This window comes from Sylvia atricapilla, chromosome Z (assembly GCF_009819655.1).
Source record: "Sylvia atricapilla isolate bSylAtr1 chromosome Z, bSylAtr1.pri, whole genome shotgun sequence".
In the NCBI taxonomy this organism is placed as follows: Eukaryota; Metazoa; Chordata; class Aves; order Passeriformes; family Sylviidae; genus Sylvia; species Sylvia atricapilla.
In genome coordinates this window covers 23315027-23384580 of record NC_089174.1, presented here as the reverse complement: position 1 = coordinate 23384580, position 69554 = coordinate 23315027, and the positions used below count along the sequence as shown (strand labels likewise).

General features: G+C 46.9%; 3 protein-coding genes and 2 long non-coding RNA genes across 5 annotated transcripts; 3 read left to right on the top strand and 2 right to left on the bottom strand.

The window, feature by feature from the left end:
• Window positions 1–1506: 1506 nt before the first annotated feature.
• On the top strand, window positions 1507–25090 carry LOC136374084 (E3 ubiquitin-protein ligase BRE1A-like). Its single transcript, XM_066339267.1, has 20 exons — window positions 1507–1551; window positions 2077–2247; window positions 2371–2538; window positions 2657–2804; window positions 2969–3151; window positions 4355–4473; window positions 4901–5047; window positions 5227–5304; window positions 5617–5736; window positions 6980–7159; window positions 7355–7490; window positions 8184–8305; window positions 8611–9002; window positions 9587–9704; window positions 17819–17968; window positions 19511–19723; window positions 21598–21723; window positions 22622–22762; window positions 23824–23925; window positions 24153–25090. The coding sequence occupies exons 1-20, from the start codon at window positions 1522–1524 to the stop codon at window positions 24327–24329; spliced, it is 3021 nt and encodes a 1006-aa protein (XP_066195364.1). The 5' UTR covers window positions 1507–1521; the 3' UTR covers window positions 24330–25090.
• On the top strand, window positions 14378–17370 carry LOC136374092 (uncharacterized). The gene is made up of 2 exons (XR_010745825.1): window positions 14378–15690; window positions 16406–17370. It is a non-coding gene; the product is annotated as an uncharacterized lncRNA (long non-coding RNA).
• A 2748-nt stretch (window positions 25091–27838) lies between the features above and the next one.
• LOC136374089 (uncharacterized) lies at window positions 27839–30086 on the bottom strand. The gene is made up of 2 exons (XR_010745823.1): window positions 29984–30086; window positions 27839–28775 (listed from the first exon to the last, which is right to left on the bottom strand). It is a non-coding gene; the product is annotated as an uncharacterized lncRNA (long non-coding RNA).
• Window positions 30087–30864: 778 nt separating this feature from the next.
• LOC136373851 (uncharacterized) lies at window positions 30865–36354 on the bottom strand. Its single transcript, XM_066338867.1, has 5 exons — window positions 35838–36354; window positions 34830–35177; window positions 33797–33984; window positions 32137–32257; window positions 30865–31060 (listed from the first exon to the last, which is right to left on the bottom strand). Exons 1-5 carry the CDS (start codon window positions 36352–36354, stop codon window positions 30990–30992), a joined length of 1245 nt encoding a protein of 414 aa, XP_066194964.1. The 3' UTR covers window positions 30865–30989.
• Window positions 36353–64703, top strand: LOC136373850 (serine/threonine-protein kinase PAK 3-like). Its single transcript, XM_066338866.1, has 15 exons — window positions 36353–36478; window positions 44533–44715; window positions 45432–45503; window positions 46306–46406; window positions 49580–49827; window positions 50764–50801; window positions 51262–51393; window positions 54408–54542; window positions 54820–55149; window positions 59091–59203; window positions 59883–60000; window positions 60848–60947; window positions 61394–61590; window positions 63109–63246; window positions 64575–64703. Exons 1-15 carry the CDS (start codon window positions 36353–36355, stop codon window positions 64701–64703), a joined length of 2160 nt encoding a protein of 719 aa, XP_066194963.1.
• Window positions 64704–69554: the final 4851 nt, after the last annotated feature.

Sequence of the window (69554 nt, the reverse complement as noted above, 5' to 3'; positions counted from 1 at the left end):
AAAGGATTTTCAGGCACTGGAAGGGGCTGCCCGGGGAGGTGATGGAGTCCCTGTCCCTGGCTGGACATGGTACTCAGTGCCGTGGTGTGGCTGACAAGGTGGTCTTTGTTCACAGGTTGGACTCCATTTCAGAGGTTTTTCCCATTCTAAATGATTATGTGATTCTGTGGAAGAGAGACTATGTGGCCAGAAAAAATAAATGGGTTGAGGTCTGGTGTACAGTGTGTGAGGAGGTGGGTGGGAGGGGAGCTGGAGCTGAGGCGAGTGGTGCCAAGGAGGCAGTGGAAGGGGAATTTTGTCTGTGGACAAAAAGTGTGCAAGGTAATAGACAGTGGTGGCTTGCTGGACTGACAGGACAGATGAGATGTTTTTAGTGACAGCTGTTCCCTTCCAATGCTCTTAGAATTCCAGTTAAAGTCAGGGCTGCTGCTAAGTGAAGGTTCTGTGGCAGTTGTCTTTGTTTTTTAATTTGAGATGTAATTTAATGTTTCTGTTAAAAGATACCTCACAGGATCCCCATATGTGCTGTTTCCATAACTCACTTAAAATAATCTTCATACTATTTTGCATATGATGAAGGGCAATGCCAAGCTGATATGATTGTGAGATGCTGAGGTTTGGCAAAGCAGTGTACCAGCTCTGTCTTCAAAATGCGATAGCCTTGTGGCTTTCAGGAGAACTGCTCAATTAAAGCAGATAAGAACTTAAAGCAGATAAGAAGGTTCAGTTCATAACCCCTAGTTTGACTTTGAATGCCATTATAGGCTTAAATGGAACAGTCAGAATTTACTGGTGTGGTCTGCACCATAGAGGTTAGCACAGCATCAGTAGAAGAATGCAGCTCATGTCTAGTGAAGATCTAATTGGTTCCATTTTCCATCTCCAGCCACTCCATTTGTGTTGGAAAGCCTTTGAGGATACACTTGTAATTTTGCTCAATAATATTTTAGGGAACTATGGGAAATACTGTTCAGATATGAGAAGAACCTGTTTTAGTGTTGAGGGTGATCAAGTACTGGAGAGGTTGCCCAGAGCCATGGCTGAGTTCCTGTGGCTGGAGATGCTCAGGCTAGCTGGACAGGGCCCTTGGCAACCTGCTTTGGCTGAGCCTGTTTCATTCACAGGCGCAGGTGACCTCCAGTCCTCCCTTGCAGCCTTATCTGTTCTGTGATTCTCTGTTAGTCCAGAGCTTTTCAGACTGCATTGAGTTAGGAATGGGTTCTCTTTAAACATGTCGGCATCTCTCCTGGTGGAGAGGAAAACTCTTGGAATGGGTGTTTACAAGCCTTGGTTCTAATTTGCTTTTCAGTTCCATAGGATTTTTGAGCTGTCTAAGTACAGGGTTCATTTATTTCCAGGATGTTGCTGCCCCCACCTTTGGCTGGCTTTATGTGTAGATTCAATAGGAGCGGTTTGGTTGTTGTGCAGTGAACTGGTGCCACATGCACACCATCTCAGTTGTTTGCTAAAGTCTAACCTGGCTCATTTTTGTTAATGCAGAAAAGCAGCAACTGAACCTGCATGAAGTTTTTTTGCAAAGAATGTGATAAGGTACAGTACTTCCATTTCAACATTACAGAGCAGTGGATATTTCCCCCATCAACTTTCTGCTTGCAGTGCAGATCCTGCTGGTGTCTTTTATGGGTTAATGTTGGACCAGAATGTGTGAGTCAGTATGGGCTGGCACAAACTCCCAGTTAGAACACAAGGAGTAGATTTGTTTCCATTACCTTGCTACTTTTGGGATCCCCAAAGCAGCACCTGGGCAGAAGTGCAGTATTAGAGATGTGGACACCCTTAACCTCAGCCCATGCCAGAGGATCACTGGCTTATTCCCAGCTACAAAGATTATTCCCAGCGACAAGGTCACTTTAGTGGTTTACAGTCCTTCTTACCAGTCTTCCACTTTTTATCCATTCCTCCCAACAAATACTTTTCAAAATCTTTTGAGTTCCATGTTCTGTTGTGTTTTGGGCATCTTGTTACCATGATGGGTCAGCATGTTAAAAACTGCAAATCAAATTGACTGTGTAGATGTGTATTTGACTTTTTTTAATAGCATTGTTTAATGTTCAGAAAGATCTTGGAGAAGGTGGGAATCTGTACACTTTGGCCATGATGTCTGGAATTGGCAGTAAACGAATGGCTGGAGAGGCTGGTGCTTCTGCACCTCCGGAGAAGAAGGCAGGGGTTGAAGATTCGGGCACCACTGTGGAGACCATTAAACTTGGTGGTGTTTCTTCAGCGGTACGTCTTCCTTGCATACGCCCACTCTACGTTTTGTTTTCCATCATCTGGAGACAAAAATGTCTCCGGGGTCAGTATGAGCCTTTCTGTAACCTGGCCTGTGTCCCATGTGCCTGTGCCCAGGAGGAGCTGGACATCCGGACCCTGCAGACCAAGAACCGGAAGCTTGCGGAGATGCTCGACCAGCGCCAGGCCATCGAAGATGAGCTGCGGGAGCACATTGAGAAGCTGGAGCGTCGACAGGCCACTGACGATGCCTCTCTGCTGATCATCAACCGATACTGGAATCAGGTTGGTAACAGCTTTTGCTACTTCTTATACACTGTTTTCTTGTCTCTCCTGTGTTACTGCACTCCTTTGGTTCACATCCATTCTTTATCCTGTCTGCCTTGCCTGTCCCATCCTTCAGTTTGATGAAAATATCTGCATCATCCTTAAACGCTTCGACCTGGACCAAGGTCTTGGAGACCTTTTGTCTGAAAGAAAAGCACTGGTGGTGCCAGAACCTGAACCAGACTCTGACAGTAATCAGGAGCGCAAAGATGAGAGGGAACGAGGTGAGGCATCTGTTTGGACACAGTGGGAAAGACAGATTTCAACTAGGACAATGTTGATGTCCATTTCTAAAGGCTGACAGAGATTTTTTTTGTGATTGTAAAGATCAGTGATGTGCTACCTTCTAGAACACATTTACTTTTTTTTCACCTCTTTATGTTCCCAGTGGAAGGACTGGAGCTGGCATTCTCCTTCCTGGCCACTCTAGCCAGCAGTACCAGTGAGGAGATAGAATCACAGCTGCAGGAGCGTGTGGAGTCCTCCCGCCATGGTGTTGCCCAGATTGTGACAATGTATGACAAGCTGCAGGAGAAGGTGGATGTGCTGTCTCACAAGCTGAATAGTGGAGGTATGACCAAGGTGGCAGGTGTTCAAGAATGCTTATCTGCCCCCACCTTAGACCTGATCCTGAATTGTAGACAATGAGGTCTAGTTCTTCTCATGTGCATTTATTTTCCAAGATGAATTTGTTTGGTTTTCCAAACACTTCTTATCAAAACCTTCACTAACAGACCAGGTGCCAAAAGTGTATTGTATTTGAATGTTGAGGGTCTGCCCAGTGTGTTGGGCTAAGAAGCAGCTTGTTTCTGCCAGTACTGTGTTCATGTGCCTGAAAAGTCAGAGACCACCGTTGAACCTTCTCACCTAGGTGTCCTCAGCAACTACATAAAAGGCTTTGCTCTTACAAGTAAAGAAGGGGAATCAGCATTGCAAACTGGTGGTGGACTCCTTCTCCTTTGCAGTTTAGTAGAATAACAACTGCTCAGTTTCCACTGAGTCCTGAGCAAAATGGTGCCCATCTAATGGCATGGTGTGCTTAGTGTAGCTGTCAGCTTTGAACATAGCAGAGTTCTACAGAGAAAGCCAAAGGACCAGCCTCTAAAAATTAATGTAGCATGTTCACTTTACACTCAGATGACTGTTGAAAAAACTTGATTAGCTTAAGGTTATTAAGGTTAGAATTTTAATCTTTTGAACGAAAGCTTTGGTGGAAGATCATGCTTGGTGTGCCTTTTGTGTGCTCTGGCCAAGTCTGACATTGGTGTAGGGAAGTGTTGCTGTCCTTGTCTGGCAGTCATAAACTGTAGTAGCTTTGACATTGGTGATATGTGAGCCTGTCCTCATGTGCTCTGGTTTTCCCTGTCATCCAGGTGCTATGGTTGTCACATGGTGTCACGGTGTGTTGGCCTGGTGTGTTCTCCTGGGCCACCTGTTGTAGCAAGTTTATGCATGAATTTGGGCAGCAGATAGGATCTTCCTGGGTTCCAGGGGCATGCTGGTACAGACACAGCTGAAGATTTCTGGTGTGAGGGGATGGCCCCCAGGTCAGAAATGTGCAGCACTGTTTAACTGCAGAGCCTTTTGCTTAGGGAGTGCAAGTCAAAGCTCTCTCTGGCCCTCAGGAAGCAGCACCTGTGGGAGAGGTAGAGTAAACTGAAGTTAGACCCAGAAATCTCTTTTTCTCATTTCTTGTTTCACTCTTTGCTGTTCAGGAATTCAAATCAGTGTTCATTGATTTCCATGAATATCCATTTCTTTGTGCACCTTTCAGATATTTCACTGATGGAAGAAGCAGTAGTGGAGCTGAATTCCTACTTGTTACATGAGAATGGACGGCTGCAGGAACTGGCTGATGTTTTTCAGGAGAAGCACAGAGTCATGTCTCAGGAGGTGTTAAAAGGAGAGAGAAAGAAATCTGCTTTGGGGTGCTGCTTAGCATAATTTATGGTTACCATAGATTGGAAAGCAGCTTATTTCCTTGGAGAGGCACAGGAGCAACATAGTTTGAAAGTTACAAAAAGGGTTGCTGTTACAGAGAACTGCACATACATTTTCTGTATAATTCAGATTGATTTGCTTGGTATTACATACTAAAGAAAAGGAGATATATATATATGTGTGTGTGTGTGTGTCTGTGTGTGTGTGTGTGTGTATACATATATTTGTTGCTGTCTGCCGGTGTAAAATTCATGGAATAGTCTATTATCACAATGAAAGATGAAAAGCACATGATGAACAAGAGAAATTGACTCCTAAGCAGCCTCAGGAGAAGTTGATTCTATGCAACATGTTGGCTGAAGCATTCCTTTGATTGCAGTTCTCCAAGCTGCAAGAGAGGGTGGAGACAGCAGAATCCCGGGTGTCTGTCCTGGAGACCATGATTGATGACCTTCAGTGGGACATTGACAAGATCCGCAAGAGGGAGCAGAGGCTCAACCGCCACCTGGCTGATGTCCTGGAGCGAGTAAGTGCTGCCATGCTGGCCAGGAAACGTGGGAGTGGTGGGTGGTGGTGACATCCTCTCTGGGACTTTTCTGGGAGAACTGAGAACCTCCAGTGTACCTTCTTTGGTCTTGGATCTGCTCCATCACTCTTGTCAGTATTTCAGTGAGTCTGGAGGAAATCTCTTGCATTTTTTTGCAGGTAAATTCCAAAGGCTACAAGGTGTATGGAGCTGGGAGCAGCCTCTATGGAGGAACAATCACCATTAATGCCCGCAAGGTAAGGTCAGCTTGGGTGTGGGCAAGGGGAAAAATAAAGTGAAGGAGAGCAAGGGCCACAGTTTGAACAGAGTTTGGATACTTATTTTAGATAATTTTAGATCCTGTGCCACAAAGCTTGGTGACTCTGGGCAAGCCATTTAGTCTATGTACAAGTTCCCTACCTAAGAAACACCTGGTGGAATTAGACTCTGTCTCACTTGGTCACATTACCTGCTTAGTCTGTAATTGCTGTTATTGCATGAACAGATACTTTGTTAGCACTCTCAGGGACACATTAGCAGTAGGATTTACAAGCAGTTTATCTCAACAGTTTGAAGAGATGAATGCAGAGCTGGAAGAGAATAAAGCGCTTGCTGGGAATCGCCTTAATGAATTGGAAGAACTACGTCAGGATCTTGAGGAAGTAACAGCACAGAATGAAAAGCTCAAGGTGAGACATCTGTAGCTATGTAGGGATGAAGGTGTTCTGTGGGATGGGTTGCCCTCAGCCTTGCCATACCGTGTCTCCAAAAATCTCATTTCCGGTGTGTGTTCTGAGCCTCCTCTTTAGCTGTGTTACACTTTGCTCTAGTTACAATTCATCGAGTCTGTGCCTCCACTTGCAGTTCAGTGCATTGGTGACACCGTGTGGTCACTGTTGGAAATTGTAATGGTTTCCTGCCCGTGTCCCATTCTGATCGTTGTGTCCATTTTAACCATGTCTGGTTAAAAGTGTTTCCACCTCTTTCCAAGTAGTGTTCCCTCTTCCACCTTCCTCAGTCCCTGTGCAAGTGGAACCAGAGAACAGAAACAATCAAGGAACTTGTTTGGGGCAGACCCTTGAAAAAGTCAATGAATTTATGTCTTTCCCAGTGTGGAGGATGATAGATAGGGAACAGCCTATGAGTTTGTGATGTTTTAAAGGTGGTAACACAAGAAGCTGTGCCTTTGTGGTAGATAAATATATGGTGGGGAGAATAATCCAAATGTCATCTTAGTGGTCAGTGCCAGTTACAAGAAATACCTGTCTCAATAACGTAAATTTTAGGAGATCTGATGCTGGGAACTGTCTTGAGGCACCTCTGAATTCTGTTTATCCGCATGAGTTTGTTTCGAGAGAAATGGTCTTCAGCTTACAACTTTTTTTTTCCTAATTACTTTTAGGCTGAATGCATGTATGTATGTGTGTTTCACTGCTGCTAGTCACAATCATTTGCTAACATTTTTACCTAGGAATTCAGTTCTGTACACTCGGGTGGTTTTTTTCCATTTCTCTTTCTGTCAGTCATTATGTCTTACTGGTAGAAGGCTAACATAATGCCTATTTGTATGTGCATTTTCTCTGTTCTCTTATACTTTTCTTTGTGTCCATCTTTGTTGACATGGGTGATTACAGTTTCTTATGTTTTCCAAGTTCATATATTTGGGAGAAACTATGTCAAGACCCAAGAGTCAAAAACTTCCGTGATATGGTTGTGCAAGAGAAACAGCCTAGTGCATGCAGAGACCACAAGACTTTTTAAAATTGGTAGTGAAGCATATCACTTGGGCCTACTTCACAGCGAGGCTCTTGAAGTTCTACCTTTGTCTTTGCTTGTGGCAGCCTGATTCACTGTTCTCCTGTCTTGAGAGACAGAAACCAAAGGCAAGGGGATAATATTCCTTTTTGTGGCATTTTCCTGTGTCTTAACCAGGTTGAGCTGCGACAAGCAGTGGAAGAGGCTGTGAAGGAGACCCCAGAATATCGCTGCATGCAGTCCCAGTTTTCTGTTTTGTACAACGAGAGTCTCCAGCTGAAGGCACACCTTAACGAGGCCCGCACACTGCTCCATGGCACTCGTTCCACACACCAGCGCCAGGTGGAACTGATCGAGGTAACACCTCTGCTCCATCAGCCTGGGAACTCTGTTGTGCCACTGACCATCAATTCTGGGTCTGTGTGCCTCTGCAAATGCTCAGGAAATTTACGTTTCTAGCAATAATTCAGGCTGTTGTAGTAGCATATATTGATGAGGTGAGAAATACTCCAGGTTCAGAGCACCAAGTTCTGTTTCCTTTTTCTTCCTCAGAGGGACGAGGTCGGCCTTCACAAGAAGCTACGCACAGAGGTGATTCAGCTAGAAGACACCCTGGCACAAGTCCGCAAAGAATATGAGATGTTGAGGATAGAGTTTGAACAGACACTTGCTGCCAATGAGCAAGCAGGTATGATGTTGCTCTGCTGTACCTAAAAAGAAACACCACCTACCCACCAATGCCCATTGGGGCTACAGGGCACTAGAACACCTGGCTCGATTCGTTGTTAGTGTTAAATACTTGTTCTGGCAGGTCTCTTCATCTCAAAAAACAAAGCTCTTCATCTGCTTCATCGGGAGGCCAGTTCCATGTTATCTGACTTCCTTCTTGATGCTGCATAATAGATACATTTTGCTAACAGTTTGGTTTATGATAGGATATTTTGCATTGTTAAAAATCTCTTGTTAGGGGAGGATTCATTTCCAAGTTTGTAAGGACAATCTAGATAGCAAAGCTGTGATTCTTAGATTTCATCAGAAAATAATCTGATCATTCATTATTCTAATACATCCTTCTGAAGTAGCATTTAAATCGGAATTCTTTTGTAATACGTCACATTTCCCTTAGGATCAGGGGTATAAAAGTAATGTGAGGTGAGAATTAGGACTGTGAATTTGCAAGGACTTATGCCTTATCTGTAAGCCTATAAAACTAGCATGACTTTTTTCTGCAAGTGTTTTGTGTTGCTCTGTTGTGTGGCAGAATGGCAATAGTTTTATTTTGTTCTTTGTCATTGTCAGGTATCTTGTTCTCCATCACCATGAAAGTCCTCAAGAAGGTTGACAGAAGTGGTTTGTTGCAGAGGTGTTTCTGTTTTTGCAGGCCCAATTAATCGGGAGATGCGTCACCTCATCAGCAGCCTCCAGAATCACAACCACCAGCTGAAGGGAGAGGTGTTGAGATACAAGCGCAAACTGAGAGAGGCCCAGTCTGACCTGAGCAAGGTAATACAGCAGGAAATGTCAGAAAAGAGGGGAAAGTGCTTAGGAGAAGGGGGAATGCTGCCACCCTTGCCGGCAGTATCAGCCTTTCTGATACACTGTGCAGGATGTAGTGAAATCTACTGTGGAGCTCTGCTGCTTCCTTTGACCAAATGAATGCTCTTCCTTTGTAGCTGTGTAGTGTTCCATGAAAAAGGGGCATGGAATTGTGTATCTGTGAAGACAGAGGACAAACGGGTAAGGAAGATTGCTGACTAAGAACTTAAATGTTTGTTTTCTTGGTCATCTCTTTTGCTGTTCCATGCCAGATCCGCTCTTGCAGTGGCAGTGCTCTCTTCCAGTCCCAGGCCAGCACTGAAGACACAAAGGAGGAACCTGCAGGGATCAAGCAGGAGCCTGATGATCCTTCTGCCCAAGTGTCTGTTCCCAAGGCTGCGTTTGAAGATGTTCATGAAATGAAGGCCAGGCGAGATGAAGAGGAATGGGAGCGGGAGAGACGAGAAAGGGAGAGGGAACGAGAGAAGGAGAAGGAAAAAGAGAGAGAACGAGCAAAAGAAAAAGAAAAGGAACGAGAACGGGAAAAGCAGAAGCAGAAGGAATCAGAGAAGGAGAGAGAATCCAAAGAGAAGGAGAAAGGGAAGCATGAAGATGGCAGAAAGAAGGAGGCTGAAGTGATCAAGCAGCTGAAGGCTGAGCTCAAGTAAGAGTTGTCTCTCCCTTTCCTGTGTGAGCAGTGCCCAAGCCTGCGTTGTTCGCATGTTCTTGCATTTATGGGATCAGCATCGCTGAAGTTTGGAGCCAAGAGAGTTTCTTGACACGCTCTGTATCTGATTGTGATGTGGTCAGTGTAGAAGTGTTTTTCCTACAGTAGTCTAAGGCATGAATTACCAAACTGGATACTTCATGGTATGGGTCAAGTAATGTTTATTTGTTGTTGTCATAACAATAGCATAGAAGTTCACGGCAACTCGTTATTAAGAGAGGACACAGCAGTGTTCCCACTCCTGGATGGTTCCCACAGCAGAGGTGGATAGTCTGTAGCTTTTTATTAGGATACACATTTCATTTCCACCCCACTTCTTGCCTTTCAACCATGTGCCTTAACATGTTTCTGTTCCAGCCTGTAGCTCAGCTGGTGTTTTATGTTACCAGGATAAAATGAGCCAGGAACAACTCCATAGCCATGTGGGAGATGGAGAGAATATTGCTAGGCTCTCATGCTGGCTGTGTAACAGTGTGGCTTTGCTGCTGTGTTCTCACCCTAGTCTGTCTTCCTTTCTCTAGGAAGGCCCAGGAGAGCCAAAAGGAGATGAAACTGTTGCTAGATATGTACCGCTCTGCCCCCAAAGAGCAGAGAGATAAGGTGCAGCTGAGGGCAGCTGAGAAGAAGGCAAAAGCTGAGGTATTTCTAATTCCTCTTCCTTTTCTATTTTTAATGTGTTACTTAAAGTTCTTTTCAGATACTCCTCAGCAGAACTGTGTTTTTTCTCTCCTCGGAACTGAGGATTGTTTGTCCTCTCAGCTTTGTCACATAAGAGATTGGAATGGTCTGGAGATAAACAGGGACAAGTTGCTAGTGCAGGCACACACACAGACAACAAACTCTGGGTTCATAAGCACAGACCCATTTGCAGATCCCTTAAGTACCAGCATGTCCCTCTGTTTGGGACCCTTGTGGTTCAAGCCCTTCTTGCCTTTATCACAAGCAGGTCTCACCTATAGGCAGCACTTACTCTGTGCAGCACACATGGATGGGGTAAAGAATGAGATTACACAATGATACTTAGGAAAATGTGCAATAAAAACATACAAGAAGATAGGTCTGGACAGGATGTGATAATCATGTGCAAGGCTGAGCTAGACAAATGTGTTCTGACTGCCCATGTTTTCCATGGGACTGGCTTCTTTTATACCCTTTTCTGTCTAACCCAAATTTGTTCATCCTTCTCCCTGCGCATTGCGTCTGGATTTGAACAGGTCTTGATTCTCACAGGCCTTCCAGTTCAGGAGCCATTCCTGCTTTACAGTGTCCTTAGTTAGAAGGTCCAAGCTCATCGTCCTGGAAGTGGTTCCTGTAGTTTTTTGAAAGTTTATCAGTTGTTGTAAATGGAGGGGTTTGCTTCCTCTCTTTGTCTTTGTGTTTGTTTTGTCAGTGTCCTGGGTTGCACTGTAGGATATGCCTAAAGTATGTATGCTATCAGCATCTTCATGAGCTGTTGAAAACAGGTGGGGCAGCATTTCCTTTGCCCCCTCCCCCCAGACTATCTTCTGTTAATGGGCCCATCAATGACTTGCCACATGACTTGTAGGTAACTCTCTCCAGGAGTTACCTCTGTTTAATGGGCACTCAAGGACCCAATGCATCACTCGTAGAAAGATATCATCCCATTGTGAGATGCTCCACCCAGGGGGTGGAGCCAAGCATTCCCACCTGGATATAAACCTGGGATTTGGGACAGCACAGGGAGCCCTTACTCATTAGATTCTGAGAGGAGAAGAGCTGCCAGACCTTTCTACGCGATCGCTGCTTCAAGATCACCTCATCTGGACTGCTTCCACCACCCTGCTCAGCTTGTATTCTGTCAGTGGTCTTTTGTATTACTGCATTTATTTTCTTTTACTTCTTTTTTCCTTCCTATTAAATTGTATTTCTGACTTGGAGTCTCTCACTGGTTTTGCTTTCAAGCCACTACATATTTTTGGCACCAAACGTGACGCAGGAGGCACTGAGAAAAGTCAGAATTACAATTTTGTATTGAAGAAAACACTTGTTTGCTGTGATGCTCAACATGCTTACATGTGTCTTATACCTTGTTCTCTATATTTTTCCACACATGAGGCACTATCTGCCAGTCTTAATGCTCCTCTGTAGACTAGGGTATGGTACTAAAATTGCTTTATTGGTCTATTATGTCCATTGCATGATAACCTCCAAGGCAATGAACATCATTTGGAATACATACTCAATTTTGTTTCCTTGTCCTAGTCTTGGATGCTACGTCTGGGCCTCAATAATCACACCCAGCGCCTGTGCGGAGAGGTAAAGAATGATTTTTTACAGCTTTTCAGGCCTGACTCACTAGGTTTGGAAAATACTGAGTACCCTCTGGATGCCAAGGAAAGCATAATATTGTTGTTAGTTCTGCTTTGTCTTGTCTGCATGGCCTGCACCATGCGTAGAGTAATAACACTACGTGGTGTGATGCAGCATGTTCTTGAGGAAGAGGAAAAAAAGAAGCAAAGCAACAGCATCTGTGTCCACACAAACTGTCACAGAGGAGAAAGAAGCCAAAAGTGAGGCAACAGTGTCCACATCTATGCAGACTGTCACAGAGGAGAAAGGAACCAAAGGTGCCGTCAGCATCTCCACACAAACCGTCACTGAACCAGAACAGCCTAAACCAGTAGCAGCTGCCACCACTCAGAAGAAGAAATCAAGGATCAAATCAGTTCTCATAGTGACTGACGAGGATGGAGCAAGACCTTTGCACCCAGCTGAAGAGACAGAGATCATCACTCGCTCTCTATCTCTAAGTGAGCTGCGTCACCTGCGGACAAATGAGTCCATCCTGACCCGGCTGCTCCACATCTGGGACGTTGCAGCCAGTGACACCATTCTGGATGGAATTGTGGCCAGGCAACTGAGATCACTGTCTCAGGATGTGGTCATTAACCAGGGGATCAGGAAAACCTAAGAAACTCTCAGCCTCTGGCAGCGACTGCTAACAAGTGTGAAAGACAGATACCTTTGTAAAGAAGACCTCCAGGTGCACCAAGGGAAATGGAACACAGCGGAACAAGGTATCTGATGCCTGAGGGAATTGGTTGTGCTGGAGATAATTTTTTCAGAAGATGAGAGATTTCCTAAAAGCCCAGATGATGTCCAGTGCACATCACAGATGTGGTTGAGATTTGCACATGGCTTGAACCAGAGATGTACTCCTGTTACCTGGCAACACTGCAATGGAGGGAAGGCAAAGACAGGGTAGGCGTCTTGGTCAATAAACTAAGGATTTACGAGGACATTGTCACCGCCCCAGTTTGTGCCCATGTCTCATCTGTGAAAGCAAGGCTGGCTGAGTGAGTCTGGAGCTTGACTGAAGAGGGCCATCAGAAACTGAAAAAAGAACTTAGGGAAAAAATTTACCACGTCTCGCCACAGCCAAGAAGAGTCTCTGCCATTAGGACCAGGCATTCCCCAGCAAGGGAGAGAGGATACACACCACAAGGTAACCTCTGGTCTTTTTCTCGGGACCACGGAAAAGACATGAGGAAGTGGGATGGAAAACCCACCTCCTCCTCAGCAGCCCAGGTACATGAACTGAAAAGAGAGACACCTACCACAAGAAGCTCATCTAGAGTCAACACTGCTCCAGTCTCTCATGCACAGAACTTCAGACAGTACAGGAATGATGATATGACTGATCCTCTTGAAGGGACCCCAGGAACATATTTACAGGAAGAGAGCAGCATATGCCATGACCAGGAATAGGGGGCCCTGCCTCTAGCCAGGTAGAGGAAAAGGACAAGCAGATCTATTGGACTGTGTGGATCCGATGGCCTGGTTTGGTTGACACTGGGGCCCAATATACCCTAATGCCATCAAGGTATGTAGGAACAGCATCTATTTCTATTTCTGGGGTAACAGGAGGGTCCCAACAACTAACTGTATTGGAAGCCAAAGTGAGTTTAACTGGGAACAGGTGGCAAAACCACTCCATAGTAACTGGCCCAGAGGCCCCAGTCTATTATCAGCGTAGACTGTCTCAGGAATGGATAGTTTAAAGACTGAAAAGGATATCATTGGGCTTTTAAGATAGCTGCTGTGGAGACAAGAAAACAGCAGAAAAGTGAATACCTTCCCTGGTCTCTCAGATGACTCCTCTGCTGAGAGTCGAAGAACAGCAGGTACCAATTGCCACAGCATCAGTACACTGTTGCAAATACTGCACTGACAGAGATTCTGTGGTTCCTGTCCATGAGATGATTAGTAAACTGGAGAGTCAAAGTTTGGTCAGTAAGGCCTGTTCACCTTTCAACAGTCTTGTATGGCCCGTGTGTAAATCCAGTGGAGAATGAAGACTGACGGTGGATTGCCATGGTCTGAATGAGGTCACGCTACCACTGAATGCCAAACATTTTAAGAGCTTCAATATGAGCTGGAGTCCAAGGCAGCAAAGCAGTACATGACCACTGGTATTGCCAGTGCTGCCTTCTACATTCCCCTGGCTGCAGAGTGCAGGCCCCAGTTTGCTTTCACCTGGAGGGGTGTGCAGTACACATGGAACCAACTGCCCCAGGGGTGGAAACACAGCCCCACCATCTGCCATGGAGTGATCCAGGCTGCACTGGAGAAGGGTGAAGCTCCAAAACATCTACAGTATATTGATGACATCATCGTATGGAGGAACACTGCAGCTGAAGTGTTTGAGAAAGGAGAGAAGGTTATCCAGATTCTGCTGAAAACTGGTTTTGCCATTAAGCAAAGTAAGGTTAAGGGACCGGCTCAAGAAATAGGGTTTCTGGGAGTCAGTGGCAAGATGGACATGGCCAGATCCCCACAGAGATAATCAACAAGATCACCACCATGTCCTCACCTACCAACAGGAAGGAAACACAAGCTTTCCTAAGTGCCATAGGCTTTTGAAGGATGCACATTCCTGAGTACAGCCAGATTGTGAGCCCTCTTTACCTGGCTACCCGCAAGAAGAACGATTTCTACTGGGACCCTGAACAGCAACAAGCCTTTGCCCAGATCAAGCACGAGATCACTCATGCAGTAACCCTTGGCCCAGTCAGGACAGGACCACAGGTGAGGAATGTGCTTTACTCCACAACCAGTAGTCATGGCCTGTCCTGGAGCCTTTGTCAGAAGGTGCCTAGGGAGACTTGGGGTCGACCGCTGGGACTCTGGAGCTGAAGCTACAGAGGGTCTGAAGCCAACTATACTCCCACAGAGAAGGAAATCTTGGCCACCTATGAAGGAGTTCAAGCCGCCTCAGAAGTAACTGACCCTGAAACACAGCTGCTTTTGGCACCCCGACTGCCAGTGCTGGTGTGGATGTTCACGGAAAAGGTTCCTTCCACACATCAAGCCACTGACACGACATGCAACAAATAGATTGCTCTCATTACACAGGGCACCCGTATTGGGAACCTGAATTGCCCTGGGATTCTGGAAGTTACAGCAAACTGGCCAGAAGGTGAGACTTTCGGGTATCTTCTGAAGAAGAAGAGGAGCAAGTGACATATGCCAAGGAAGCCCCACTACATAACGAGCTACCAGAGACTGAAAGATCATATTCCCTCTTCACTGATGGTTCCTGCCGAATTGTAGGCACTAACCAGAAATGGAAAGATGCAGTATGGAGCCCCACACAATGAGTTGCACAGGCTACTGAGGGACAAGGTGGATTGAGTCAGGTTGCAGAGCTTAAAGCCATCCAGGTGGCTTTGGATATTGCTGAACGAGAGAAGTGGCTGAGGCTCTATCTCTACACTGACTCGTGGATGGTAACTAATGCTCTGGGGTGGCTGAATCGCTAGAAAAAGGCCAACTGGCAGTGCAAAGGAAAACAAATCTGGGCTGCTGAGGTTTGGCAGGACATTGCCGCCCAAGTAGAGAGGCTGACCATGAAAGTTCAACACATGGATGGGCACATACCCAAGAGCCAGGCTCATGAGGAGCATCGCAACAATGAGCCCACGGACAAAGCTGCCGAGGTGAAAGTATCAAAGGTGGATCTAGACTGACAGCACAAGGCAGAATTGTTTCTAGCTCGATGGGCCCATGACGCCTCTGGTCATCAGGGGAGAGATGCAACATACCGATGAGCCCGTGACCGAGGGCTGGACATTACTATGCACAGCATCTCAGAAGTTATCCACGACTTTGAGACCTGTGCTGCAATCAAGCAAGACAACTGAGTGAAGCTTCTGTGGTACAGTGGACAATGGTTGAAGTGCAAGTATGGTAAATTGACTGCGTCACCCTTCCTCAAACCCACCAAGGCAAGCGCTATGTGCTGACCGTGGTGGAAGCCACCACAGGATGGTTGGAGACCTACCCTGTGCCTTATGCAACTGCCCAGAACACCATCCTGGGCCTGGAAAAGCAAGTCCTGTGGAGACATGGCACCCTGAGGGAATTGAGTCAGACAGTGGGACTCATTTCAAGAATGGCCTTATGAACACCTGGGCCAGAGAACATGGTATTGAATGGATATATCATATTCCTTATCACACACCATCTGCTGGGAAAGTTGAGTGGTGCAATGGACTACTAAAGACTGCCCTGAAGGCACTTGGCAGAGGGACCTTCAAGAACTGGGAAATTTACTTAGCCAAAGCCAGCTGCATGGTCAACACCCAAGGGTTTATCAATTGAGGTGTGTAGGTGAATCCACAGATGGCTGGGACAAGGAATTCTGCCAACCTGTATATTTTAGAACACGTGGGTTTATTGCAAGGGTCGTGGGTAAAAAGGCCTTGCCTTCAGCCACCAGCCTCGGCTGAAGGGAAGTCCCAAAGAGAGAGGGAGAAAGAACAGGAGGGCGTGGGCTAAGTGAGAAGGGAGCGTGAGAGCAAAGTGGCAGGAGGGAAGACAGCAGGAGAGAGCAAGAGTAGGGCGAAGAGGAAAGGGTAAGAGAGAGCTAAGAGCAGTGGGAAGGAGAGGAGGAAGAGGTAAGAGAGCGAGGTCCTTGTTAAAATACATTATATCTTCTTTTGTGATGAATATTCTAATTTACAGTGACCAACCAACACAAGACACAAAATCCTATAGAATCTACATACAGCCTATAAGAACTACTATATTACCATACTTTGTTATATTTTAAACTCTAAAAACTACTCTTTAAATTTCTGTTTTGCTACATTGACCTTTGGATCCTTTAGCCAACAGAAAGGTATTCTTCAATCAAAAGGCATTCTCCTTCAGCTAGCTAGACCATTGTTCTCAGGTTATATAGTAACTAAGACTCAGTATCCTACAACTCGAAGTAAGCTTTCATTTCTATTTCGATTATAGGTTTCATATTTTCAGAATCTTTTGCTAACCAATCATATTTATAAGGTTTCCCTGATTCATCTTCCCCAACAGAGGTGGTCCTCCCCAGTTTGAACCTTTGCACACAGTGGATGGAGACAGAGTCCCTGTGGTACAAATGAAAGGTATTTTAGGAAAGACTGTTTGGATTAGTCCGACCTCAGGCAAAGGCAGACACTTTTGTGAGATTGTCTTTGCTCAAGGACCTGGTTACACTTGGTGGGTAATGCAGAAAGATACGGAAACCCAATGTGTACCACAGGGACACATAATTTGAAGTGAGAACTGTGTACGGTTTCATTCTGTATGTATATATATGAATATCTATATATGTATATCTCTGTAAGGGTGTATTGCTTTGGATATGATGTAGATGGTAATAGAATAATTGTGAATTGTGTCCTGGGTTGCAGTGTAGGATGTGCCCGAAGTATCTATTCTATCAGCATCTTCATGAGCTGTTGAAAACAGGTGGGGCAGCATTTCCCTTGCTCCCTCTGGACTATCTTCTGTTAATGGGTCCATCAATGACTTGCCACATGACTTGTAGGTAACTCTCTCCAGGAGTTACCTCTGTTTAATGGGCACTCAAGGACCCAATGCATCACTCGTAGAAAGATATCATCCCATTGTGAGATGCTCCGCCCAGGGGGTGGAGCCAAGCATTCCCACCTGGATATAAACCTGGGATTTGGGACAGCACAGGGAGCCCTTACTCATTAGATTCTGAGAGGAGAAGAGCTGCCAGACCTTTCTACGCGATCGCTGCTTCAAGATCACCTCATCTGGACTGCTTCCACCACCCTGCTCAGCTTGTATTCTGTCAGTGGTCTTTTGTATTACTGCATTTATTTTCTTTTACTTCTTTTTTCCTTCCTATTAAATTGTATTTCTGACTTGGAGTCTCTCACTGGTTTTGCTTTCAAACCACTACTGTTAGGTTTGTGTCTCTGTATATTTTGGTTTGGGTTTTCTCCTTCCATCTCAGATGACTTTGATGGAATAAACATTTTCACTCTCACGTGCTCTCATCAGTTAGCGTGACTAACCACATTTCATTCTCATCACTGCCTCCCGTAACATTTGTCTGCCAAGTTAGTATCTCTATAAGTTTTATTTTACCTCCTTCTTTTCCTGTTACCACCTTCTTATATGGAAAAAAGTCCTTGACCAGATGCCTTTAAATGATGTCTCTACCCACATATCCATACATGTACAATTGCAAGAGACTGATGTTCCTACTCTGATAAAAGATGCTGTGAAATTTTCAAGGATGTGGAAGTCTTGGGCTTGCAGCCCATCTTAGATGGTACATCTGCCTGTAATACTATGTCAAAATGACATGGGAGTTTTTTGGTATGCTTTGAAGGCAGTCCTGAGTGTTTCAGAGAATTTTGGGGAAAACAGGCTCCTAACAATCCTCAGGGCACATCCTTGTGTTCAATGTCATTTCTGGTTGTTTTTTGTAGCTTGAAGAACTGAGGCAGAGGGTGAAAGAATTGGAAGACAAGGAAAAAAAGGAGAGTAAAAAGATGGCTGATGAAGATGCCCTCCGCAAAATCCGAGCAGTGGAGGAACAGATTGAATATTTACAGAAGAAACTTGCCATAGCTAAGCAGGTGAGAAGTTTCTGATGAGTTCTCTTTTGGCTGGGGCATCCATGAAGGAGCTGCCTTCAGGTTACGTCCAGGAAGAGAGAAGGAATTTGTATCTGTTTGGGCCAGAGATACAAGTTTGATCCTTGTTTACCAAAGGGGAAGAAAACAAGCAAAAGAACTACCAACAAAATAACCTCCTTCACCCTCAGCTGAGGGGATGAGAGGCATGCCATGGTGAGAAATGTTTAATAAGAATTTAACATGTGGCCTTGGTGAAGCACACAGAGAAGAATGGGCTTATGGGCTTATCAGTCATTAGAGGAAAGGATTACAATTTCTTTTTAAGAGTTACGATCTCCTCAGTTCATCTAGTGAATATGTTAGCATGGAACTTGTACAAACCTTCTGCCAAAAAAGGCTTAGTCCAATTAGAGAGCAGGACCACCTTAGCAGGGTGGAGGCAAGCCAATAATTGACATGTACTTTTTAGAATACTTAGAATTGTAACACAAAACTGCTTTGCCTTGTCAATGCTGAAATGGCCAAAGTGAGGGGCTTGGTAACCTGTTAGTTGGAAGCTAACAAGCTGTCCACATGTGGAATTTTTGGCCCGGTGTGTCTGACCACTGGGAATTGGGAGCTGGCTTCAACAACTGTGTCAAAGCTGTTTCTGCCAGACAAGCAACAAGTCGCTATCTCTTCTCTGTACCTTCAAATTCAGGGTATCTCTGCTGTGGTGTGGACTTGTAGGGAGTATGTTTTTCTGGTTGTTGGGAGGATAGTGTTCCCTGACACCAAGTGAATTGTTAAAACTGATATGATCACAAAGACTCTGTAACTAGTTAAAATTAGAAAGCGGTATGTTTATTAAGACACTGTCAGGCTGCACAGGAGTAGCCTCCTAGAGATGTGGCAGCCCTGTACAAAGCTTTTTGCCCTCTATTTATTTCCCAAAGTCTTACATACTATACATATGTAAAACTCCAGCATCTCCCATTCTCCACTTTGTATTAAAATGAGGCTCAGTCCTTCATGCATGTGCAGTCCTTCTCTTGAATTGGGTCGGTGGTCTCAAACTGGGTCAGTGTCTCAAAGGAGGAAGTCAGGAATGTCTTCATCACAATGACCTTTCTACCTTGTTATTGCTGGCAGGCCTCTGTGACTCTCTGGCATAATCCAATATCCCCTGCTTCATGATTGATATGTAGTCCAGGTGCTGATCATGGTTCCATTGGTGTCAATCTTTTCTTAAAACGGTTCATCTAGTCTGTTTTCTTCTATAAAAAAAACTAGAACAAGGTCGTATTCGCAAGCAACGCAATACAATAACTAGCTCTAGCTTAAACATCTTATAATCATTAACCTATCTTTTGTTTATCTAACTTGCATCCTGATCAATATAAATTGCTTCTAACCCTTGGCTAAAATCTGAATTCTTTAAAATCATGATTCACAAGAATCTTCCTTAATCTTCACTAGGTTTAGTGTCTCTGAATAAAATGTTCAGGGTCACTGTAGGAGGTCCAGGGCACAGTTTGGCCAGAGCCTGTGATTCTTTTGCAGGAAGAAGAGGCCCTACTGTCAGAAATGGATGTCACAGGGCAAGCCTTTGAAGACATGCAAGAGCAGAACATCCGCCTGATGCAGCAGCTGCGGGAGAAAGATGATGCCAACTTCAAGCTGATGTCAGAACGTATCAAGTCCAACCAGATCCATAAGCTGCTGAAAGAGGAGAAGGAAGAGCTGGCAGAGCAAGTTTTGACACTGAAAACACAGGTAATATGGAAAAAGGAGAGAGGATAGAAGAGCTGGTGGGGAAGGTGGAAGTGTTGTTGGTTACCTGTTTTAGGCAGCTGCACACAACCGTTTGCTTGCTCCCCCAGTGAGGGGAAGGGGAAAGAATCAGAAGGGACAGAGAAAACAGGTGAAATTAAATAAAGGCAGTTTAGCGTTAAAGCAAGCAAAGATGTCCATACAGACAAAAGAAAAAATCTATTACTTCCTGTGGCAGGCAGGAGTTCAGTCATCTCCAGGAAAGCAGGGCTTCATTGTGCCTTATAGTTATTTAATAAATGCTGCAGCTCTGAACATTCTCACACTTCTTCCCTTCCACCAGCTGTTATTGCTGAGTACAGGAACATCCCTTGGGCCAGCTGGATCAGCTGTCCTGGCTGTGTGGCATCTCAGCTTCTTAGGTACCCTCAGTCTACCTGCTGGGTAGCATGAGACACAGAATGTCTTGGTGCTGTGTAAGTACTGCTCAGTGGCAGCTAAAACAGTGTTGTGTTACTGACAGTGTTTTGCTCCAAAATGCAAAACAGTGCAGCATGTGAGCTGCTCTGAAGAGAATTAACTATCCTCACCAAAATCAGGATGAAATGTTCCTCTCACCAGCCCAGAAATGCATCAAGCTTCAAAGAAACCTGTCTTTGTGAGAAACTGAGGCTGCTGTATGAGCATTAAAATGTCCTACGGGTTCACTGCTATGGAGAGCAGATGTGTGAGGAAGAGTGGGAAGTCCTATTCCTGTTGTCATGCTACTTCTACTTGTATATTCTGCCTATACCTGTATCTATTGGCAACAAGCAAGAGGAGTTGGAAACCATGGTTGTCTGAACTACCTCAGACAGGCTGGGAGAAGAACTGACTGAGAACCTTGGAACAAAGAAGGACTTGCAGATTCTGGTAGATCAGATGCTGGACGTGACCCAGCAGCACATGCTGGGAGCCCAGAAAGCCAACTGCATCCTGGGCTGCATCCAAAGCAGTGTGGACAGCAGGCTGACGGAGGGGATTCTGCTCTTCTACTCTGCTGTCATGAGGCCCCAGCTGCAGTGATGCATTCAGCTCTGGGGTCCTCAGCACAGGAAAGACACATGGACCTCTTGGAGGGAGTCCAGAGGAGCCTATAAAGATGATAAGAAATGAGCATCTCTGCTACAAGAACAGGCTGAGAGAGCTGAGTTTGTTCAGCATGGAAAAGACGCTGGGGAGACTTCATTGCAGCCTTCCAGTACCTGAAGGGGGCTTAGAAAAAGGAGGGAGAGGAACTTTTTATATGAGCATATAATGACAGAACAAGAGGCAGTGGTTTTAAACTGAAAGAGGGTAGGCTTAGATTAGATGTTAGGAAGAAATTCTTTACTCAGAGGGTGGTGAGGCACTGCTAGAGATTGCCCAAAGAAGTTGTGGATGCCCCTGGAGGTGTGAACATCCCTGGAGGCATTCATGGCCAGGCTTGGGTGGGGCTTTGAGAAATGTGCCCTAGTGGAAGTCATCCCAGGGAGGCTGGGATAGATGATCTCTAAGGTCTCTTCCAATCCAGGCCATCCTATGGCTCTCTATCCTGTCATCCTTGGGACCACTGTGGAACTGTTCACTGCCTTGCAGCAAGTCTTAAAGCTACAATCCAAAAATTAAGACATCTTTGTTGCAGATATTTGACTGAGTTTTAAAGTGTCAGCCAGAGAGGTCTGGGTGCAGCTCTCCGGATACAGGCACGGCTCTTCAGGGAGAAAAAGGCAGGCTGAAGGTGTGCTCCTTGGTGATGGGGAAGCAGGGGTAGTTTTAGCCTGCAGCTTGAGTGACAGCTCTGAAGATCCACAAAGCATGTATTCATTTCTTCTGTACCTTCTGTCTCCCTTTCCAAGGTGGATGCCCAGCTACAGGTTGTACGTAAGCTGGAGGAGAAGGAACACTTACTGCAGAGCAGTATTGGAACAGGAGAGAAGGAGTTGGGTTTGCGAACACAGGCCCTGGAAATGAACAAACGTAAGGTGAGAGGGCCCTTAATTTCCTCTTGGGTTATGAGGTGGAGCTGCTGCCTGCCTTGTGGGGGGCATAGAATGCTGTGGGCTCTCGATAGCACTACAGAACCTGCTATCTCCTAGTTTTGGATGAGTGTATCAGAAGGCTGAGGAGTACTGGAGAGAATTGCGATTAAAGTACTAGAAACTGATGTTTTTGTTTGATAAGGAGAAGCAGATCATACATGTTTCTATGAAACCTCTGGTGAAAAAAAGAGACAACAGCCAGATGAAGTTAACTGCGGTCAAAGCTTTTGTAGGAAAGGTGGGATAGGGAAGAGGAAAGTAGAGCTGGGGAATGTGAACATTTTTTACAAATGCCTAAGATCAAAAAAGTAGGTGTGTTACCTGTAAAATAGGAGACTAAGTCTTATGGCTGATGCTGCCTTTGTTGTTGACTTTTAGTAGAAATGCAGAAATTGGATTCAAATAGGCAGAAAGGAAAGCAGGGATACCAATGTGAAGAGGAGCTGGGGAGAATTCAGCAGTGTCACCTGTGCTTAATATAACAATTTATGGTATTAAGGGCATTTGGTTATAAAGTTTGAAAGGAACTGGTGAAGAGAGAAGATTGTTAGGAAAACACTAATGATCATCCAATTCTCTCTTTAATGTATTTTCAGCTTTCCAGCCTCCACATTTTCTCAATTAAATTGTTTAGAAGCAGTTTTACAGCTGAACTAGAATAGAACTGCAGGATGGCTATTTCTAAGTGACATTCTTTGCAGTGTGCCAAAGTTTGGCTCTGCCCAAAGGAATCGTGAAGCTAAATGATTAGAACTTGTTAATAATAAGGTAATAACAAGGGACTAGAAATCACAAGAGCTCTTCTTCTGTTTGGTCCTTCTATACTGGTTTTCTTTCTCAGGCCATTGATGCAGCACAGCTTGCAGATGATCTGAAGGCCCAGCTAGAACTGGCTCAGAAGAAGTTACATGATTTTCAGGAGGAGATTGTGGAAAACAGAGTAACTAGAGAAAAAGAGATGTTCAACTTCAAAAGGGCTGAGGTATATATCCTATGCACAATCCTTCAATATCTGTCTGCTTTAGGGTCCTTCTTGTACATTGAGCTTGCAGAGGGTTTCAGCTAAACACTCTTGGTGTCCAGTTTCACTATGATTTTGTCTTCATCAGATCTTGGTTCTTTCAGATTTTGTCTGCTGATAATTGACAATACTCGTGGCATCAGATGATTGTTGTGGGTTAGATTTGTTTCTTTTTTACTTGAAGAATTTTTCCCCATAAGTTGCTAGGAGACTAATTACTGGGTACTTCCGGGTGTCTGACCAAAAGAAAGAAGTGGCCAAAAGTTGTGAGGAGAAATGGGGCTGGAGGCAGCTATGCCCTCTTGCTCTTGGCATCAGAGAGAGGATGGCCAGGCTGCTGCTTGCTGCAGGAGGAGTTCACTGTCACCACCAAGTCCAGTCCTGAGAAATCTACCATCATCTGCTGGTGTGCCCCAGCATTCTGAGCTCACCTCTTCCTGCTGTGCTGTGCCGTGCCAGCCCCATCCCGCCACCAAGGCTTCTTCAGCACTGCTGTGAGGCTTTTTGCTACTCTGTGGCCCTGCACTGCCCTGCCAGGACATCCCTGCCATTCCAGTTACTATCGTGGAGCTTCTCATGTATCTCATCCACTAGGCCAGGATTTTCCACTATTCCAGTTGGTGCTCTTAGAGTCCCTGAGGGGCACCAAGATCAGACTGCTCCAGGCTTTGTGAAACAAAGCCCCTCAAGGTTCCTGGTCCTGTTTATTATTAATGCTGTAGTTGTTTGTTTGTTTGCCTTGCTATACATACTAGTAAATTACTTTTATTACTGAAAGCCCCTTTAATTTTCTAAATTATTATAATTTGGAGGGAGAGGGTTTGAATTCCCCATTCCAAGGGAGGCTCTGCCCCTCCCTAGCAGACACCTTGTCTTTCAAACCAAGACAATGATCATGTTGTCTCCGGGATTATAGGGGATGAAACCATGACATAGCCAGTCAGGTGCATGTTTTTTTTGGTCCCTGAAGAAGCTGTGACAGAATGTACTGCTCTTTCACTGGGTCTCATCTTTTTATGCAGGAAGATATTTCTAGGTTGCGCAGGAAGCTGGAGAACACAAAGAAGCCTGACATGGTTTCCAACTGTGATGAGATCCTGATGGAAGAAATCAAAGATTATAAGGTGAGTATCTGTGTCTATCAACTTCCCTTTTTACTTTAGTCAGAAGGTGTATAAGCACACCTTCACAGATAAGATCATCAGACCTCTCATCTGTACTCTGGTACTAAAGAAACCACATTGTCCTTCTGAGGAATAGAAGGACCTTCACCTTGAGACATCTCTCAGCAGAGCAGCTGGGCTGCAGGGCCCCTCACAGCCCTGTGTGTGTGTGTCTATTTGTGTTGCAGGCCCGCCTGACGTGCCCATGCTGCAACATGCGCAAGAAGGATGCAGTGCTCACCAAGTGCTTCCACGTCTTCTGTTTTGAGTGCGTGAAGACACGCTACGACACCCGGCAGCGCAAGTGCCCCAAGTGCAACGCAGCCTTCGGGGCCAACGACTTCCACAGGATCTACATCGGCTGAGGCCCTCACAGAGTGTCTGCTTGTGCTGAGCCAGCCTCCTTCCCTCTCTGTCAGCTTCTGCTGCCTGAGCTGCAGTGTCTTCTCGAAGGTGCGTTCAGGGTCTCAAAAGAAATGCAATTTGGATCTTGCTTCCTCTCTTGGCCCTGTCCCTTTGGTCTTGCTCTCAGGTTTTGTGTGCTCTTTGTTCCTGAGAGGAAATTTCCCATCCCTTGTTTTCACACTGCCAAGGTGGGAACATGCAGCTGAAGTACTGCTGTGGTGGGATGGAAACTGAGCTGTGGCAGTGATTAGTGAGAGCTTTATTTGAGGGCTCTACTTTGGATGCTAATTGAATCCCAACAAGGGATGGCACTGCTCCTGAGAGGGAAGTGTTTCCCAGTTAGCAGGCCCAATAGAGGCAGAGGAACTGAATATGTAGACTCAGTGAAGCAACTCCTTAGGTACCTGTGTATCTTCCTGCGTCAGGGCAAGAACCCCTGAGGGCTGGTGCACTAGGAAACAGCCTCCTGAACCCCAAACAAACACTAAATATCTTACTATCCAGAAGGAGAGAAAGGAAAGATCTTGAAGACCCTTGAAAAGAAAACAGCATGCCACTGATGAGCCCTGGTTGATGTCTTCACCTTCTCCTAGGCTGAGGCACTGCTGTCGTTGTCCTTCTCAGAAAGGAACTCATAGTGGTTCGTTTGCTGCAACTTTACCACAAAGATTAAACTTGCTATGTACAAATTCATATTAAAGCTGTTGTTTGATTTATTTTTCTGCTTCTCTTACTTCTGGTACTATCTTTGTCCAGCTCTTGTAAATATTTCTCACAAGCTTGAAACTTCAACAGTAAAGAGACACTTAATTCCTTCCTCTGCTTCCTCTGCTTTCAAATACGCTCAACTAGAACAACTTTTGGCCCTTTGGCTGTATCCCTAGTAGCTTATTCCTGACACAACAGGAAGGCCAGGGTGCTGCATTGTTTCTGCAGTCATTTTGTCATGGTTGCTAGGAATTTCAGCAGGGATGTCGTGTGGCTTTAGAGTCTCAGTGCCTCCTGTGCTTGAAGGCTGCATTTGAAGTCTGCTTCTAAAGTCAAAATGAGAAGTTGTTGATTTGCAACATTTTTTTCCTAGAGTGTAGTGTTTTCCCTTTAAAATTAATTTGCATGGAAGTTGCACCGGTCAGAGGTTTGTCTCACGGGTGTGCCTTCCCTGAAGCATGGAATCTCTGTTGCCCTCCTGTGTACCCTCCCTGCAGAAAATAACAGATACAAAGTGAAAGGAGTTCATTACAGGCTCTTACATTATTCATTATTATCTTGGGGAAAATATTCAGAATATATGAAAGAATTCTTGTAAATTATGAGGAGTCCTGAAAAGGGAGAAGGAATACAGCATCCTGCCTTTCCAAGGGGAGCCTGGGCTGCTGAGAATTTCTGTCATGGTGTAAGAGCTGTTGGAAGAAATCAGAGTAAACAGCTGTTGGAGGAAATTAGAGTAGAAGCTTCTTCCCTTTCACTGGAAGTTGCTCCCAGGATTACAGGTTCTGGGAGGAAGTTGGCTAAAGAATGGTGTGGTAATGCTGCTAGTAGATTTTGGGTAACAAATCTACTTCTTTATCACAACCAGGACCTGGCTCATTAATAAACTGTCTGCATTTTCAAACAGCTTTGCTACAGCAGCAAGAGCTCCTTTTACAGCTATGAACAGTAATCTGAACAGCCCCAGCAGGGCTGCAAAACCTCTCTGTCCTTCCCGGGTCACTCTTGTATCACCTTTCTACTGAAACTGAGCTTTGTGTGCACGCTGCCCAGGTTGGCTTCTTTCAGCTCATGGCAGGAAATGGATACTTCAAACAATCTGCATGAGTTTCACTGAGTTTTGGATAGTCCTCCCTTATAAAGAAAGAAGTCTTAATTTTGTTCTAAAATAATAGCTTCTTCTCAAGCTCATTTTGGAAGTGACTTTCTCTCGGTGGATAGAATTCAAACACTGAGAAACAGTGAAAATTTTAGATGGTCTGTTTGCCAGAATGTATGGAAATAATTCAAATTCATCAGGACTAGAAGTATTGGGCTAAAAGAAGTAAAGGGGTGACAACCTTTATCAAAAGGTTCTCTGAATTCAGTGTCTGATGTGCTGAGGGCGGAGCCGCAGACCTGAGCCAGAGCTGACTTACAAGATCAGTCCTGGGCACTGTGTCATTAACCCCATCAGTATTTAGTGAAAAACAGACAACAAAGACGCTTACACTAGCTCTGTATAACCTTGTGCAGTTATCTGCAAGGAATTCATCACTTCAGGAAACTTTCCCAACTGACATGAATAAAGGCTTTTTTGTAGGGTATTTTAAGGGAAAACCCTCCCAGGCCAGGTCTGGGCTCTGGTCAAGGCCTGGCTGTGGTTGGTCAGGAAGTGTGCTATCAGGTCCAGAAGTTGCTGTGTAAAAATTATGATCAAGTTACTTTGTTCTTCTTGTGTTTGTTGTAGCACAGGCACATCAGGTGGGCCTGTAACATACACACACGGAACTGTGAGAGGCCCTGCAGCCCAGCTGCTGTGCTTTAGTATGGCAATCATCCATTCCCTAAACACAAGGGCACTGGACTTCAACTGCAATGCCTCTTTTTGGAATGGGATTGTTTTTGCCCTCCAGCATCAATGGGCAAGGGCTTTATGGGACAGGGGCCCTCACAGCCTGTGTCCTGGAAATACACCCAGAAAAATGAGCAGATCCTGTTGGCTTTTTGCTACTGCTGATCCTACCACCAACTTCTCTGGGAAGTTCCTTCAGGGAACTTCACACAAAGGGCTTTCATCATTATAGTGATTGTGAGAACTTGTTGCTTCTCAGTTCTGCTGGATTTTAGAGCATTTCAGCCCTTGTGTCCATGGCCCTTCCTTCATCCCCAGCCTGCAGCAGTTTACAGTCACTGTTACCCCTGCCTTGCTCCAGCTCATTTGCAAAAGGGCTACCAAAGGCAGTGGAGGATCCCTGTTGGTCTCCAGGCTGTCCTTCCCAAGAGGGACACTTGGAGTGCTTCCTAAAGAGCTGCCCATGGGATGGGGGGTGGATTTCTCCTCCCTGGGTGGCTCATGGATGGAGTTCTATGCTCAGTGGAGTCCCAGTTTTCTCAGCAGGCCTTTGCTGTGAGTTCTTAGCGAACATGTGGCTCTGCTGCCATCCCCAATCTGTGCTTTCCATGCCCAGCCTGAGTGCAAGTGGGGTGAGGCTGGAGATTTTCATGGCCAATGCTCCAGCATCACCTTTACACCTGCTCATTGCTTTGGGTAGTACAAATCACAAAACACGCATCTCAGTTTGACAAATGTAATTTTTTGCAGATTGCTACAGCTGCACTGCTGATCAGCAAATACATAAGAATCAATTTCAGTTGAAAAATCATTATTACAAATTGCTACATCCACGCTGACCATATAGATCTATACAAATCTCAATTAAGGTTAAAAAAAAGAATTTATTAATTATTACAACAATGCTATGTAAAAGTTTACAAATACTTCAGTTAACAAAACTAAATTTATTGTGAACCTCTACAATAACTCAGTATACACAAAGGTCAATTAGGTGCTTAACAACTTAATTTATTACATATTACTACAGGCGTGCAACCTATATAGAAATACAAAAATATGTATTCTCTCTCTAAATAACTGTATACCAGAAACTCAGTTGATAGAATTATACAACTATACCACTCCATGCGTGTTTAATTAGAACTAAATACCTATATATACACAAGTATATAAATACATATATAACTATTACGATCTACAGATGTAAATACTGATTAAATATTACATATTACATACAATATATATGTAAAAAACAGATATATAAAACAAACCTATGTATAAATATAAAAATATCACTATGCCAAGGCCAAGCTAAATTTCCATACAACTGCATCAATACAAATATAAAGCTATACATTTGGATACATATGTAAATATAATTACATATAGAAATAAATCAATATATGTATAAAAATATTAAAATAGACATATATACCTATAGAAATACCAATACACCTATTTAAAGAGCCATGTACCTACAACTACATCAATAGAGATAGATACCTACACAACTCTATACATAGGAAACAGAACTAAAAACATGTAACAACGTACATGTATACTTAGATACGTATATACACATACATGTAATTACAAACATGTATATATACACATACATATATACATAGTATTATCCATAAATATTACAACAGACATACAGAAATATTCCTAAACAAATAGCAACACACATATATAAATATCCATATAGTTATCCCTCTCTATGAGCAAGTCCATACATCTTTAAACTGAACAATAAGCAGAGGGATTCGGGATTCCAGCCATGCCATTTTCAAAGCCTCTCCCTCTTTTGCTTCCTCCTGTGCAGAGCAGCTCTCCTGGACAGAGACAGCGGATGGAATACCTGGGAAGCAAAGGGAACACTGAGTCAGTATCAGGATGTTTCCCTTGGCAGCACTTGCACTTCCATCAGGGAAGGGAAAATCTCAAAGAATAGAGGAAAATCTCAAGGAGTGACAAAGGAAAATCAGGCTGAGCAGGCCAAGGTGTGTGTTGAGGGTTAGGTTTGTTCCTTTTTACTCTTAAGAATTTTTTCCCCATAAGTTACCAAGGAGACCAAGTATCGTACTTAAGACTAACGAAAAACAAAGGGAGTGGTCAAAGCTCAGAGAGGAAGATAACGAAAGTTTTGAGGCAGGTAAAGGACAGAGCTTGAGGCAGCGTGACACACTGGTTTTTGGGTTTATTTGGCGTTCGAGGAGGGAGGGAACACGGCTGAGTTGCTGCTTGCTTCTAGAAGACTTCGCTCTGGAGGAGTCGAGTCCTGGAAAATCTACAGTCATCTGCTCACTCTGGAATTCTGAGCTTCTCTGCTGCCCTGCAAGAGTTGTGTCAGCCCTGCCCCGCCCCGCCATCGCAGTTTCTTCAGTACTGCTCCTCTTGCTACGGTGTGACCCTGCACCCCCCTGCCCTGCTGGGACACCATGCCCCTGCCTGCCAGGACATCCTGCCATCCCAGCTATCAGACTAGGACTTTTTCCACTGTTTCCAGCTTGGTGCTCTGAGGATCCTACAAAGGCACCGAGACCAAACTGCCCCGGGTTGTTCTGAAGCAAAGTCCTCGAGGTTCTTGGTACTGTTTTTTGTTATCAATGCTGTAGTTGTTTGGGGGTGTTTTTTGTTTGCTTTGTTATACATACTAGTAAAGAACTGTTATTTCTATTTCCAAAATCTTTTGCCTAAAGGCTTTTAACTGCAAATTTATAATTGGAAAAAAGGGGGGTGGTGGGGGTGGTGGTTTACACTCTCCATTCCAAGGGAAGCTCCAGCTTTCCCTGGCAGATACCTGTCCTCCAAAACCAAGACAGTGTGGTGAGCACAGTCCCAACAGGACTGTCTCGCAGCCACCGGCAGCCTAGCACAGCCGGTACAGCTCCCGGCCCCTGCTGGCACAGCTGCCTTGCCCAAGGACAGCCCCTGTGCCAGCCAGGGCAGCTGTGCTGAGCAGCCCCAGTACAGGCATGGCCCACTCCTGCCCATCTGGGTAGTGCCCACGGCCAAAGCTCACGCCACCCTCACCCCCACCCTGCCTCACTGACCCTGTGGCCTCACCCGGGGTCTTGGGTGGCAGCAGCAGGTCCCTGTTCACTCCTCTAGCTGGTGGTCTTCAGCTTCTCCCTGCTGGCTCCCATCAGTCAGCATTGTCCTCAGGGTCTTCAGGGTAGCTCTGGCAAAAGTGGAGGCTCTGGAATTGGTTCCAAGGCCTGGCAGAGCTGCAGTCCTGGACCCCTCTGTGCTTCCTGCTGGCCCCCTCCATCCCCTCAGCCCCACTGTCCTCTCAGCAAACCCCCAGCCCCCTACAGTCTCTTCAGCCCCTCACAGTCCTCTCAGTCCCTTCTGATCCCTCCCACCCCCTTGGACCTCCCCCATACCCCTCAGCCTGTGCCACTTCCCTGTCACCTCAGTGCCACCATCACCCTCTGCTCCCTCATACCTCTCAGTCCCCCCAGCACCTCAAGGTCACCATTCCTTTTCCATCACCACTTCCTCAGCCCCCTCAGTCTCACCGTCCTTCAGCAGCTCCTCAGGGGACACTGCCTGGGGCCACCAGCAGCTCCCACCGCTCCAGGGACACACAGGGCTGGAACTGCTGCTCTGCCCGGCCCAGGCACCGGCTCGGACCCAGCGCAGGAAGCGGGGATAAAGGGGCGACAAGTGGAAAAGCAAAAGGTGAACAAGGCAGCTGACAGGAAAAGAGGTAAAAATGCAGCCTAGGTCTACACAGCTCTATATATGTATCTAAACTTCCATATACCTCTAACTAAATAACTATACACATTTATAAATATAAATATAACTACATATATATGTTACTCTATACACACATACATACATGTAAATCTGAAAATCTATAAATGTAACTACATATATTTAAATATAATTCTATTACGTCTAAAACGATATATATATATATGGGTTTAACTATATAGATGTATAAATATATGCACATATAAACACAACTTTTCAAATCTATAAATGTAACTACATGGATATATAAATAAAACTATAAAAACCTCTAAATGTATCTATAAACAGAGGGATTCCACCTGCCCAATGGTCACCGGCTGTCCCTCTGGTCCTTCCTCCCACGCAGGGCAGCCCTCCTGGCGAGGTAGATCAGATGGATGTCTGGGAAGCAAAGGTAACGCTGAAGGTGGCCTTTGTGTATCTTTCCCTTTGGAAGTAAGTGTACTGTAAAAGATGGCCTGAAAGGCAGACTCTCACTTGGAAATTTCAGGCCTGCTCTTGAAAGAGCAGGAATATTTCCAAGTTTTCAAAACTTCTGAAGATTTGAAGTATCCCAATAAACTCACAACCCTTGCATTGCAAGTGGCACCCATGGCGGCTTGAAACAGAGATAGTCCCAGCTCTCATAAAAAAGCCCAACCCTGTTCTTTCTCTGGCCTGACTGAGAGACCTCAGTCCTCACTGAAATGGCTGAAGCTGAAAGGGTGAGCTGCTGTGAGCTGCGTTATAGTTCCTAGTATAGTTCCCTGCCACTTACAAACTGCCCTCTGCAGTGAGCAACAGCTCCTCCAACACAATCACCAGCTCTGGGATGAGGAGCAGGGAGGGAAAGAGCTTCCTACAAGGCCTTCAGGTTCTATCAGCTTTGCTCAAGAATGCAAATCCAAAGTGCTCTTTCTCTCCTATAAGTTCTTGTGAATTTTTGGTAATTTAAGTTTTTCCTTGACTACTGGATTTGTGACTAATGATTTGTTTGGCCTCAGAGCTTCTGCTGCTTGTATTTTTAATGTATCTCACTACAGCTAGACTGGTACTGCATTGACTTAATGCTTGGAGACAAAAAGCTCGGCCTTCTACACTGACTTTTTGATGCAATTTTCCTCTCTTGCTTCAAGAGTCACTTAGTGTTGCCTCCAGAGCACTGTCACCCTGCAACAAACTTATCCATGGACTTCAGCACAAAATTGGGACACATGGCTTGGTGACACAACTCCCACAAGGTCAGGTTTATTCCCTGCTCTCTTGCCACAGCAGATGACTTCAGTATCACAGCCTCTGGAGAAGCATGGAGGGCAGGCCTCCGGGACATAATGTCAGTGCAGGATTGGAACTAAAGGCACCAGGAAGCACCAACCCTGCAGACAAGAACTCAACTCTTCTGATCTCCCTTCCTGTCACAGGCAGGCTCAGAGCAGCCGTCTCACACCTCTCTAAACCAGTGCGAGCGCTCTCCTTACCAAGCTCCTCAGGCTCCTGGGAACTGTTTCTGCAGCTCCCAGTTCCAAATGAAGCTCCCTTTGCTACAGCCTTGTTCACAGGCTCCCCTCCTGAAGACTCAGGTGCAATACTAATATTAACCTGAAAAGAAAAACAGGAAGAAAGAAACCCAAAGATCACTTGATATGTTCTGCAGGGACACAATACTTCAGAGCCTGCAACATTTCCTTCTCTCAAGGAAGAAAATGCTTTTGAAAACAGGTATGTGTGAGTTTATAGAAGACAAAAGGTCTTTGCAATAAGATATGGGCAATTCCAAAAAATTCCCTTCCCCACTTCAAGTCTGTCCCTTCTCAATAATAAATCTACAGCAGGCAATGGGCCTGCATATTAAATGGAATGGAGAAATCGTTTGGCAAAGTTGTATAATAATACGCAAAAATACCTGTGCTAATACACAGAAACTGAATACTCCAGACAAGTTTGGGAAGAGGCAAGAGTTAAAACAAAGTGGATTCCTAAGTCAAAGAGGGAATCTGTCAAACACCATGATTAATGGTCCCTGATTAAACTGCTCTTCAACACAGAAGAAGCCCCTGGGCTTAAAGGAATCTTTAACCATTTCATGACCAGCACCAACTTTGTCCTTCTCACCAATCACACAAGCCATGGGGCCTCAAAACCAACACATCTGCCCCCTAAAGACGCCAGGACTCACACATGTTCATCCCCTGTTCCTAACAGGAAGTCTGGCCCCCAAAGCCCTTCAAGAGTCAAAAAGATTTGATTTCTCAAATACAGTCCAAAAGCTGTCAAAGGTGACAGTCAAAGGTGACAGTGTTGAATGTGAGGATGACATTGAACACATAGAGTGGGCGCTAAGGAAGGAGTCCTGCCAGCTCCTGCCACAGGGATGTGTTACCTCCCTCCACAGCCCTGAGCAGAACAGTCTCACCATGGCTACAGCTTTGCAGGGACTGCAGGGGAATACACATCTCTTCCCACAGAGATGCCCTAGAGCAAGATGACTGAGTTCTGGATCATGGACAGCAAGACTGGCCAGTTTGCCCAGCTGAGGATTTCCCAGAAGGAAACTGGACTGCAGTTTGCTGAGGAGGTTACTGAGAGGCCAAGGAAGCTGCAGCTCCAGCCCATCTACTCGCATGTCTCTGGGAGCACCTACACATACAGCAGGGCTCACACAGCAGCAGCAGCCCAGCCCTTGCTTTGCTTTGGCCTTCCAACCCAAAAGCGGCAGAGCTCACAGAGGTGCAGGTGGAACAGAGGCACCTCTCGCATGCCCCTCCCAGCACAGGACACTGCCTTCAATTGCAATTCTCCAAACACTCGTCTCTTACTTCCCATAAAACAAAGCCTGGTTAGAACCTACAAGGCTTCCACTTCCCCACCACAAATGCCCCTGTCACCTGCAGGAGGGATTCTTCCCAGGAAAATGAGCTCACAAACTTGACCAACACAGGCTCACACCTTTTCATCCTTGCTCAGAGGGGAGACTTTTTCATTCCCTCTTCTTTCAGAAATCTTGTTTTACCAAGCAAAAATATCTTGTTTTACCCTGTCCATTCACAGCTGAATTCACGAAGCCTTTGCTTCTCAGAAATGCAACAACATTCAAAAGCTCTCAGTCCAGCTCCTTTTATCCCTGTCCAGTGGAGTTACCTGAGCTGAGGGAGACCTTTCAGGCAGGGATGGTGAAAGCATCTCCTCCAGTGTCTCAAGCACAAGGTCCAGATCCAGCGGTGGCAATCCCTCTCCACCGGGAGTATTCCATACCCAGCTGGGGGCTGTCCATGCTGCATAACCAGCACTGCCAGCTGGAGCACTGGGGGCTGAAATGCCTGGTGTGGCTGCAAGAATCCAAACACATTGGCCAGGCTACAGAATGTGGCTTTGGGACAACAGAGCTCTACTGCTGTCTTGGATGAAATATCACAGGAAGCACACAGCAACCTCAATTCCAGAAATGTATTCAAACTTCCCAGGGAATTGGAGGAGTGAGTCCTTCCTTTTAAAAAGTATTTATCCTTATTGATGTGTACATAGATTAAAGTACGGATTGTAAAACTGATACACACACACACACAAATACTTCATAATCACAGCCTTTTGCATCTTCCCAGCAGCTTTGGGATTTGGCTGCTTGGGTTTCTCATCACAAAAGACCACAGAAAGTGGATTCATCAGGAAGAGCCCAGATCTTCAGACACACATGCTGAAATTAAACTGGAAGTTTATTCTAAAAACAACCTAGTGGGTGTGTCCATATTCTACAACTGCAGCTGTTCTGGGGCACACAGAACTCATTTTAATGGCACTGCTTGATTTGCAGGATAGACAGTCTTAAATATCTGAAATATCCTGTCACTGTCCTAGTTTGGCTTCAATCAAAGAAAGAGGGGAGTTCACCTGACCCTGACCTCTTGTCAGTCGATATTTTTCACCTTGCCCTTGCACCTCAGTAGAGAGGCTGTCCGGAAAATGCCCATAATATACCCTCTAAGTCTGCAGGAAGGACAGCAAAAGCAGACAGAGAATCTTTCTGTTTTTAAGGTCTCTTTTCATAGGCCACCTTACTGTTTCTACCTGATTCTCACTTGACATTTACTCGTGACTGAGAACTGTGGGAAAAACACTTCAACAGGTAACTAAGCAGGTCCCTTTTGAAAAGGAAGGGTAGAAAATCTTTCCCTACCTGATGGGTTGTTGGCTGGCGAGTGCTGCTGTGAAGATGCGCAGCTGCTGCTCTCTGGAGAGGCCATGGAAATGCTGTGATTGTCTACAGGAACCAGTGGAACAATGAGCTCAGGGTGGCATTTAAGGTCCGTGCAAACCAGTGGAATTATGAGCTCACGCTTGAGCTGAAATTTGCATATGCCTGGTTTCTCTGATGAAACCCCAGGAAGTCCTGATGTGGCAAACAATTTCTTGGGAGATGCTAGGAAAACCTCAGACTCCTGAGGACCTGGACTTTGCCTGAAAGGGCCTGGTGGCAGCTCTGAATCCTCAGGTGAGGTAGCACTGAGGTCCTGGTATGAGAGTGCTGTGTAGCAGAGAGGGAAGAGGAAAGGAAGCAAAGGGAAGACTAGGTCATTATTTGCCTTCGCATGTATTTCCCTTGGCAGCAACTGTATTTCAGTCACGGAAGACAAAAGCTCCCATCCTCCCAAGCAGGGTGAGAAAGAGTAAGGAAAAGCCCCCACATGTTCTGAGGCTGTTCAACAAGCAGTTCCTTGTCTACTTAGCTCTCTGCTGTTTGTTCAGCTGTCTGGGAAAACTGTCCTGCTGCCATTCCTTGGCAAGAGGCAACTGCCAGAAACCCAACTGCCAGGTCTTTTCATCTCTGCCCCAGAGGAACAGGAGACTCCCTCCCAATGAGCCTGACCACGACCGAGCCCTCAGCTCACACACGCTCACAGAGAGTTCCCCAAGCATCCCAGGGCCAGGCAAGGAGCAGCGCCAGCCACGACGCACAGCTGGGCCAGCTGCAGGCAGGCAGAGCGGGCTAGGGTGTGGTGAGCGCAGCTGCGCGGGACTATCCCACACCTGCCCGGAACAGCCGACACAGCTGCCTTGCCCAAGGACAGCCCCTGTGCCAGCTGGGGCAGCTGCGCTGATCAGCCCCAGCACGGACAGGGCCCGCTCCTGCCCACGGCCAAAGTCCACGCCACCCTCTGCATCCGCAGCTCCCGCCCAGTCTCACCGGCTCTGGGCGGCTGCCCGGCGGGGAAGGCGGGAAGCGGCCGGTCAGTGTGGAGCTGCTGGAAGCGGCTGGGCCGGCGGCTGCGCACCTCCAGCCCCGCCGCCAGCCGCTGCCTGTTTGCCCCGGTCAGGCGCTTGATGCGGAGGAGGAGGTCGGGGCAGTCGCGGCGAAAGTTGGGATTCCTGAAGTGGAGCCAGCCCCCGGCATCGCCCGGCACAGCCGCGCCAACCCAACCCGGCACCTTTTGGAAGCCGTAGAGGTTGAGCTGGCGGACGAAGCTGCCGAAGTGCGTGGCTTGGAAAGAGTCCGGGACCCCCTCCGTCCTCTCGCCGCCGCCCCCGCTGTGGGCGTCGGCCTGGCTGAGCAGCTCCCGCTCGAAGAGGGAGCGGTCAATGAGCAGCCCCCGGGCCTGGCTGTCCCAGCGCACGGAGTGGACGCGGGGGCTGTTCACCAGGCGCCACAGCTTGGCGGGGAAGGTGCTGGCGTTGAGCCCGGCGGGCAGCGGCAGCTCTGCCATGGCGCCGATCGCCGACGGTCGCCACAACGGCCGCAGCGCAACGGCCGCAGTTGAGCCGGCGGCGCGCGGCCTGAGAGGGGCGCTGTGCTCGGCCGCACACCGGACCAGTGCTGCCCTGGCGCAGGTCGGACTTGGCGGGGACGAGCGCCGCAGACGCGGGGCCGCGGGCACAGCGCGGGCATAGTGCGGGGATGGCGGCTCCCGGGGCTGGCCGGGTGAGCTGCAAACCCTTTCTTTCTCTGGCTGCAGTCATCCTTCTGCCTTTGTTTTGCAGCACAGCCCCAAACCACCAAGGCAAGCGCAGGAACTTTCAGAAAGGGGTTGAAATTGAGGAATTGTCCAGTTAAAGCAAAATCACTTTGTGTTCTGCAGAGCTGAAAGGAGGAAAAAGATGTTAGACTGAGTAGCTTCACTATTTTGCTTGGGCTTGCCAACAGAGTTCTCCGCTTGAAAGCAGACAGGTTAAATGGGAGGAGGGGAAATGGTGAAAAGGAGAGAATTGAAGACATTCTTTTTGCCCCTTTTCCGACCAGCTGGAAGTTGCTTTCTCACTGTGTTCAGCAGATTGACATTTCTCATTCTTTGGAAGTAGAAGCAGCAACAGGAAGGGGCAGCAATTTTGTCAGCATTTTCATCAAAGCTAAAATCTTGCCCCCTCGAAGGATGTTGCTTTACATGAGGGATTAATCACCTGCTGTTGCAGTGAGCTCATGCTGTGTCTTCATCAAGAGGTTTTGCATTTTTCTTTCCTCAATAATAATTTCTTTCTCCTCTTTTCCCCCCCCAATCAGGGGAGAGTTACAATGCAAAATCCTTCCGGCAGCCAGGTCTTTTCAATGTAAATCAACAAAGGTGATCTTGCAATCATCTGTGCTTAGTGTCAGTTATTCTTTTTATTTTAAATTATCTCTTGAGCTGGAAACAGTTTTCATAGCATGAAAAAATAGACCTATTTCTTCCATCTCTTTTAGTCAATGCTCTTTTTTTATATCTTTATATCATTTAACCATGAGGGCTCATGTGAGTATATTTGGTGGTATTGAGATATTAATTTTGAAGAATTAAGGACTTCAGTTAAACTAGATATTGCTGACATAGACTTCCCTTTACATTTTGAAGAATAAAGGACTTTAGTTAAACTAGATATTGCTGATGTAGACTTCACTTTGCTAACTAGACATTGTTGAGGTAAACTTCCTTTTTTTTAACCTAAGCTGGATTTAAGGAACCGATAAATTAGGAGACCTGTCAACTTAATCAATAGACTCCAAGAACACAATGTGATCATAAAACAGATAGTCTTGAGAAAACAGGATCCAGGTGTCACCAACACTAAAAGGTTAAAAAGGCAAAGCGAGGAAGACCCATCTTACTTCATCATTTTGAGACCCCACCCCATAAAAAGGACCACCGACCCATTTCGAAGAACAAACTACGCATGCTTAATTGCTTTTTGGCTAATTACCATACAAAGCGGGGAACGGGATGGACCAGAGTCATGAATATGCATTTGTGTTTTGGGTATTCAACACTTTTGGACATAAAAAGACCCTGTGATCATCTGCAAATTGCGCGTGTGTATTTGGGAGCTATCCCGCACGCTGTCGTAATAAACATACACTTTCTAACTTCAAACTGTTAGAGAGTCTTTGTCCGTCATAGTTGGATATAGGTATTAGATCAATATCCATATTTTTTTAACAAATCAGTATGGCAGAAGCTCATCCCACTCACACAGTGGATGTTCTCCTTACATCCAGCTTGTGTTGAAGCATCTTCCAAGCGCCTTCTCTTGCCCTTCTTCCAGGTCCCTTTGTGAGGAGCCTAGCTCTGTCACTTCAGTCGCTGTTCTATGGGTGACATGTTGATACAAGGATTGTTGGTCTCATCGCATTCTGGAGTGCTTTTGGACCAAGTGTTATAAAGATGTCCTATTATCACTTCTTCTGTGTGCTGGCTTCCTGAGAAAAATTGAAACCCACTACCTAGAAAATCTCTTCCCAATTCATCTTAAATTGGTTAAAACAGAACCTGAATTACGAATGATCTACCTTGGTGGGATGGGGTTTTCTTTCTTTAAACACAGTGTAACAACGCTCACAAAAATTATCCCAGCAACTGAATTACAACGAAACTTCTAATGAATAGGCAAAAAGGAGAAGACAAGAGTTCAGAAAAGAAGGGACATCTTTCTTCATGTTTCAAGGCCCTTATTTTCCCACATGTCTCTCTATGTGCTGCTTCATCCAGAAAAGCCTCTTTTTAAAGACCTGCTTTGTAATGTCTGTGTCATGAGAAACATGAATACTGGCCTTGTTCCCTGCTAGAGATGAGGAAGCAGGTGGTTGAAAAGTTGGAATGTTTAGCCACACCTGTAGTACAGTTATTGTTACATTGGCTTTTCCACAGTACTCTGGCTAAAAACAAGAAGTTACTGTTAGCTGTGTTTTACGGGTACTGAAACTTAAAAAGAAATGTGGTTATCTTGTGTCTGGCAGCATGACTCTTCCCCAGTTTTCTACAGTACTGGTAGAATTTAATGTCAGTTACAAACACCACAGGGTAAATAATGGATGTTACGCTTCAATGTTTGGGCCAAAAATCTGTTTAAAAATTAACAACAGAAAAGGTTGTTAATTTTTAGAAAAGAAAAATTTTTTGAACTGTGGTATATGGGTTTGGATTAAGATCTTTTTTCTAAGAATTACTTCTTTCCCCTTTAAAAATATTTTGCAAAGAGCATAACTCAATGTACAGGCCTGATCACTTCAAGTATTATTTTTCCATATCTTTCCTTTTTCCCTACATGGCACTGTAACTTTTGAATCACAATTTTTACTGCTTTGAAAATGCAGTTTTAGTGTTTTTCTTATTGGTGAATACTTACCAGTTCCAAGTTAAAGAACAGACAGTTCTGAAAGTGAAATATGCTTTATGTAAATATACTTTTTTCTGCTAATCTCCTGGTATTACATGCAACAAGGGCAACATTAAAACAGGCTATACTGACTTATTTTTGAGAAGCTGTTAGAAATTATTAATATTTTCTGTATATCTGTGACACATTAATGTGTGTTTCAGCTGAAACTCACATGTGTGCTCTACTGCTGGTATGTAAGATCTCCTTGCAGTGTAGGAAGACACAATTTTCACTTTCTGATTTGCACACGGCTATATCACTGCCTTCATCTTTTCATCTGAGATGCTTAGATATTTTCCCTCCAACACCTATGACAGCAGTATCCATTAAGGTGGTGTAGGTGTGGTGGGCATGCAGCACCCAAACTGTTCCTGATCTTCCGGAAACTAACTGCAGGTCCTGAATCCATTTTTTCCTGTTTATTTCTACATGATGCTTGTAGCAAAGGGTATTCCTGCCAATGTATTAGGTTACTTGGTCTAACCACAGCCCTGTCAGTAGTAAAAGCTGAAGAAATAAATGTATATTTTTCTTACCAATTTACCTGGAGTCTGTATTTGGACTTGCATGACTGATAAAGATGAGAAATTCCTGACAAACCAATTCCTGGAAAACAAGTAATAAGTCATTGAATTTAGCATATATTTCTTAGATTCCTTGGCTACAGAACAGGAACGAGAATCTTCATCATTTTCTTCCTTTTTACACGTGTGGCCTTCTTAAGGTTAAGAAGGTAAGGTATGAGAAGACTTAGACTCCAGTTTTTACTTCTACATACCTAAAAATATTTACATAGGAGGTAGAATCCCATCAGACAAAGGCAATCTTTCTGCAACACCAGGTACAAAGTAGCCTTACTTTTCAGTCCAGTGAATTTTGGTCCAGTGAAACCAACACTTAGGGTGCCACCTTAGTCACTGGACTTTAGGGCTCCTTGTCTGCTGATTAATGCAATCCTAATTCGTGTTTTGATGTGTGGAGATAAACATGTAAAAAGGAGCACAGGCCATTTCCTCTGAACTCCTGCTGTTTATTGGGAACAGATATGGGCTTTGGGGATGTTTGTTAAAACACTGCAGTCCAGCAAACTCTACACATTCAGAGGTCTGAGGCACACTCAGCACTCCCTGGCGCCAGCTGAGGATCGTGTAAAGCCAGCATGGAAAATACCACTTTTAAGGTCAGAGCAATGGCATTGTTTTAGAATTAGGCAGGTTTATTGGACAAAATTCTTTTGACGACAGAATGTAATTTTTTTTCAGACAGCACAGCAAATGATGGAAATTGCAATCAAATGTGTCTGTTTTAGGTAAGCCAGAATGCAAGGCTGATTGTTTCATTCTGAGATTTAGATCTTAATTGTATTTTTGCTGGACAAACAATAGGACATACCATTACAAAGAGGAAGAGGTGAAAATGCTTTGAGAAAGCAGAAGCATGAGCCATCTTACTATGAAAAGCAGGGCTCTGTGGCTTCTGGGCTCTCACACAGGCCCAGCTTTCTGCCACGTGGCCAATCTGATTTTGAACCCAGTGGGGAGCAATAACCATCCTCACTTAAAGTAGTGGAAAAGGGAACGTGCTTGCTTGGGTAAATTGTTAATTTTGTAGTAAATCTTTGTCTGACCATGAAAGAATAGGGAAAAAGACAAACATTTTATAACACCATTTGAAAGAGGTGAGAAAAAAATGGATGAATGATGGAGTTGTTCTCTTCCTGTGGTCTGAAATCAACACAACAGTTTTTGAAGTTCAAACCTGGAGTCATTGTCATTCTGGGTAGTTTGATTCCTTTAAATCTTTATTTATTAGCATCAATACCTTGAACTAACAAGAGTTATTGTAAACCTCTGTTTAGACTGGAGTGTGCTGCTTTTTGTTTTCTGACTCATGGCATATATCCCAGAGAGTTTGTCTATGGTGTTCATTCAGTTATTTTCTCTGTTACAGTAAGATCTCTCTGTCTCTTTGGAAAGGTTTGGATTTGTGCTCTTTGTTGTGTTAAACAAAGCTCAGTGGGAGCCCAGCACTGTTGTGTGTCCACCTGGGGAGATCTCATCGCAACTGCAGCAAACTCAGGGTGTTCCAGCCTGCCTTGTGGAGTGTTTGATTTCCAAACATGCCTTCTTCTGCTCTGTCTGGAAACTATGGTTCACACAGACAGCGTGTTTCTTATGTTATCTTCTCCATAATCTAAACATTAAAACATCTTGCACGCAGTCTTATAAATCTGTTTACAAGGAAACAACGTTTTCCTTAGGACTGAAATCACCACTAACTGCTTTAGAAATACTATTACTCATTTGATACCTCTTCAGGGAACATATAAAACTTCTCTACCATTACTAAAGATACCAAAATGATGGGTGGCTACTGGGAACTGGGCTACAGGGAGGCACGGAGGGGGTGGGGCAGTGGCACCAGGGTAGATGTGGTTTCAGGGCCCTTTGTGACATGCTGTGACATAGATGTTTCTGATGGGATATGATGTGGCAATGTGTCACAGGGCCTTTTGGGACCCACTATGAAATGGGTGCTGGCAGCAGCACCCAGAGTGCCTGAAGGATGTGACAGGACAGGGACATGATGAAACAGCATAGGACAGTGTGAGGATTCCTCGAGCAGCCACCTTCCTCCTTGCTGACCTTGTGTTTTCTGTAGGTATCTCCTGCCCCTCTGTCCAGAGCATTCAAGGCCAAACAGCAGCTTTGCAGAGGGACCCTCCAGTGTTCCTGGACAGGCCTGGGGGAAGGAGGAGGAGGAAGGGCCTGGGGCTTCCTCAGAAAGTCCTCTGCTTTTTCAGTTCTCACAATGTTCCCACAGTATGAGGCCTATCTGCCTTTAGAGCCCATCATTCTGCAGATCCCATCCCATGTCAGACTGATGGAGAGTTCCAGGACCCTCTGGCCACTTCATTTCCCAGCAGTGGCATGTGGGTCCCAGAGCCTGCTGCCATGCTCTGTCACTGACCCTCAAGACTCTGTCTGTTGGCCACCTGCCCACCAGCAGGGACAGTATGGCTGGGTGCTGCCAGTGAGAAGCTGTGGGCAGAGGCAGGGCTGGAAGCCAGCCTGTGGCTGCCTACGCCAGGTATTCTGGCTGAGACCCCACTGACAGAGATCTCTGGGCCTGCAAAGCTGCTCTGACCACATGGAAAGTGCTCATCTCAAGCAGGACTGCAGAGATGGTGCTGTCGGAGTTGCCCTGCATTCTGAAGGACTGGCTGGAGCACGGCACATGCACCTCTGATGGGGACAGAAAGCAAGTGTTTGCCCTGGCTGTGAGTTTCTCCCCAGGTCTTTTCTTGCCCTTAGGGTCACTGTTCAGTCAGGTCTCCATCCTCCCTTACCTCTGCATCTCCCTGCCTCAGGTGCACTAGAAGCCTGGGCTAGGGGCAGGTTCAGGGGCAGCCAAGCCGGTGCCTCCATGGACCAGAGCAATGCCCAAGCGTGATCTCTGGGTTTTTTGTTTTTTGCAGGCAACCAAGGCACCATAGGAGATCATCTGCACTTGTCTCCAGAGGCATCGATAGTGGCCCCTCCCTCTTCATGGCTCTGCTGGTCCAAGTTTTCTGCAGCACAGAGGAGATGCCAGAAGACATCAGTCAATATACTCTGGAGGAGATGGCAGAAGAGAGCACTTTCCCACCAACCCCCAATGATGTTCCATCCCAGTCTTTCTGTCTCTTCCATGCCCCTGGTCCTTGGGCCAGGGCTCTCTTCATGACCTGAGCTTTGCTCTGCACACAGATTTGTAGTGCTGACAGTGAAAGCACTGCTCTGCTGTCTGTGGCTTGAGGATGTGATGTTGCCAGTTGAACATAAGAGAGGCTGGGAGACACTCCTCAGCAATGACAACCACCACTATGCAGTGGGTCTGTTGGCCAGGTGAGAGTCTCCTTCTCTTCACTGCTCCCATCATTTCTCCCCTGCAGATGGGGCAGACCACACCATCACCAAGGGATGGCCCAGCAGACAAAAAGGCTGAGAGAAGCGTATGCACAGGAGCAGCCACCTCCCTAGGTGTCAGCATTGCCTCCTGAGGCCCCTTGGGTGATGGCACAGAGCAGGGGAGGCTGTGGGGCACGCAGCCCCACTGAGGGCAGCTTGCTAGGGCAGAGCAGGTTGCACTGAGGGCCAGTGACAGAGCCTGGGGGACATGACTCCCGGAGACTTTTTACAATGTCTTACCCAAAAGCAGCCTGCTGATGTTGGGCACTGCCTTTCTCTTGGTGAATGGTGGCATGGAAAGACCAAGCCTGTGTGAGTCAGTGTTGGGAGAGACTTGCTCACCTTGCTCAGGGTTGATGTTACCTTCTTCCTCGTGTCAGAGAGATGCACTGTGTCTCCAGATCCATCCGTGAAATGGTTGCATGCTACCTGGTCAGCATGCTCAGCAGGGAAGAGTCATGCTGGCAGGTCCCTGCCATGGCATGCGTTGTCGAGACGATCCTGATGGCAAGATTTGCCTTGCTGAGCTGCCTCCTGACACTCTATCTCCTTCAGCTGCAGCTGTGGGGGGAGTCCTATCAGTGGAGCCGGGGCAGAGCAGAAGCTCTGCTGTGTGCCCTTGGCCCCTTGCTGCTGGGGTGACACCTCAACCTGTGTTTCCTGCCCTCTGGTGCCAGCCCTCATTCTTCCATCATGGCCGCTCAAGGTCAAAGGATCTGAGGCTGCTGAGAGCTGGAGGGCAAAGTGGGCAAGAGATCCCTGCCCAGGGCAGGGAGCCCAGGGGCTCTGCACAGCCTCTGCTGCCTTCGGGCTGGGCTATCTGGGACCCTGCTTCTGCCCTGTGTGGTGCTTGGGTCCTGCCAGCCAGGCACCCCATCACTGTATGATGCAACCTGTGTCTTTCAGTTCTTGCAATGCATTGTAACAGAGGAAATGGTTGATACCATCCTGCAGCTCATGTTAAGTTATCTGCAGAGTGACTGCAAAGAAATGTGTTGCTTGGTGCTCAGAGGCCTCCTTGTGCTCTGCAAGAGTCCCTGGAACGTGAGAAGAGCTGGCTGAACTTGTGCAGGCAGCATGGGGCTGGGTAGGGAGTGCTGGGTGATGCAAGACCTAGAATGTGGCTAGGCTCTGAGGGCTGTGCCAGCTGCTCCTGACACTTCTGTCTCCCCATCCAGCTGCCCAAATTCTTTGGGGCAGACCTCTGGCATTTGGGCCCCAAGGCTACAGTGTGGGGTTGTGCCACCAGAGCAGTTTTGTTGGAGCAGCCTTTCATGGCTTTGCAATACAGCCTTGTGTTCCGCACAGGCCAGAAGGTTGCAGAGCCTTCCTGAAAGCCTCAAGGAGCTACTGAAGGATGCAGATGGGGAGCTGGTTGGGCTGACCCTCTCTGTGCTCAGCAAGGTGCTCCTGGACAACAGGGTGGCAATTGCTGTTCCCGTTGCTCTGCAGCTGGCTGAGGCGCTCTGGCCGCTCTTCGACAGTGTGACTGTACCCTCTATCATGGTGTTGTGTGCTGCCAGGAAACTTTGTGTCCTGTGGATTTTCAGGCTCCTGCCCTGATAGGCCTGGAATAGCCAGTGCTGAGGTCTTGCCCACTTCCTTTCCATGACGATACCAGCCATGTTCAGCTCCTCTCCATTTGCCTCTTTCAGGAGATGATAGTCTACCTAGAGAAAGAGGGAAGAAAGTCTCTGAAGATCCGTGTGCACCAGTCTGCTCCCACTCTTCTAACACCTGTATAATGAGAACTGGCATGTGGCAGAGGTGAGGATTCCAAGCTGCCTCCTGCCCTGGTGACTCACAGACTGCAGCTTTCCAGCCTCCTCCTGGCTTTGCATGCAGGGACCCACAACCTGTGTCCTGGGCGGTAACATCCTGTGTCCTGGGTGGTTACATCTCCTGGTCTCTGCTGCTCTTTAGGCCTCTCTGGAAACCCTCCTTCAAGAACCAAGTTTCTGAAGAAGAGGAAGTTCAAGTGACTTCTGGAGAGGCAGCAGCCATGGAAATGCAGTGATTTTCTGGTAGGGATGGTTCCAAAACCTGAAACACAGCCTGAACAAGCCCTCTGCCCCCAGTATGCAAAGCCTGTGGGGCTTGTAGCTGTGCCCCTGCCCACTCCTGCACCCATTGCAACACAGCCAGCTTCTTCCTGTCAGTCTGTAGGCTCACAAACTCTTTTCGAGACTCCTTCCCCCACAATCCAGGGTGCCAATGGAGCCCTGGCCCCGCTGTTCTTTGGCATCAGAGTGCCACCAAGGCTCACTATGGAGTACCCTGTAAGAGATGGTCCGAAGATCCCTCATCTGCCTCACGACCATCATCAAGGACCAAGACTGAAACCCCTAAAAGGACTCTAAAACCCCAACAGAGGAATTCTGGCCTGGCTGAGGTGGGACGTTTGCTAAGTGTTGCCTGCAGGTGTGTTCAATGGAAAAACAGAGCACGCATTTCCATTGGAACATCAGAACCTGAGCAGAAACAATGGGCAAGTCACAGTGAATTGACTGCACTTGCTGACAGCTGACCTGTTCTGAGTTAAGAATGCACTTGCTGATGGCTGACCTGTTCCGAGTTCTGGAAACGAACACACCGTAAAGATTTCCCCACCTTTTGGCCAACTGCCTGTCACTTTGGAAAGGACTATAAGGACCCCTAAGTTAACCAAAGACTTTGAGATCTCCCCATGGAAGAAGATGGATCTATTGGCCACAAGGATTTCATCTCTCTGTTGGTAGCTATACCCACCCCCTCTTTCTCTTTTCTCACTATCCTTTATTTCCCTTCAAATCCTTCTATTGCATGTGATGTTGACACTAATAAAAGTGCATTTGTTTTGATGAATACTGAAATCCCCTCTGTGTTGTTCTTTGCACTTTGAGATCAGTTAATGAACCAGCATGATTCCCGCTTGCATTAGCAGATCGTGACATACCCAACCCTCTGCTTCCTTCAAACTCTGGCACCAGCTGGCTGCCGGAGTTTCTGAGCAGGAGAGCCCAGTCCTGGGCACAGGAACCAGCTGGCCAAGGCAAAGAGTCTGTACCAGCCCTTCCCTTCCTGCCCTTGCACTCTCTCCAGCTGGCGGAGGACAGAAACACAACAGATGAGTACCGGCGCCAGTCCCTGGCATACCTACAGAGCTCACAAGAGAGAGCGAGAGACAACCATCAGGTTCATAGGTGAGCCACAGCCCCAGGCCCCTCCTGTCCCACCTCAGCTTTGCCCCAGCCCTGGCTGCTGCACTGGCAACAGGATTTAGCCCAGAAACTTTGGAGCTCTGGCTCCCTGGTTCAGTCCAGGGAAGTCCACAGGCCCTTGGCTCCACTGCCACCCTCTCTCACCCCGGGGTTTCACAATCTTGGAAGGTCCTGGGCTTAGCCCTGTCAGGGGAGATGGGCATGTGGCTGTGCTGGCAGAACTGGTTTGGGGGAGCTGAGTCACTGGGCCCGTGACAGGCTCTGTGTTCCCAGGGCTCATTGGGCAGCACATGAGGGGATGACAGCAGGAAGAGTTCCAGATCATCTGTGATGGTGAGTGAGGGCAGTGGGGTGTCAACTGAGGCTGAGCAGGAAGGAGTAGAGAGCCAGGAAGCTTCAATTCCTGCTCCACCTTGTAAGAGCTCTGCTCCCTTCACAGTCAAGGGGCAGTGCAGGCAGAGCAAAGAAAGATTTAAGGGGCACATGGGATATTTGTAGCCAGCACCTTCCAGCTGATCCCATTGGCTCTTGCTCCCTCCTGGCTGTGGGAAGAGCTGGATGGGATGCCCCTGGCAGGAGCACTCCTGGGGACTCTACAGATCTTGGGCCTGACCTTGTCACTGTTCTTCTGTTTTCCAGCCTTTCTAGGCATGGCAAATGATATCAGCCCCTCTATCTCAACCCTGGCAGATCAAACATTGCACAGCGTAAGAACTGCACAAATACATTGATTGCCTGGAGCATTGCAGCTGCTACAAGACCAGCTCCACAGGGTGTATAGGAGATAACCTTCCCTTTGGGTCCATAGCTGGCCGTGCTTTGCAAGCTGTGAGCAGAGATGATCCCAGGAGCTCTGTTTGGTGGGACCACCTAAGTCTGACCCACAGGACAGCTTTCTTTCATCTCATTCCATTTCATCATGGAAATATAGAAACTGCATTATCATATCACACAGAGGGCCAGGAGGTTTATATTTTGGCTGCAAGTGTGCACAGAGCACTGGCGAAGAGGAAAAAAAGGGTGCTTTTGCATCAAGCAATCCAGCTAACCAGGCAGCATGGTAAAGAAAGTGACTGGAAGCTGCTTGGCCCTTCTTTGGTGGTTCTGCTGGAGTTTCTAGCAGAGCTGATGAGCTGTGGAGAGTCCCCAGCAAATTTGTCCTTGGATATGTCTACAAATGCTCTCCCAGCCATGAAAACCATCTGTATCCTGTCCATGTGTTGCTGATTGGATTGTTGAGTGTCTGAGGTGCCTCTTGAGGCTGCTATGGGGCTCCTTTACCAAGGAATGAATTGTGATACAACATCCCTTTCTGCTTATATTTGGGCACTGGCAAAGCCTGGACCAGTCTGACTCGAGTCTGGACTCTTGCCAAGCAAGACTGCTGATGGGAGCAGCTCATGGTCCTCAGCCCCCCCCCTCCTGCTGTGACAAGCAGACATGGCCACGAGGACAGAGTGGAGCTGCCCCATCTGCCAGGACACTCAGAAGGATATGAATTCTGCTCTTCCCTGTCACCACCAGTTCTGCCTGGGCTGCATCCTGCGGTGGGCGAAGAGAAGTCCAGCGTGCCCACTCTGCAGAAGAATAGAAGCTGTCAGGTTTTCTGAGCAGGGTGAACAGGACTACAAACAATTTGCCATCATTTACCCCAAACAATTGCTAGAATCCAGCAGGAAAAGATCCTGGCCACCTTGCCAAAACCAGCACACATCACCCTGTGAAGTCTGCTCCAGCTTGCCCACAGGGAACACTTTTCCTAGCTGAGTAGGGTGCTGCAAGGACCAGAGCCTGTGAATGGCCTCCTGCCCGAGGTGTGGGCACTGTTTTTCAAGGAACAGTGTCATCTACTGAACCAAAGGTGGCCCTGGCTGCACCAGAAGCTGGAGGGAATACACCAGGACTAGAGGTGGCTGGTTAAAGAATTCACAGAGCAGCATTCTGCATGGCTTCTGTGCCTATGGTCAAAATCTTGGTGCCAGTACTGCAGGTTCTCCTCGACATATTTACTGAACCTCTGGTCCATGGCCTCCTCAATGTTATTGTGGAGCAGTGCAGCAAGGTGGCCCAGAGGCTTCTGTGCTCTGGTCCTGTCAGGGATGAGAACAACAGCTCTGTGACCAGTGCCAGCTCCAGATCCAGCAGCTCTAGCAGCTGCAGCTGCAGCAGCTCACAAGAGAAGACTCCTTCCAGAAGCCCTGGTTGGCTCCAATGTGGAAGACCAACGCAGCGCACTGGAGACCACCCAGCTGCACGGTTATATATAAACCTATACCTGCTATCCATGGGCCCTGCTTGGTAACTCCTGTTTTGGTCATTTCATTGAAGAATAAAGAAAGGTCAAAATGAAACCTTTTCTAGCTGTTTCCATCTTGTTTACCTTTTGGGAAGCCAAGGCTCTGTGCCACGGGTGGCCTGAAAGTGTGCAGAGCAATGCAGCCTCCACAAACCCCTTGATTTTCCCACAAGTTGTCATGACTTGTTCCTAGGTGTGCCCAGCTCTGGCAGAACAAAGGAACCTGCAGCACAGTGGGAGCCATGCCCTGCCCAGCCAGGGCTCTCTGGCACAGAGCAGCAGTAGCAGCAGCACCTTTCAACCCACTCCTGCCTTGGCTTCACCTGGGACACTGAAGCCTCTGGAAATCAGCACTGCCAGTCGCATTGCCAGCTTGGAGCAGCTGCTGCTAGCGTGCAGATCCTGCCAGTTTGACTGCTTCCAAACAGGAACAAAGGCAGAAGATATGTACATATAGAGCAGCCCGGGCAACATCCAATAAATGTGCAAATATGTGGGGAGATTTTTTAGGAATTATTTCAGCTGTCACACCAATAGTGCTCTCTCTCCTTGTTCTGTGCAGTGCTTTGGGCCACATTCTTTTTCTGGTTTCCTTTGCTTTGGTCCCATCTGAGTGCTCAGCTGGGGTACAGGCTGCAGGTGTTTGAGGCACTCTTGGAGTTACTCTTGAATCCCTTGAAAAACAGGGTTTGGCCCACCAGGGTTGCTTGTGCTGCTTTGTGACAGAGAACGTCCCAAGCTATTTTGCTTTTGCTGTAGGGAAGGTTGGGTTGCTTTGCATAAATTCACAGACCAACGCAGAGTATTTGCTTTGTGATGTCAGGGCATGGCTGCCATGTGGTTGTGGTGACATCAGAAGGTTGTCTTGGTGCACAGAAGACCTCAGTGTCAGAGCAGCTCTTGGTCTTGCTCAGTGCAGGAGCATCCTCCTGGTTGAGGTTTTTGTCAGTGGACATCTGCACACTGACACGAACCTTGTTTTTTCTTCTGTTGGAGCACAGTTGGCAAACTTGCTCAGCAGTGCTACAATGATTAAGCTACTCATTGCTGCAGTTTGCACTGTGTATGGCATTGCTTATTCTGGCTATTACTTGATTAACCTGGCACGTAAGTAGAGGTTTTCTCTGGGCATAACCTAACTTGGCTTTTGTATGTCTTTCTGCTCTTTCTTAGTGACTGAATTGATTTTGAAACAGAAAGACATTTAGGATGCCACTGGTTTGGTAAAGCTCCTGTCAACACATCCAGCTAAAAAGGGGTGTCTGTAGCCAGGGGTCTGCAGGCAGCATTTGCAAGGGGAACCTGCAGGAGTTCTGTTCCCTCCATGGGAGAGTCTGTGGCAGCAGAGTGAGTCATTTCCTCAGTTTGCTGGGTCAAGCAGGACCTTGCAACGTTTGAAAATGCAGATTGGGAGACCTTGTCAGAACACCTCCTAAAGACTTGGTGGTTCTCCTCAGAATTGAGGGAAAGCTTCTTTTATTCTAAATTTTTTCAAGAAAGGATTTGAGTGTCTAACTTGACTCTTTGCAAAATAGTGATTCCCTTTGCAAAATAGTGATTCCCTGTGCAGTGAAGTATAGACTCCAAAGCAGGGAATGTTTCTGCTCCTGAACCCTGGAGCTGCTCCTGTGCTGTTTCACAATAGAACTGCTGCAGCTCTGGGGAGATTTTGGAGAAGCTTTTGTGGGGAACTGTTTTCACCCAGTTAAGGGAATTAGTGCATGCAACTTATTTGTAAGGAAAGTACCCAAAAGAGAACGAAAGCTGCTTTATCTGTTGGACAGAACAGGAACATTGAGTGTTGAAGAATAATTTGCATTACCTTGATCAAGTTTGTATTCATTTACTGGCAAAACAGGCCAAAGTGTAGGCACAACCAAGAATATTGCCCTGTTCTTTTGCTGGCTGTGTGAAAGAGCTGTGTCTCCTGAGAGATGTTGTGAAATGGAAAATACTCTCTCTTTGTGTTGACTTGTTCTGTGGGATTCACCAGCCCAGCCAGTTTTCTCAAAGAATCTTGTTAATTTCCCTTGCCCACTGCAGGTCACTTGAAGTGTGTATTCAGAGGCACCAATCCCGAGGTGAGTGAGAAAGGAACCTTTGATGTTCTTGGTGTTTAAGAATTGTGAAGGAAGCTGTGAGCTTTATCTGCGGCAGTGGAGTGTAGAGGGGCAGTGGGGTAGACTGAAAGAAAACCCATTTTCATGTCTGCAGCAGCTATAGCAAAGGCATGGGTGACTTTTTCCTAATATTCCATTTCAGAGCTTTAAAAGAACTAAAAGCCCAGTTTTACAGAGAGAAGAGTGCTTCTTGATAGTAGCCAGGGTGGAACATCTAATTCAGAACAATTTCCAGTGGAGTTGAACTAGCCCATTTTAATTTAGTCTGAGTCACTTAAAATTCCATTGCTGTCAAAATTTATGATTTCTCCCTAGTAGAGTTGGTTGTAGAAATAGAGCTGAATAGAAAAAAGTGCTGAATAGAAATAAGGTTAAAAATTATAGGTAACTGCCTGTCCCTCACACTACTGTCTGTCCACAGAGCACAGAACCAACAGAGGGAGCTCCTCTGGCTCTCTCTGCTCCTGGAGAAGAGGCCATAGAGGAGCAAAATGAGCAAAATGACCACAACTCTCCAGCTGTGGTGACACCACAGGCTGAACATTCCGAGACAGTAAGTGCCAGTTCTGGAGAACTGGCTGTCTTTAGTGCAAGGCAGAGCTGCAAGTTTCTGATCAGCCAGCACTTGCTGTTGATGGCTGAGGATGCTGAGTGCTGCAGTCCTACCAGGACCTAGCAATTCCCCCCAGCCAGTGACAGCTGGAAAATGGGCCTTGACCTGTCATGTTTAGGCCCCAGCTTGCTGATTGTGATAGGATCCAGCCTGAAGCAAGAAGGTTCCCTGTCCCCAGAGGAGGGAGCATATCAAAGACACTGTGCTCAGCCTTATCAGATATGTAGGGGACTGTGGTCTGGAGAGGCCTGTCCACCTGCACAGACTGGTCAAGCAACTACAGACACAAAATATGCTGATCTGACCACAGAAGCTCTTTGGGGTGGTTTGTCCCCACAAGCTTCTTTTGTGTACTTGCCTGGCAGTATTTCAGAGACAAACTGGGGACATGGAGTTGCTGCTTGAAGTCAGGGATTTTGGTGCCTTTGTTGCCAGGTTGTTCTTTTGCCTCTTCAGACAGAGCAGTCAGTAGCAGAGCTGGCAGGTGCTCTGAGTCTGCCAGTCTTCTGGCTTTTGATAAGCTGCTAAAAGATGATTGTGTTTCCATGAACCTGTGTGGGGCCACTCTTGTCCCATGTGGCAGAAGAAGCAAACCGTGTAGTTCTCAACTGTTCTTCCGAGGCAAAAGCCAAAGGCTGCTTGTGTCTGTTGATGCCTTTTGTTGAGAAGTCTGCAGCTTTGAAAACTCCACTGGAGCCTGGAGGCTGAGGCAAAGCTGCAAGTCCTTGACTGCTGTCTTGTGTTGCTAAGAACTGGAGGGATATCCTCAAATTCTGGATTATGTATTTTAAGTCAAATGTGTACCTTTGTGCCTGGGGACAAAAGGACCCGGGGGTGCTGGTCAACAGCAGCTGAATGTGAGCCAATGTGTGTGTCCAGGTAGCCAAGAAGGCCAAGGGAATCCAGGCCTGTGTCAGCAATAGCGGGGCAGCAGGAGCAGGGCAGTGACCATCCCCCTGTGCTGGGCACTGCTGCGGCCAGAGCTCCAGTGCTGTGTCCAGTTCTGGGATCCTCAGAAACAGAAAGTCATAGAGGGGCTGGAGCGTGTGCAGAGAAGGACAAGGGAGCTGGGGATGGATGTGGAGGACAAAGCCCAGGGACAATATGCAGAGGGAGCTTTAGCCTGGAGAACAGGAGGCTCATGAGGGACCTTCAGGCAGACTTTCGGAAATCCCTACATGACAGTGCTCAGCACAAGGGCTGTTTCCCTGATAAACATTCCCTCACGGTATCCAAGTGCTTTTAAACTCTGGAGTAGCTGACACTTCCATTGTTTGGTTTGTCGGTTTGTTGGTTTGCTAGGAGGAGAAGCCCTCCTGCTATTTTCTCTTTCTCTAGTGAGCAAAGATGCTTTTGTCCAACCTTTCTTGCCCTTTTCTAGCACTGGGAAAGGTTCTGCTAGAATTTTAGTTTGCAAGTTCTGAAAGTTGCAGTATTTTGCATGACAACACGTAGTTTGGGGCAGGGGCATTGGGTGCGGAAGGAACTGTTCTGGTGCCAGGCTAGCCAGTAGGGCTTGCACATCACTTTCATGTAACAGTGCCCGTGCCTTTTGGCAGCCCAGGGGATCAGGAGGTGTTGTGTTTGGCAACTGAGTAGAAAGTCAATGCCCTTGCATTCCAGCTGGTCCTCAGAGATCATAGGAGCTGGGAGGGGCTGGGCTTCATTTATGACTACAGCCACTTTAACACTGTCACTAGGGTAGAGTCCAAGAGAAGAATTTACCCAAGCACAGATGCACAAAGAGTGCAGTTCCCAGTGCAGTGCTCTGGGTTTGATCACATTCCATAATGACCTACACAGTCCAGATTCCCCAAGAGTATGGTTTATTGAAGCAACAGGAGAGTAAGTTCAGGATTGCTGTTGATTGGGGCACTGGCTTTCGAGTGTTGATGTGTGTAGCAACAGAAAGTATAGTAAAAGAGAGATTATAAAAGTGAGATTTATTTGTCTATCTATATATCTGTCTGACTATCTATCTATCTATCTATCTATCTGTCTATCTATCTACATCTTCCCAGGTCTGCTCCAAAGCAGTTGGAGGCACAAAACTCATGTAAAGGCATCCCTTCAAGAGACACATGTTCCATTGACCCCAAGCAGGCAGAGGTGTTCCTCCCTCCAGAGACATTTTTTTCCCCCCTCAGAGGTGTTTTCCTCTTCCAGCATTTTCTGACCTGAAACCTGCTTTTTATCCTACAAATTTCTGCATGTCCTAAGAGGGTGGAACAATCCCATGCTCCAGGTGGGGTTTGGTGACTTTGGTCATACATGCTTTACGTGACACATGGTTTCCTTCATTGGCATCCCCAGGGGTGCGTAAGTTAATTTGTTGATGGGGCCTTACAAGGGTCTCTGTTACTGCCAGTCAGAATTCCCAGTTGACAAAAGAGGGAGAATAAACACCTTGGTCCTCTTCCATATACTGAAATGGCTGTAGAGGCTCTCTGACCTCCATCAGAGAATGTTTTTGCACAGTGTTATCTCCTGAATGATGAGGATTTCTAACAAGAATGTACATGTCAGAAAGGCAGGAATGGTGGTGTGGGCCGGAAGAGAACATGAACTCCAGAAATGTCTCTCACAAGGAGTTAATTTACACAAGAAGCCATCTGCAAAGCCAGGATGTAGCTGTTGGACAGGCCTGGGTGTTAATCACTACAGAAAGACAAATAGAACATGGCAGAAGAGGAGGGAGGCCCCCACCAGACTCTTGAGAAATGCCACACTCTCCCTGTCAGCTGCCTGAGAAGATGTTGGAGCTTCACTCCCATATGGACCCTGATTGTACTGCCAGTGTCACTTTGGAATCTTTGCCTCCCCATGGGCAGAGAATGACCCAGGAGAGCAGCAGCACAGTGCTTTGAGAATGTGTGAGCCCATCAGTCTTTGAGTCATGGCTCACAAATGTTGAATGGGAAGTTGAAACCCATTTTCTCTTGCTTTCTGGGAAGGTCTTTCTAGACAAAGAGCGTGAGCAGATTGTTTCATCAGAGATGCCATGCCAGACCCAGGGAGAGCTGCTCCCAGCCCAAGATCAGGAAGAGCAGCTCAGGCAGCCGGTGGAAGAGCCACAGGAAAATGAACAGGTAAGCCTGGCTCGCCAGGTGGCAGAGTGAAGGGCAGGAACAGGGGCATAAAATGGAGCTCTTGGGACTGAGGAGGCCAGGAATCCCGCAGGCACTGAAAGCACAGAGACTTGTTATCTGCAGAGATCAGCACTGGGATGAGAGGGTTACAATGGAAACAGAAGTGGGTAGGGAAGCAGAAAGAAGTGGCTGAATGAATGTGATTTTGAGGCTGAAAGGGGAAAAAGCTGAGCCTGATGGCAGTTCCCTGTCACTTGCTCTGCATTTGTGTGTACAGAACATCAAGGCAGAGCCACAAGCAGAGCTGCCCGAAGCTCAGAGGGCCATCATGGCAGTGAAGAGGAAGAACAAGGGAGACATGAGAAGCATCCAAGATGAGAAGAATCTCCCTCAGCAGAGGGGCAATCAACAAAATCAGGTGAGTGTAAGAATGGCAACTACTCCACTCATGAAACATCCTCTCCCTTGTTCTTTACAGAGCATCAACGAACAGCTGCAGGAAATTGAGGCTAGGATCAACATGAGTGACAAGAGGCTGGAGGAAGAAATGGAAATCATCAGAGAGAAACTTCTCCTCCTCCAGGATCAAAATGCTCTACAAAAGCGAGTGAGTGAAACAGCAATGGCCACTGCAGTCACCAAATTGGTGGTTTCTGCCCTTCTTGCCTTTCTACTGCAGTGAAGCGGGCTGGGTGGGGTGGTGATGCCTCTGAGTGCCATCCTGCTGTGGCTTCTATCACAACTACTCTGAAAGAAACATCCTGGTCTGCTGAATACCAGCTGCTGCCCTAGAGAGTGGAATTAGTCCTTTTGTTAAAAATGGGCCAGGAGACCTGCTCCTTCGAAAGGCTTTTATGAGTCAGCTCTTTCAAGGGGGAACTCCAGGGGTCGCCTGCGCCGTCGCCGCTTCCACTCGGGCCATTGCTGAGGAGGAAGTAGCAGTCGAATCTGCTGCTCTCGCCGCAGAGTCGGAAGTTCCAGCCTCGCAGGAGTTTCCAGGAACTGACTGAGCTTGTGTGGTCTAGGGGTGTCACCTTTGCCCAGTCTTGTTGTGATCATGGCGAGGTGGCAGAAGCAGAATTCAGTCCCTGGGTAGCTGAGGGTCCTCTCGGTGTTGTAGTGTCTCCCTTTTATCTGGATTTTGTGCTGGGTCGCGGCTTGTGGGTCTTTTTGCCAGCAACTGCCCTTCGGTTTGGAGCGGTGCACCATGGGAGTCCTTGGATTTTCCTATTAGGTGGGGCCAGCAGTTCGAGGAGCTGGCGGGGAATGGCGACAGTCTAGCCCGACAGAAGGGGAAGGGAACCTGGGGCTTTAGGGGAGGTGTACAACTTGGAATAAGGTTTTGAGGGTACAAATTTTGGTACAAACAGCATAGATTTCTTAACAGACAGGGTACAACTGGCATAACATTTTAAACAGCATAACCTTCCTAACAAATGACAGACTGTGTCAAAAATGGGAGTTTCTTACATTTTATTCATTTCACTTTGGCCCTTTAGCCAGCAGTCATCTGAATGGATTCCTGCTGGTCTGTTCCTGCCCTCGTTTCTTGAGGTATTTTTGCAGGTGGACATAGTCACTTAGACAGATTTTGAATACAAGCTACAAGCTCTCCGTGTCCTGTGTGAATCTGGTTCTCTCCTGTTCTTTCTCTTTCTTCACAGTTGATGACTCTTGTCTGTCAAGGACTAGCTGTAGTCCCTGACTGCTTTGTTCTGTTTGACTTCAGGTGGAAATGTTGATATCTCACCTGGCAGCCTGCAAAGGCTTCCAGAAAATGACTGGAAATGAGGAGCCCCAAGGCTGGCACGAGGCACTGGAGCTGTCCGAGCCAGAGATGCTGCAGCTTGAGCATGCCCCAAAGATGGCGGAGGAAAAGAGAATTCAATGGGAGCAGGTAGAACATTAGAACAAGGAGCTGCAAGTGTGTCTGCAGCCCTCAGAGGGGGAAAGGAGTCCTTGGGAGGAAGTGGAGTGGTCACTGTTGCAGTCATCCTTCAGAAAATTCATGAAAATGGAACAAGAAACTGGCAATGAAATTGAGTAAAACCAGCCTTTGGTTTTGACCGTTTGGCTTCAGAAGTGGATGTCCAAAGAAATCCAGTTAAAGAGCCCTGCATGTGGCTTGACAGCAGCTTCCTAAGGGCCTGCATTTGAAATGGGAACTTGGGGCAACCTCTGCCAGCCACTTTTCTGACACAAACTCATTTCTTGTCTCAGATCTACCCAGGCTCTTCTGTTGTACCTGCTGCAGCAGCAGCACAAGCGTTGTCTATAGGAGCCTTTGCTGCCCAACCTAAGAAGGGGAGCCCAGGCAGTTTGTCCATGTCCAGTGCTGACATAGCTGCTGCTCAGCGACAGGAGATCAAGGAGGACTCCCTGGAGCTACGGAGTACGTCTTGTGTCTCACTTATCTGTCGGACAGTGTATTGTGTGCACATGCCAGCATAGCTGCACCAAATGTTCCTCCTCAGTTTGGTGTCACAGGGACATTTAGGATTCACCACAGGAACTGCTGTACTCTGAGGCAATGGGAGAGCACTCTGGGTGTTGCTGCTGCCTTTGAGGGCAGCTTGGACTGGCTGGAGTTTGCCTGGGCTTCCCTATGTGCTGAAGGCAGAAGCAGAGATTGTTCCTGGATCAGCAGAAGGCTGTAACTGCTTGACCCATTGTAACCCCTTGGCCCAGCCAATGCTCAGATCAGTCTCTAGAGTAACAACACATCAAGCCTTTTGTGATTCTTCAGCACAACCCATTTAATCTGTGTCTTGCCCATAACAGCTGCCCGTGCTGAAAGCCCTGTTGGAATTGTTTATAGCATGAGCTGCTGTGGTTTACAAATGGAAAGGCATTCTTTTGGCAAACTGCTGCTAGATGGAGAAGATGGGAACATTTGGCAATATTCTTCCTGTTCTGAAATTGGCATCTATTCATAGGAATGGATTCTAAATGCCAGGGTGTGTTTAATCTTAGGAAGTATGAAACCTTTTGTTGAATCTCACAGTGTTTATTCCCAAGAAAACCAAGGCTCTGTTAGTTCCAGCTCTCCTTAGGGTTTATAGATTACAAACTTATTTGCCTTGGTACCTGTTCTTTTATGGTCTCTGTCTCCTCTGAATGCATCTCCCTGTGCCCAGTTTTCTGTCAAGAGATCTGTTCAAAGGATTGTAGAAAATCAGTCCCTATGCCAGCCATTTGTGCTGTGGAGCTGCCTGTCTTCTTGTTCTTCTCGTTGCTGTTCCTGTTGCTGTTGTTGTTACCCAGCTGACACAAAGGCCTCACACAGCCCCAGAAAGCAGGGCTGCCTTTTGTATCTCCTGGAAGGTGGGATCTTTGCTTTAAAGTGAGCATCTTGCATTTTGCCTTTTGTTTCCCTCAGGGACAGTGGTGAACATGGAAAATCCCATGACAAAATACATTGAACTGGAAATTATTGGCAGTGGGTGAGTCCAACCACAGTTACTTCTACACAGCCATGGGGCTGGTGTTTCTCTGGTGGAATATCTATCAACTGTGAAGTCAGGCAAACTGCAAACACATTCAGACACTGTGTTTACATTGTCAGTGCTGGTCAGAATTTGTAAGTGTAGTTGGAAGGCATTGTCAAAGACATCTCCATGCTGCCTATGTCCTGCAGCTTTTAGGCATTTACAACAGACATCTCCTGGCTGGGCTGGCTTTCATGCCAAGGTCCAAATGCCTCCTCATTTCTTTGCTGCTGTTTTGTTTCTAGGACTTTTGGAGAGGTTTGTAGAGCACTCAACACTTCCACAGGAGGAGAGGTAAATGTCACCAGAGCCTGCAGATTCTGAAGGTCTCAAGGGCTCTCTCTTGTGTGAGGTGTGGCTGGAGCTTTGGGTAGAGCTGTGCTGCAAAGGCACAAGAAGAACAGACTGGTGTCAGCCTGCAAAATACATTTGGGACAGTCTTTGTCCTTCTCAGCTTGCCCTTACCAGAAGGAAGGCAAGGAGGGCAGCAGCTCACTTCAGAGAAGGACAGACTCACTTGCTCACTCTCAATTGCTGAAACAAAGGTGGTGCCTTATAGAGCATCTCACTGCTCTTTGGGGCTACGGCTTCAGACTCCTGAATTCTCATTTCTGGCCAGCAAATACATCTGAATGTTACCGGCAGTTCCTTAGCCACTGGCAGTGCTGCACTTGGGAACTGCATGTAGGGAAAGATCCCTAAAAGCGCTAAGCCCTGCTTATAGCCCAAGACATATCCACAGAGTACCAAGGCACGGATAACTTCTTTTGAAGTCCAGACAGAGCAGCAAAGAGTGTGGTCAGAGCTTTGTGAGTGATAGCCGAGACACCTTTGTTACCAAGTGGACAAAGCAAAATGTCGGTGGCCCTGTGTCTTGTAACTAGCCACCAAGGGAGCAGAGAAATGGGTGTTGGAATGTCAGTTCCTAATTACCCTGATGTCTAACCCCAAGGCACTTTGGCATGGCTCAGCTGTGTCATTCCAAAATCACTCGCTCCAGGTGAGAAGTTGGTCTCATGCCACCAACTTCTAAAGTTACTGATTTTCAATGTCATTTTAGGTGGCCATAAAGAAAATAACTCTTCAAGGACTGATCGGGAAGGAAGGAACCCCTAATGAACTAATGGTCATGAAAATGAATAAGAACCCCAACATCGTGAACTATTTAGAGAGGTGGGTGGTTGTTTTTTCCTCCCATCAATGTTTGTTTACATACTGCAAGCTTGCAAAGTTAAAAACCCACTTTGGTCACTGGCAGAAAATAGAGCTGTTAATTATTGGTTAATTATTATTTCTCTACTTCCCTCCAGTGGATGGGAAGTAAGTGCATCTTGTCTGCATGAGTCTTCCCTGGCACACATAGTTTAAAAATTGTTCAAAAACCTGGATCAGCTCTATCTTACTGATTCAATACTCTGTACATTCATTGCCTCCACATTGTTTTGAGGCTTGATTTTGTCAAGTTTTTACGAGCACGTTTTAAGTGCTGATAAGCCGTCCTAGAGAGGATTTTCCTTGGATTGTTGCCCCTTTTCCGTTGCTGTGCATGCCAGGAAGACTAGATGCTTATTTCCAAAGATACCATACATGACAGGTTTTTTTATCTGGGCTATTACTAAACTGCATTTTTTGCTTGCTGGCTGTCTAAGACATCTCTGTCTAAGACGTTTTCACAGCTCTGCCTTTCTCCTTGAGACAGATTGCAAACACTGCACAGCCGAGAGGGAATGTCTATTCTTTTTATCCTGTCCTTGTCATAAAGGGACCTGGAAACAAAAATCAACTGTTGTCTTTTCCAAACTGCAATGTAGCCATGCACGTTCATCTCTACACCCTTGCTTCCTTCTTTCAGCTACCTTGTGCGTGAGCAACTCTGGCTGGTGATGGAGTACATGGACGGAGGCACTCTGAGCGATGTAATCAACGAGACTCACATGTCTGAAGGAGAGATTGCAGTCGTCAGTCGGCAGGTCAGGGATCCCACCTGCGCTTCCAAGGGCTTGGGCAGGATTGTCTGGGAAACTGAGGCTCAGAACTGGAGTGAGTGATTTCATGTGCCAAGCTTTGTTTCTGTGTTGCTGGAATGCTATGGGCAAGCAACAGCATCTCAAGTGAACTGTCTGGCAGTGCCCCTGCACTCAATGTACTCTGTTTCTGTACTCTTATCTCCTGCTATTGCATTCTCACTCTGTCTCTTGTGTTTGTGTATGCTGTTCTCCATCTTGCCTCTCTAAACCTTTACCTCGAGCCTGTCTGTACTGCATTCCTTGCCTGTAAAAGCAAAGGTGCTGGTGGCAGGATTTGAAACTAACAGCAAGGAAAAAAGAGAGACTCATTTCTCACAGTCCTCAGCTGAAAAGGATAGTAGTGCAGCCAAAATGATCTTTGCCTCTGAAAGGTGACTGATGTGATACTTCCAAGTCTATGCTAAGGCCAGCAATAAAATCTTTGTCGTGCAGCCTCCCACCCTAAAGTGATCCACTTCACACCAATGGGAGGGACTTCTATCTTGGCAAACCCTCATTTGTCCTCTTGGTGGAGAGAGCACATCCACTGCAGCAGCAGTCATTCTGACTGATTTGCAGGGTAAAGTCTACAACAGTAGTTGCTGTTGCTCTTTCAAAAGCTGACATGCCTTTCCTTAGAAAGGTCCTGCTCTGCTAGTGTTGCAGCAGCAAGCTCTTCTCTCAATGGCATTGCGTTCTGCCATGGCTCCCCATTCCCCTGGAGAGGGAATCATTTTAGGGCTGTTTCCTTTCTTGTGTGATGAAATCACATCACTAATTTTTGCCCTCCTGTTTCTGTTTTCTCTCTCAGTGCCTGCAAGGACTGCATTTTCTTCACTCGAACCATGTGATCCATCGAGATGTGAAGAGCCACAACATCCTTCTCAGAACTGATGGCTCTGTCAAGCTGGGTCAGTATATTCTTGGTCAGGCACAGTGTTCTGGGGATGTGGAGTGTGGCACTGCTTTGAGTGAGTGCCAGCTCCACAAAAATGGTGTTGCTGGCAGCACAGGGGCCCCTGCTGCGAACTGTGGGCACAGTTGCAACATGCACAGAAGTATCACAAGGAAGAAGCAGTCAAGAGTAGCACTGGTTTGTGTGTGTCCCTTCCCAAGGGAGGGAACTACAATCTAAAGCTTCAGAAAAATAAAGACCACTGCTGGAGGTAGTGTAAAAAATGCGGAGGTTTTTTTGAAGTGGCCAATTCCATATTTCCGTGGTTAAAGCCCCAAGGAAATAGAGCAGGGACAGATTTCCAGCAGATGACACACTGCATTCTTAGACTGAGAGTAGGGAATTCTTTTGCTTGATTTCCTAATTTGAACTGGCTTTCCTGGTATATTGTTTTCTCCTCAGCTGATTTTGGCCTCTTTGCTCAGCTCCCCGCTGAGCAGAGTAGACAGAGCTCAGTGGCCAGGACTTCTGGGTGGATGGCACCTGAAATCATGACAGGTCAACCATATGGCCCCAAAGTGGACATATGGTCTTTCGGAATCGTGGGCATCGAAATGGTGGAACGAAAAGTTCCTTACTGGAATGAAACTTCTGTCTCGGTAAGGTGCAAATACTCACTGATCCCACTGTCTTTCTCACCTGTCCCATGTTCTGTGTGCCACTGGACAAAATCCCATTGCCATCTGCTGGCACTACTTCCACCACAGCCCCCTTCTAAAAATGTCCTTCACGTGCACATCAGCATCTGCTGTAGGTTTGGTTGAATCAGAAGGGAAGAGGCAGGTAACCAGTTCAGTAACCTGCCATTTAGGCCTCCAGCCATGCTTGACATTTCTCTTTTACTTTTTGATCAATGTTGGAGCTCTGTCTCTGAGGGAGAAGAATTTTTTTCAGTGGAGAGTTCAGCAGTGTGATAAGTATCCTGAGAAATGGAGGTTGGGCCTTCCCAGTTTCAATTTTATAGAAAAAGAAAAAAGGAAAAGGAAAAAAGAAAATGGAAAAGGAAGACGAAAAGGAAAAGAGAAAGAGAAACAGAGAAAGAGAAAAAAAACAAGTACCAAAGCAATCCCAAAGCAGCTCTACTTGCTTTTTCCTTTTTTAACCACAGGACACCGGTTTTCCTCCATACTGTGGCATCTTTTCCAAATCCTGTGGGTCTTGCAAACTTTCAGGCTTTCAAATCATCTGTACATTTTTCTGTCATGTGTCAGGGTGGCCTAGATAAGTTTAGGATGTGTTTCTCTGACTGCAGTAAGGATTGTACACTGAACCCTTGGCTGTCTCTTGGTATTTTAACAAGTTGATGGGCTTGCAGTCAGGTGCCTGGGGCTGGGATCCCAGGTGTGCAGTTGACGTCGGTGCTGTGTTCCTTTACTGCAGGAGCAGGACCAGCCCAGGATTGCACGGTTCTAATGACAGTGAGGACACTGGCTCCCCACCATATCCAGTGGCTGAGCTCAGCTGCAGGGGGACAGAATAAAACCCGCTTTGTGACCTCTGGTGGTGTGAGAAAAGTGAAGGAAATTTTCCCCTGGGTTGAAGAGGAAAGTAACAAAGTCTCTTTGGTCACCATCTATTTCAGTGCCACCAGCACAGAGCTGTTACTATGGTGGCAGGCTTTTTCATGGGGACTCCTAGGCCTCTTCCCACTGTTATTTCTGTCTATTTTAGATAAATTCTGTATCTGCATTTTTTTTCAAGAAGAGAACAAAAAATTTGATGATTTTTGTTCTATGGAAGCTGTGCTTAAGGGACCAACAAGCACTGCAGAGATTCCTTTCATGTGATAATCCTTGGAAATAATACAAATAGAACAAATTCCCCCTTCCGAATAGCCTGTTAAGCTGGTGTGAATCCTCAGAGAAGCCAAACGTGGTTCTGGGGATGGTAGCTATTTCATTCACTGACCTAGAACTACAAGGCAAGATCTGCTGGATGTTGGAAAAGCTGTGTCTGCCTCACAGTTTGGGTTTTTTTGTTGTTATGGAAAAGTCATCTCTGGCTCTCTGCCAGGACAGAAACTACCACTGCAGAGTGGAGCTTAAACAATGGGATCTGGGAGAGCAGTTACAGATGAGAAAGAAACAAGTGGAGCCCCGTGTTTCCATTTTCTCCAGCCTCAACTCCTGATAGCCACAGAAGGGATACCAAAGCTGCAGCAGCCCAAGCTCTTCTCGGCTTTGCTGCGTGACTTCCTGAACTGCTGCCTGCACACAGACGAGGTGCGGCGCTGGTCGGCTGAGGAGCTCCTGCAGGTAAAATGCCAAGGGGCTGCAGGTGAAACAGTGCCAAGAGATGGGTTCCTCCTCCAAGGCATGAGATGAGGTCCCCTCCTCCTCACCTCCACTCCTGGTGCTGTTCAACTGAGAATGGTGAGGAATTCCAAACTGGGCTGGGCTGGCAGGGACCTGTAAAGGTTATCTAGTCCAGGTGCCCTGCAATGAGCAGGGACATCTTTAAAGAGACCAGGTTGCTCAAAGCCCCTTCCTACATGACCTGGAATATTTTATGGATGGGATACCTACCAGCTCTCAGGGCAATTTGTGCCAGTGTTGCACCATGCTCCAAGTAAACGAGTTCTTCCTCGCACCTAATCTGATTCAATCCCCATTATATATTAAAATATTACCCCATGTCCAGTAAAGTATTGCAATTGGCTCTGTTAAAAAAAGGTAGCCCCTACTTCCTCAGAAACCCCTTTGAAATACTGGAACATGGCAATAAAGTCTCCCTGGGGCCTGTTCTTCCCCAAGCTGAGTATCTCCAGGACTCTCAGCCTGTCGTCAGACGAGAGGTGCTCTCTCCTCTGGCTGTTTCTGTTGCCCTGTTTTATAATTTGGTGAGGTGTTCAGTTTTATCTAATGGCAAAAGAATTGAAATAGGGCAATGCGGGGTACAGAGGCATGTTCCAGCCAAGCAGTCAGAGATTTGGTTGTGGGAAGGAGGGGCTGTGGCGAGCTCACTCTGAGACTCTGAGGGACCAGACCCACTTCACTCTTAAGAGGTTTCTGTCACACAAACAGGGGCAGCTGAGAGGGACTTGTCCCAGCCCCATCTGCTTCCTGGCAGGGTCAAGCAGATGGGAACAGCCTCAGGGTTACTGCCAGGTTGTGTGGCAGAGGGAGCTGCCAGGACCCACTGCCACTCAGCGTCCCTGCTGGAAAGGAAGGTGCCATGCAGCACAGGAGGCACAGGGCATGGAATGGAAAGGTAGACACTGCGTGTCTCCCTGTGGAAATGAGCACAGTGCCTGTCTTTCAAAGAGAGTGACCTATGTGAGGCTTTGGAGTTTCTTGAAAAGAAGCAACCTCAGGGACAGAAAGCACCATTTCTAGAGCACCAGCAGGGCAAAAATCCCAGCAAGACAAAGACACCTGGATAAATGAGTGAGTGGGAGTTTGGGCCAGGTTTGCCTGTGATGGCAAGGTCCTGCACATGAAGATTGAGGTGTGGATGGTCCCGTTGGTCCTCTTTCTGCATCTTTCTAGGAGCCAAAGGAATCCTGATTGAGGTTGTGAAGCACTGAGCTTGAAAAGTCATGGTTTATTAGTTTTTTGTTAATTTTTTTTTTTCCTTTGGGCAGCATCCATTTGTAACATTAGCTGAGCCTGCGTCCAGCCTGGTGCCACTGATAATTTCAGTGAAGAGAAGGAAGGAGAAGAAAACCATCCAGGACCATTTACTCCGCAACCACCTTAGAGTAGGATTGTAGAGTAGGATTGTTGTTGTGGTTTAAAAACAAACCAAGTAAGAGGCTCTAAGTCAGAAATAAAATTTAATGAGAAGAAAAGGAAAATAAAATAGAATAAAATAAAATAAATACAAAAAGAAAAAACCAGTGACAGAGTCAGAATACAACCTGATCAGGGTGATGGAAACAGTCCAGACGAGGTGGTCTTCTTGAAACAGAAATCTTGTAGAAAGGTCTGGTAGCTCCGGTCCTCTGGGAATCCAGTGGGAGAGGGCTGCTTCTACTGTCCCAAATCCCAGCTTATATCCAGGTGAGAATGCTTGGCTCTTCCCCATGGGCAGAGCATCTCACAATGGGATGATGAGTCATGGAAGAGAGCCTTAATGGCCCATTAAAGAGAGAGATAACTCCCGGAGGGAGTTATCTCTGAGTCATGCAAAAGGCATTGATGGGCCATTAACTGAAGATGGTGATAGAATACATCCTAAACTACAACCCAGGACAATCCACCCCTTATTCTATTACCATCTACAACATGCCTAAATCAATACATTCTTACAGATGAATGCATATATACATACAGAATGAAACCTTACACACTGCTCTCACTTAAAATTAAGTCTCCCTGTGGTACACAACGGGTTTCTCCATCTTTCTGCATTACCCACCAAGTGTAGCCAGGTCCTTGAGCAAAGACAATCCCATGGACGGGTCTGCCTTTGCCTGAAGTGGGATTAATCCAAACACTCTTTCCTAAAATGCCCTTCATGTGTACCACAGGTACTTTGTCTCCATCCACTGTGTGTAAGGGTTCAGACTGGGCAGGACCACCTCGATTGATAGACCCTCGGGTGTTAACCATCCATGTGGCTTTGGCTAAGTTTAGTTCCCAATTCTTGAAGGTTCCCCCACCAAGTGCCTTCAGGGCAGTCTTTAATAGTCCGTTGCACCGTTCAACTTTCCCGGCAGCTGGTGCATGATAAGGAATGTGGTATATCCATTCAATACCATGTTCTCTAGCCCAGATGTTTATAAGGTTGTTCTTGAAATGGGTCCCATTGTCCGACTCAATTCTCTCAGGGGTGCCGTGTCTCCACAGGATTTGTTTTTCAAGGCCCAGGATGGTGTTCCGGGCAGTGGCATGAGGCACAGGGTGGGTTTCCAGCCATCCAGTGGTGACTTCCACCATGGTCAGCACGTACCGCTTTCCTTGGCGTGTTTGGGGAAGGGTGATATAGTCAATTTGCCAGGCTTCCCCGTACCTGTACTTCAGCCATCGTCCACCATACCACAGAGGCTTCATTCGCTTGGCCTGTTTGATTGCAGCGCAGGTCTCACAGCTGTGGATGACCTGTGAGATGCTGTCCATAGTGAGGTCCACCCCTCGGTCACGGGCCCATCGATATGTTGCATCTCTTCCCTGATGACCAGAGGCATCATGGGCCCAACGAGGAATAATTCTCCCTTGTGCTGCCAATCTAGATCCACTTGTGATATTTTCACCTTGGCAGCTTTGTCTACCTGCTCGTTGTTGCGATGCTCCTCATTAGCCCGGCTTTTGGGTATATGCGCATCCACATGTCGAACCTTCACGGTCAGCCTCTCTACTCGGGCGGCGATGTCTTGCCAAATGTCAGCGGCCCAGATGGGTTTTCCTCTGTGCTGCCAATTGGCCTTTTTCCAGCGATTCAGCCATCCCCACAGAGCATTAGCTACCATCCATGAGTCAGTGTAGAGATAAAGCCTCGGCCACTTTTCTCGTTCAGCAATTTCCAAAGCCAGCTGGACAGCTTTAAGCTCTGCAACTTGACTCGATCCACCTTGTCCCTCAGTAGCTTGTGCAACTTGTCGTGTGGGGCTCCATGCTGCAGCTTTCCATTTCCGGTTAGCTCCTACAATTCGGCAGGAGCCATCAGTGAACAGAGCATATCGTCTTTCAGTCTCCGGTAGCTCATTATATGGTGGGGCTTCCTCAGCACGTGTTACTTGCTTTTCTCCTTCTTCTTCTTCTTCACACGATAATCCAAAAGTTTCACCTTCCGGCCAGTTCGTTATAACTTCCAGAATCCCAGGGCGATTTGGGTTTCCAATGCGGGCGCGCTGTGTAATGAGGGCAATCCATTTGCTCCATGTGGTATCGGTGGCATGATGTGTGGAAGGAACCTTTCCCTTAAACATCCACCCCAGCACTGGTAGTCGGGGTGCCAAAAGCAGCTGTGTTTCAGTGCCAATCACTTCTGAGGCGGCTTGAACTCCTTCATAGGCAGCCAAGATCTCCTTCTCTGTGGGAGTGTAGTTGGCCTCGGAGCCTCTGTAACTTCTGCTCCAGAATCCCAATGGTCGGCCTCGAGTCTCCCCAGGCACCTTCTGCCAAAGGCTCCAAGACAAACCATTGTTTCCAGCTGCGGAGTAAAGCACATTCCTCACATCTGGTCCCGTCCTGACTGGGCCCAGGGCTACTGCATGAGCAATCTCTTGCTTGATCTGAACAAAAGCTTGTAGCTGTTCAGGCCCCCAGTGGAAATCATTCTTCTTGCGGGTCACCAAGTAGAGAGGGCTCACGATCTGACTGTACTCAGGAATGTGCATCCTCCAAAAGCCTATGGCACCTAGGAAAGCTTGTGTTTCCTTTTTGTTGGTAGGTGCGGACATGGCTGTGATCTTGTTGATTATCTCTGTGGGGATTTGGCGACGACCATCTTGCCATTTGACCCCCAAGAACTGGATTTCTTGAGCTGGTCCCTTAACCTTGCTTCTTTTAATGGCAAAACCAGCTTTCAGCAGAATTTGGATAATTTCTTCTCCTTTCTTGAAGACCTCCTCTGGTGTATTCCCCCATATGATGATGTCGTCAATGTACTGCAGATGCTCTGGAGCCTCACCCTTTTCCAGTGCAGCCTGGATCAGTCCATGGCAGATGGTGGGGCTGTGTTTCCACCCCTGGGGCAGTCGGTTCCAGGTGTACTGCATGCCCCTCCAGGTGAAGGCAAACTGAGGTCTGCACTCCGCTGCCAAAGGAATGGAGAAGAAGGCGTTGGCGATATCAATGGTTGCATACCACTTTGCTGCTTTGGACTCAAGCTCGTACTGAAGCTCTAACATGTCTGGCACAGCAGCGCTCAGTGGTGGCGTGACTTCATTCAGACCACGGTAATCCACCGTCAGTCTCCATTCTCCACTGGACTTACGCACCGGCCAAATTGGGCTGTTGAAAGGTGAACGGGCCTTACTGACCACCCCTTGGCTTTTCAGTTTGCGGATCATCTCATGTATGGGGATCACAGAGTCTCTGTCTGTGCGGTATTGCCGACGGTGTACTGTTGCTGTGGCAATTGGTACTTGTTGTTCTTCTACTTTCAGCAGTCCCACAGCAGAGGGGTCATCTGAGAGACCAGGCAAGGTATTCAATTGTCAGATGTCTTCTTTCATCACTGCGGCTATCCCAAAAGCCCAACGATATCCTTTTGGATCTTTGAAATATCCATTCCTGAGATAGTCTATGCCAAGGATGCATGGGGCCTCTGGGCCAGTTGCGATAGGGTGTTTCTGCCACTCGTTCCCAGTTAAACTCACTTCGGCCTCTAATACAGTCAGTTCCTGGGACCCTCCTGTTACTCCTGTAATAGAAATGGATTCTGTTCCTACATACCTTGATGGCATCATGGTACATTGGGCCCCAGTGTCAACCAATGCCGTATATCTTTGTGGGTCAGATGTGCCAGGCCATCGGATCCACACAGTCCAGTAGATCCGATTGTCCCTTTCCTCTTCCTGGCTAGAGGCAGGGCCCCCCTATTCCTGGTCATCGCATACGTTGTTCTCTTCCTGTAAATGAGTTGCTGAGGTTCCTTCAAGAGGATCAGTCATATCATCATTCCTGTTACATCTGGAGTTCTGTGCACGAGAGACCGGAGCAACACTGATTCTAGATGAGCTTTTTGTTGTAGGCATTTCTCTTTTCAGTTCACGTACCCGGGCTGCTAAGGAGGAGGTAGGTTTTCCATCCCACTTCTTCATATCTTCTCCATGCTCCCGAAGAAAAGACCAAAGGTTACCTCGGGGTGTGTATCCTCTCTCCCTGGCTGGGGGACACCTGCTCCTAATCGCAGAGACTCTCGTCGGCTCTGGTGAAATACCGTAAATTTCTTCCTTAAGTTCTTTTTTCAGTTTCTGATGGCCTTCTTCAATTAAGTTCCTGACTTGCTCAGCCAGTCTTGTTTCCACAGATGAGACATGGACACGAACTGGGGCGGTGACAGTGTCCTCGTAAATCCTTAGTTTATTAGCCAGGACACCCACCTTGTCCTCACCTTCTCTCCATTGCAGTGTTGCCAGGTAACGCGAGTACATCTCTGGTCCAAGCCGTGCAAATCTCAACCACATCCGTGATGTGCACTGGACATCATCTGGGCTCTTAGGAAATCTCTCATCTTCTGCAAAAATGATCTCCAGCACAGCCAATTCCCTTAGGCATCGGATACCTTGTTCTATTGTGTTCCATTTTCCTTGGTGCACTAGGAGGTCTTCTTTACAAAGGTATCTGTCTTTCACACTTGTTAGCAGTCGCTGCCAGAGGCTGAGAGTTTCTTGGGTTTTTCCAATTCCCTGGTCAATGACCACATCCCGGGACAGTGATCCCAGTTGCCTGGCCTCAGTTCCATCCAGAATGGTGTCATTGGCTGCAGCATCCCAGATGCGGAGCAGCCAGGTGAGGATGGACTCGTTGGTCTGACGGGTGAATTCCCTTCGCAGGTCATGCAGCTCACCCAGAGATAGAGAGCAGGTGATGATCTCTGTCTCTGTCTCTTCAGCTGAGTGCGAAGGTCCTGCTCCATCCTTGTCAGTCGCTATGCGGACTGATTTGCTCCTTGA

Coding starts and splice junctions, on each gene's coding strand:
- LOC136374084 (XM_066339267.1), top strand. CDS start 1,522: ATGAAGTTTTTTTGCAAAGAATGTGATAAG. Junction 2,539..2,656: donor TCAACCGATACTGGAATCAG/GTTGGTAACAGC, acceptor CCCATCCTTCAG/TTTGATGAAAATATCTGCAT. Junction 7,491..8,183: donor TGCTGCCAATGAGCAAGCAG/GTATGATGTTGC, acceptor CTGTTTTTGCAG/GCCCAATTAATCGGGAGATG.
- LOC136373850 (XM_066338866.1), top strand. CDS start 36,353: ATGGCGCCGATCGCCGACGGTCGCCACAACGGCCGCAGCGCAACGGCC. Junction 44,716..45,431: donor CGCTCTTCGACAGTGTGACT/GTACCCTCTATC, acceptor CCCACAATCCAG/GGTGCCAATGGAGCCCTGGC. Junction 51,394..54,407: donor AGGCTGAACATTCCGAGACA/GTAAGTGCCAGT, acceptor CTTTCTGGGAAG/GTCTTTCTAGACAAAGAGCG.
- LOC136373851 (XM_066338867.1), bottom strand. CDS start 36,354: ATGGCAGAGCTGCCGCTGCCCGCCGGGCTCAACGCCAGCACCTTCCCC. Junction 35,178..35,837: donor CGGGCAGCCGCCCAGAGCCG/GTGAGACTGGGC, acceptor TCTGCTACACAG/CACTCTCATACCAGGACCTC. Junction 33,985..34,829: donor GCCAGCCAACAACCCATCAG/GTAGGGAAAGAT, acceptor GGATTCTTGCAG/CCACACCAGGCATTTCAGCC.